The sequence below is a fragment of the Hibiscus syriacus genome, unplaced genomic scaffold, assembly GCF_006381635.1.
Source record: "Hibiscus syriacus cultivar Baekdansim isolate YM2019G1 unplaced genomic scaffold, ASM638163v2 tig00111393_pilon, whole genome shotgun sequence".
In the NCBI taxonomy this organism is placed as follows: Eukaryota; Viridiplantae; Streptophyta; class Magnoliopsida; order Malvales; family Malvaceae; genus Hibiscus; species Hibiscus syriacus.
The window spans coordinates 583331-642643 of NW_024063079.1; the positions used below are offsets into that span (position 1 = coordinate 583331).

Genomic DNA, 59313 nt, shown 5'->3' on the forward strand with positions numbered 1-59313 from the left:
AGGTGGAAGCATTCATCAACATAAGTGTATGCGCTTACACCAGCATACATACATGCAGCGACTGCATGAGCACATGGATATTTCCATGCCTGAAAACGAACACAATCACACCATTTGTGTCGTAAATCAACTCTAAATGTTTGGTCTTCTCCTCCGACGTTACGGCGTATGCACGACACGACAAAAGTATGACCAACTCGGTCGAAATTATGAACAACCATTGATGTTGCCAATCGCTCATTTGCTTCCATTGATTCCACCACTGTAGGAGCCCAAGTTTGACCTCTATTTATGAGACTCTCAATTTCCTTACCTTTGTCCGACCAAACTTTAACCAATCTAAAGTACGTCTCTTTCACCACACTCGCTATTGGGAGATGGCGTGTACCTTTTAGTACCGAATTAATGGCCTCAGCAAGGTTTGTGGTCATATGTCCATATCTCCGACCTTCATCGTATGCTTGCGACCATTTTTCACGCGGTATTTTTGAAGCCCACTTCCAAACACGCTGATCATCGTAAAATACCTTCAAATTCTCCAATCTCTTGTCAAATTTTGGTCGACGTAGTTCGTATCTTGTTCCATAATATATTTTGTTAAACCGCAATTAAAAAAACCATGTAAAAAATGCACAAATATATTAAATAAAACTTACCCATGCTGACTATCTAGCTACAAATATATGCGTTATGAAACTGGTCGATACTATTCTTGCCAATATGACGGATACAAAATGTCGGATATGCATATGGAGGTATCCAACGACTTCCTGGTCGTTCAATTGCCGCCAAAATACTCGTTCCTCTATCGGATATCAAGCAAACTCCATCTTCACGAACGATATATTGACGTAGATTGGTCAGAAAGAAATCCCAAGCCTCTGTTGTCTCTCCCTCAACAATGGCGAATGCAATTGGGAAGATATTTCGCTTACCATCTTGAGCAACTGTCATCAAAAGTACATGCCTATATTGACCATATAGCCACGTACCATCTACTTGGATCATACGTTTGCAAAATGGAAATCCTTCAATACATGCCTTGAATGCCCAAAATAGTCTATGAAATATTTTTTTCCCTCGCAGAAGTTGACCTTCTTCGTCATATGCGGGCATGGTTTGAGACTTCACTATGGTTCCTGGGATAAATCGCTTCATTGCTTGTAGCAAATGTGGTAGCTCATTGTACGATGTATCCCAATCTCCATACGTCAGCTTCATTGCCTTCATATTCGCATTCCACACCTTGCCATATTTTACTTGATATCCAAATTGGCTTCGAATAGATGCAGCTAACACTGAACAAGATATCCTTGGATCCTTTTCAACAATCACCTTCACGTATTCACATATTACATCGGAGTCCAATAGTCGGTGGTCTTGTTCGATGGAGTTTCGCAAACATGTGTGCGGACCATTGTACCTCGTGATGACCCAAACATCGTGCCTTTGATTTTTCGACACTCTGATCTTCCACTTGCACTCTGGGCCATATTTTACACACTTCGCGTATAGGGTTTTCTGGTTAGACTCTGCAACATGGACATCAACATGGCATTTGATGAAGTACTCTTTAATCGCCAACGTAGCTTCATTTTTTTCCTCTGAATTGCACCCCAACTGAAAATTCACCAGAATTATCGAATGATTCAGTCATTTGGTATGGAGGTAAATGTGGCATGTCTGGGAATTCAGGTGCCCTCATCGCATCATAGTCTATCTCGTACATGTGAGGAGTAGCTTCATACGGTGCCGGAACTTCATCAATTGCACCTCCACCAAAAATATTTTCGTCGTCGCCCAAAATGGGTTCTTCGGTTTCTTCATCTTCGCTTGAATCATCGTGAATTTCTCCCCATCGATTTTCAACGTCAATATCAACAACCAATTTCGGTATATTTCTCGTCTCATACTCTGCTGTTGCAGATGTCCCCCCGACTTCATTTACACTTTCCAATAGTGCCATAAAACTATTTGGGAACCTGTATGTCGGCTCCTCAAACAGACTATATAAAGCCATTTCAGATGGATTTTGAGCAACACCTCTTGATGACCCAGGAACATCACATATGTTACGCACATCAACAAATAACTCAATAACTGCTATATTGGTTGACTCATGTAATCCAACCATTATTCCAATATCATCATCTTCTTCAAGTGGAACTGCAGCATATCTGATTGGGTTGGGGCATATCATAAACCTATACCTCAAACCATCAACTGCAACTCGAATTTTTCTTTCTATCTTATGCTTCATTTCTATAAATGTGATGTCTTTTTTTAACATCATATTTATTGGTTTTTCAGTCTGAAAAATTACCCCGACCTCATTTTTCATAATCTGTCCATTATAATGGACAATCGTGAAAAAGTTGTTGCTCATTTTCTCTACAAATAAAAAAATAAATTAATTTAGATTAAAATATTAGATAAGATAATTTCATAAAACATTAATTCATTAAATATAATATAATATACTATTATATTAATGATCAAATAAAATTTGTTATTTAACTTGATTAATTGATTGATTACTAATATTATTAATAATGATTTAATAATTATTATTAATCTATTGATTTGATATTTAATGATTTAATAATAATATGATTGGGTCATAATTACTAATAATTATTTATTATAAATATTTAATGATTTAGATTTGATACTAATCATTTAGTAATTATTACTAATAATCATGATTACTTTGATAATATTTTTTATTTTTTAAAAATATCAAACAAATTTGTTAGGCAAAATATCGTGATAATGCGTTGGCCGGATTATTTCATTCAATTAATTTTTACTCCTTACTAATTTACACATACAATATAAATAAAACAAAATATTTTTTTAAAACAACACTAAATATTTTTAAACACAATATTTTTTTAAACAAAAATTATCTCACACAAATTAGTTTATATAATCTAATATAAACTTACTATCTAACTAATTTACACATACACAACAACAAAAAATGGACAACAAAAAATAATAAATTACTCACGTATTTATGCCTTCCTCCTTTCATTTCTTTTCCTTCTTTGTTTCTTTATTCGAATCAATTTCAACATGGGCAAATGTTGTGGAATAATGCCCTGTATGTGTAAACTGTTTAATTTATTTAAACAACAATAGCTCCCACAAATTAATTTTATATAGTCTAATATATTGTAATATAACTTAAACTAATAAGCTATTTCTTTATTATAATATAACTTAGTTAAAATAACACACTAATTAATTTTTTTATAATATAACTTCAACTTCAATGAACAATCTAATATATGTTTAAAGACACTAACAAATTAATTAATATTTTTTTATATTTAATAACTTAAACTAATAAACTAATCAACTAATTTTTTATATAATATAATATATAACTTAAACTAACAAACTAATAATTTATACTAACAAACTAATTAACTAGATTTTAGTTTTACCCTAAACCCTAAACTAACAAACTAATAATTTCATATAATAAACTAAATTAAACAATAAAAAATCACCTCACAAACTATGTTTGATCCTTTATCTTATTTTCTTCTTCTTCCTTTTCTTTCTCTCGGCAAAGTTTATATGTGCTTATGCTTATGCTCCTGGTTCTGCTTCTGCTTCTACCCTAAACCCCATATCATTTATATAAAGCAAAAAATCGTTGTACAGAGTCATTAAAATTTGACCATTGAATAAAATAATATTAGGATTGAATCGTATAACTATTGAGCATTGAAAGTCTTCAATTGAACATCAATATTTGCTGCATTTAACAGCTAAATTAACGCTGCAATCATACAGCTATGGATGCAACGCATGCAGCTACGGATGCAGGAATCTCCCAGCTAGCTATGGATGCAACGCATGCATGAGTGATAGGGTTAAAGCTTGGTCGCGATGCAGGAATCTCCCAGCTATGGATGCATGATGATGCAGACCTACCATGTCGACCTACCATGTCGCCGGGACTCCATGGCGACCTACCATGTCGCCGGGACTCCATGGCGACCTACCATGTCGTCGGCCATGGCAACCTACGATAGAACCAATCCTTGGTCGCCCCAAGTGCCCCATGCATGAACCGATCCTTGTTCATCCTTGGTGCATGGCCCATGCAGAGGTTTGCCGAGATCAGACCACGTGAACAAAGCGCAGCGCGACCTATCCCATGCCTCGTGCATGGCCTATGCATAGCACCAAAGCAGCATCAACGGGTAACAGCGGGCAAAGAACCAAAGCAGAGGGCAAAGAATGTTGGACGCCGGGCATGCATGGCGACCTTATAGGACGCCGGGCGTGCATGGCGACCTTATAGGACGCCGGGCGTGCATGGCGACCTATAAGGACGCCGGGCGTGCATGGCGACCTATAAGGACGCCGGGCGTGCATGGCGACTTATGTTGTCACTGTAGAATTTACCCCATTCGAGCAATTAATCTGGTCAGTGCATCATCTCGTAAAATATTTTTTTTGAATGCATTATGTCGTGAGTTTTGCCCTTCTCTTCTATCCTTCCCTTTTCCCCTCTTCTCTTACTTTCTAGTATCAACTTAAAACTAGGGTTCTTTCTTAATTTCTACTCTCATTTTGTTTTTTTTTTCTTTTATATTTGGTTGAGTCTAATTAACCCAATGTTCTTAACTGAAGAAGCTGCTCAATTCCATTATCCGGTTCACGAAACCAATTTTACACCCGAAGAACTTCAAGAGTTATTATTATTTTTCGAATCCGAAGAACCAGTTAGTTCAAACTCCGGTTCGAAAAGTTCGAGTCGGGTGATATATACACCGGATGAGAGAAAACAAAGGCGTAAGATATCAAACCGGGAGTCAGCCATGCGGTGTCGTTGGAGAAAAAAAGGCACTTAGAGAACCTCACGGACCAAGTGAACCGGTTGAACATAGAGAACCGACAGCTTAAAAACCAGCTAAGTTTAGTTATTAATCAGTATCACGTCGTATGGCTAGAAAATGAACGGTTTAGATCTGAACTCCATGCTCTTTGGGCGAACCTATTGGATCTATACTGGTTTTTAGCCGCCATGCAATGCAATCACGTTAACAGCCGACAATCTTATCAAGTTTTAACTTCAACTAAATCCACGAATTAAGCCGTAATTAAATGCATTAAACTATGGACTTCATGAAGATGAAAATTAGAGCTTAATTTATCTCTCTTTCTGTTCTATACATATATATATTAGACAACATTGGTCAAAAAAGATGATGGTTTCGATAAACTCCACGTTTATTGTCTTGTAAAAAAAGGTAGTTTTTTTTATTATCTTTTTAGCCGCTAGCTTTTGCATGTTTCTAGCTAGTTAGGGTTAAAAGAGAAAAAGGAATTTTGTGTATGTGTCTTGGTAGTTTGTGTAGTTGGTTTCGTATTGCATATGTATATAATTTAAATCATGTTAGAATTGAGGTTATGATCTTTTATATTGAATAATTAATTAGCATATTTGTATTTTAGTCATCAAATTCTTTTTTATTTCTCAATTAACTATAGAAAAACACTCATTTATATCATGTATAATAAAAAAATATTTTATCAGCCGTGTTTTTTATATGGCATATCATATCTAACAAGTTCGAATTGTTAAATTATAAAATAAATAATGTGTTAACTCATCTGTGTTTTTAATGGGTTAAATTTTTTAAAAATATATCTTCAAAATTGCGGAGAATGAATTGGGAAGGTTCTTACCTGAGTTGATTCGCTACTGTGAACGATGGAGAGGTATTTCGAAAACAACTGAAGCTTTTTCTCCTTCAAGTTTCGCAACGGTGACTACGACAATAAACACTTTCCAAACGTGAATATTGTTACTAAAAGTAACTGCCAAGTTGAACAGGAGAAAAAGTTTATTAGTTTGTCAATACTGTGATAAAAGTTTTTTACTTTGCTAAAATAACATAGGTTTTGGGTCGGTGTTCTTCCTGTTCAACTTGGCAGTTACTTTTAGTAACAATATTCACGTTTGGAAAGTGTTTAACATATTGAATTACGACTGTATGAGTATGAAATATAATCTTTCGATATGCATAACAGCAATAAAAATACTTATGTTAATCATATATATATATATATATATATATATCCAATTTATTGTTTTTTTTGAGTTGAGTATCAAATACCTCGCTTCGGCTCGTTAAAAATTCAAGTCGAGTTCATTCAATTTGAGAGTTGACTGAGCTTTGACTGAATTGATATCGAATAACTCACAATCTATCTCATTTAATTTACATCCCTATTCGAGACAATCACTTAAACAATAGATAATATTAGGGATGAGCAAAACTCGACTTGACTTGAAAAATCAGTTTTTTTCGACTACACTTGATTAAAAAAACTTGACTTGAAATGACTTTGAGTTGTAATTTCATAAAGTCGAATCGAGCCGAAAAAATTTCAAATTCAAGTCGAGTTATAAAATACAACTCAAATAACTCAATTTTTTTTTATATAATTAGTGGATTGTTTTTCAAGATCGAGTTGTGTACCTCGACTCTATATGATATATATGATATATATATATATCACATATAAAAAAATATGAAAAAAAATATATGTATTGTATATAGTTATAAAAAATCATTTAAATCGGAATCAAATAATATCATAATATTATAAATATTTATATTGAAATTTAAACATAGATTCAAAAACTCGATTCGACTTAACTCAACTCGAATTTTATAAATTGGAGTCGACTTTAAAATATTTCAAATCAAATTTAAATTATAAAATAAGACTCGTTAACTTGAATAACTCAAAATTATTTTACTCGACTCGACTTTATTCGATCGAAGGATAATTCCTAAATAATATAAGCAAAAGGTTGAAGAAGATGCTTAAGCCGAAAGATAAGAAAGGTTGCCTCTTCATTATTGTGATTGAAGTAGGCAAAGGTCCCTCCAATGATGGTTTCTTCTCAAACCCCACATATTATAATATTAGCCTAAGGCGAAACCAACGTACATTTTAATCTTATATTAATTAATTTTATTCAAATTTATCTGGGGTGGTTTTTCATAAAAGATTTATTTTTAAAACATTTTTTGATATTAATATTTTTCTAATAAAAGTATCATATCATATTGTCAAGATGTTTCAACCAATTACATAACGGTAATATTTTGTGAAGCACTCTTTGAATGAGTATAAAACCCTCAACAATCTAAAAACTATTCACCAGAGCTTGAATCGCCCAAACAATAAATACTATTTTACATGATAAAAAATAATATTATTCTTTTTAAAGATTTTAAGTTTGAGTAATTATTAAAAATAATGTCATTTTTCTAAAGATTTTAGGTTTTAAGCAATTATTCTTTCTAAAAATTTTGAACAAATACTATTTTATATTCTCCTTTAAATTATTAATATATATATATATATAAATAAAGATAATTGCTAAATCGTTAGTTCTACGTTATAACATTTCTTCTATGGTAATAGTTCATACAAACTAAAATAACAAGTTTTTTTTTTATAACAAAGATTTCCACAAAATTAGTGAGTAGATCGATCTAGCATATTAGCCATGTCTGAATTAAGGAAGTTATAAGCTTACTAAGGGGGGCTGAGTGAGTGTGGGAAAAAAATAAAAACTTTAGTATAATCATTTTTATTTATTCAGAATTTTTTTAATCTATAAATAATGTTTATATATCATGCAGATACAACTATTCTAATTTAAATTTTTTGAAAAGAATAACTCTTATTTTACAATTGAAATCACTAAATAAATTCTAATTTTAATAATTCTAAAATTGTTTAAAATTTAAAATATAATTGAATTAAAAGGTGGGGGGACAAGGCATGTCACACCATCAATGTAGTCCTGTTATTATAAAAAAAATTAATATTTGAATTTAATTTATTTAATTTACATAATTAATATTTTTTTTGAAAAATGACATCGATTAGATTGAAAATTCATAATGTGACATCTTTCCTATTTTCAGACTTGAAATTTAAAATTAAACTTCACGTAATTACTCTTAAAATTTAAAAGAAAAATGATGAAAACAGTGGAACAGAAGATGAAAATAGACTAAAAGATTATGATGGAAGCAGGCAAAAAATCTTTGGAACACTGTGGATGGTACCTTAGAAATTAAAGCAATATAGCCTTGAGTTTTGTCTTTTGACAATTGTTTTTCTCCCACATCTCCTTAAAAACCCAATCTCCTTTGTGTTTCTGGTAGTGTTCAGTCCCAAACTGACAAGTATATCTCGTCTTCTCCGTTTAGTCAACAACCTTCAACTTTAAAACCATAATTCAGATCCTTCAGCTCAACAACACTGTTCTAATGGCGACTACTCAATCATCCAAGCCAGCAGCAATGCAACTCGGTGAACTCCTCAAACAACAACAAGAACCTTTCGTATTAGAGATTTACCTTTCGGAAAAAGGGTGTTTGAGGAAGAAGTTATCATCGGGATCACCCAAGTTTTGCTGCCATGGCAGTTCAGGCAAGTTTTTGAAGATGAACAACAAGGGTATTCCGATTTTCCCTAAAGTATTTAAACTTGTGACATGTAACAAGCTCTTTGCAATCAAAGGGTTGAAGAACAAGAATTCTGATGATGAAAATGGAAAGGTTAGTGCCACTGCAGAGCCGGATAGATTTTCCACCGCTAGCAGCACAACTGTGTATAATTCATGCACAGATAGTGACATAGATGAACCATCGATGATGAAGAAGGTAAAAAAAAGCTTTATAGTTTTATGTTTTATGTGTTACATACAGCAAGAGATTCAAAATTTTGCTACTTATAAAGCTAACAGGCTGCTGCAGATTCCAAGTTTCAATGGAGTTCAAGGCAAAAAAGCCTGTTCTTGAGTGAGCTGATAATGGAGGAATCGATTCTGTCAGCTTCTCTTTGGAATTTACTTCTTCAAGCCACACCAGACAAACCAAGTTGTGTAAGAGAATTACAGGAGGCTGGTGGGTCTAATTCTTTGCCATTTTCGATATCGAAAAGGGTTTTGCAGAAAGCAAAGAGGCTCAAGGAAGACGAAAGGAAAGAGTGTTTAGGGCGTTCAACCCAGGAATGGAACGATTATGAACACCAGAAAAAGGAAGTAGGGCTTGTACTTGGAAACTCCATTGAAGATGAGATTGTAGCTGAAGTTGTAATGGACATGATGTTCAGGTTCCACGGCTAAGATGTGATTTGCTTGTTTCGATCATACATGTCCATTGTTCCTGTCTTAAGTTCAGGTTGATTTCCGTGATAGTAAAGTAGCTAAAAATGTAGAGAATTTGATCCATAATCCTTTTTTGTCAAGTGGAAGATGGCAAGAAATTTATGGTCTCTTTGGGTTTAGCTGGGTATGCAATATACCAATTTAAAAGGAAATTTAGAAATAAAATAGGGTAGAAGTTTCTTGTTAGATAAATTTAGGGAGTAATACTCATTTCAAATAAAAAATTTAAATTATCACTCAAATAATATATTTTTCGGTTACATAGGACGAAAGCACATTCAATTGACTACGTCTCTCCGCAAGCGTTTCTTGTTGGTAGCGCCTTTATCTTATATGATAAGGTGTGCCAAAGCATTACTTCTTGATTGACTTGAGGCATGGATTTCTAACCTATCTCTTATTTAAAATTTTATTTGTAAATTTTTATATTATTTTAATTCGTTTAGTTTCTTAATCAATTTATATTATTTAAATTATTTTGTAATAATTTAATTGTGTGATATTAATTTGATTGAACGTACTGATTTTTAATTTTTATTTTTATTTTTTTCGTATTTAAATGTACTTATTATTTTATAAATTTAATCTATTTAAAAATGTTTTTACAAAATTTATTTTTAAATCATTAATATCTACACTTTTATTTGTTAAATGCTCGAAAGAAATATAATTTTTTACATCAGATTTAAATTTAATTTTGAATAAATTTTCTTATAAAAATAAACACAAGACCTTTAAAAATATAATAAAAATAAATAAACAATGTGAAAAAGAAAAGGCAAGTTACATGGAAATATTTAAGTATTTACTTAAACAATTCTCAAAAGGCCCAATATGGCAGCAGATTGATTGCCCTTACCATTTCTTAGCCCAGAAATCTGTAATAATCCCCAATTTCCCAACCTCGTTTTTAACCCTGTTTTCTTCGAAAGAAATTTCACGCCTTTTCACCTGTTTGGGTACTCGTTACAAGCTTATGCTCTTTTTAGGGTTTTTTATGATTCTCGTGTAAACTGGGGGTTTTTTCAGGCTAATAGCTTTCAATTAGGGTTTCTTTGGTTTCACTCCAATTGGGAATTTCAGGTCTCTTCCACTCTTTATTTTTCAGTGGTTCAGTTTTATTTCTTGTGGTTTGGGGTTAGGGCTTCTACTGCTTTGTCTGCGATAAGGTTTTTTTCCCCTTGCGAAAAATAATGTAATTCACGTTATGTTGTAATTGGGCTTTTTTTATTTGTTATTTGTTTCAGTAGCTAGGGATTTGGGGACTTTTTTTATTTGTTATTTGTTTCAGTAGCTAGGGATTTGGGGACTAGGGTTTTAGCCGAGCATGGAATGTGATAAAGGCAAACTATTCGTTGGAGGCATATCTCGGGAGACAACTGAAGCTATTCTCAATGACCATTTCGGAAAATACGGCACTATATTGAGCTCAGTTGTAGCTAAAGACAGGAACACCAAAAGCCCTCGTGGTTTTGCCTTTGTTTTGTTCTCTGAATCTTCCTCAGCTGATAAAGCTCTTCAAGACACCCATGTTATTCTCGGGAGAACGGTCAGTTCAAAGCTCTTTTGTCTCACTAAGTCATTTCATACTCTATTTTCTTACTGTTAGAAATTGATGAATTGTACATGGAATGAAGTTTAAGGTTTTAAATTTGTTTGAGAAATGATAGCTTGCAGGTTTTTGTTGTTGTTTAATGTATGGTTTATGAATGAGTTTTTCTAGGTAGAAGTGAAAAAAGCTATACCCCGAAGCGAACAACACCAGAGCCAACAACAGCAGGAGCAACTACACCACTATCCAAATCAACAACAGAATAGTGGGTCCAGTACGAATGGTAGTGATGCTGCTGACAGTAACAATAGCTTTAGGACTAAGAAAATTTTCGTAGGGGGGCTATCTGCTACTTTGACTGAGGAAGAGTTTAAGAATTACTTTGAAAGATTTGGTAGAATAACAGACGTTGTTGTGATGCATGACAGCATGACTAACCGGCCTAGGGGATTTGGGTTTGTTACTTTTGACTCGGAGGAGTCGGTGGAGAATGTTATGCAGAAGAATTTCCACGAGGTGAATAATAGGCTTGTAGAAGTCAAGCGTGCAGTGCCAAAAGAGGGAAGTAATGGTCGTTACGGTAATCAAAACTTGAAGCCCGGTGCTGCATGGGGATCTCCTTATAATGGTTTTCAGGCTGTTGAGTTCACTTCAAATGGTTCTGGATACGGAATATTTCCTGGCTATGCTCCTCTTCATGCGCATAATCCGGTTGGGGATTATTTATATGGAACAGGTGTTTATGGCTCTGGGTACCCTATGGTAGGGTATGGTAGGATAGGTTATGGTGTCACTACAGCTACTCCTAGAGGCCCTTTATATGCCACCCCTGTAATGGTTGGACCTAGAGTTTACCCGCTGCCTTATGGCAATCCATCCATCTACCCTGCTTATATGAACGCCGGGGTTGGTCTCATGGGTACAGCTGCAGGTGGGTTCAATGGGATCATTGGAAATGTAAGTGATGGGAAATGGAATCAGGTTCCGGGTGGAAATGGTGATATGCCTGCAAACGATATTCAACCTCAGATTGAAGCAGTAAACAATGGTACTGATAGTTCTGGTCTAAAAGAGCATAGTGGTGGTGCTTCTGCTGAACAGGATCAGAAAATGGTTGATGGGAAACTTAAGCCTTCACATGTAGATGTTTCTAGATGATTAATTGACTCTGTTTAGGCTTCAAAGGGTTAGTAAATTCTTTAACTGACCAGCTTAGGGAAATTTAACCTTCAATGTTCAGTGCCCCTTGTAGGCACAATCTGTGTCATAAACATGCTGCATGTATCTTATTTAGTGTTATCATTTGTGGGTACAGAATTCAGCATTATGTAACATAATTGCATCTGGTTTCCACTTCCATTGTCCATTTCACGTCTCTGTCTGGTAATGTTAATAATGAAACAATGGCTTTTATATGATTCTGGGGTTTCTATTGGTATTGTTGGAGTTGCTTATGCAGAGAAATTCCAGGAGAAATTACACTTTATGGTAAGGACTTTTAGATTTTGCTGAAAAGGTTGATTATGCTGAGCAGTTACACTATGATCTTTGATTAGATTTGAATGCGTGGTTGATTATGATTACATTACTATATTTTGATAATTTTATGCATTTAATTGTTCCTTGGTTTCAAATTCTATCACTCACACAGGAGAGATTTGGTCGGTTTGATCTTATTGTTAAAACTATCTTAGTGAGAAAAAAGAGAGGATAAACTACTTTTTTGTCACTCAATTTTGTATGTGTTTCTGTTTTGGCCATCCAAGTTTTCTGTTTCATCTACAAAATTTTGAATTTCATTCACTGATTGCTCGATAAGTGTAACGGTAGCTTTTAATTTCTAAAATTTTCTTGGAACTTTAACCTTGTTTTTGGAATCCTTCAATTCCGTCGTTACTTATGGCGCAGGATTGCTTTCCCTCGCTACTTCTGGTGCAGATCTTTGACTCTTGGACTTTTCAGAGATGCCTTGTATTAAAAGAAAATTAGTATTTTGAGTAAAAATCCACTTTGTTATTCACCCTAACCTCGACCTAGAACATGAATATTTTTGGGTTACAAGAAATCGTTTGTTGTGGGAATGTGGTTTGTAAAACACCTTGGACAGGTTGTCTTTGCTGCAGATCTTTCGGTTTAAAAGATGTCCTAGTATGGTTGAGGGAGGAGCTAATGTCCCAGCTATAAATTGGTTGAGCCACCCTTCCTCTGCTCCTGGGCTATGACCCCACGACGGCTCTCGAATCAGACACCCCCATGTGCAGCTACCTAAGGTCGTTCTTTAATATAGATAATTTCAATGCACAGATAGATTAATAACCGAGGATAATACTAGAGGTATATCGAAATACATTGCTAATATGACACTTAGAAATACACCATTAAATAAATTATTTTTAATAAAATAATATTAAAAATTTTAAGGAGATTAATCTTTATAAAAGTTTAGTTTTAATTCTAATATAATTATGCTTAAATCGTTCATTTATTTATTATTAAAAAAATCATGATTAATGGACACTGGACGACATTGGGAGGGACAATGCCAATGGATGACGCAAAGACGGACAAAGGGGTGCAAGAAAGTTATAAAACATATCATTTCTTCCCAATGTCCTACTGTGTCCATTAATCATGATTTTTTAATAAATAAATAAATAATTTAAGTATAATTATTTCGATGTGCGACGTTTATTATTGACTCATCCAATAATCAAAATATATTTAAACAAAACCAGTTTGTAGTGTATAAACAACAATAAAATATTAGTTAAAACTAAAAAATTATGTTATTTTTATGCGTATTGTGTTATTTATACTTTTCTGTTTTTATATTTATTAAGGGTAAACTACACGGATGATTTTTATATTTTCGGTCCTTTCGATTTTGATCACCAGTTCGATTAAGAAATATATAAAAAAAATCTACATGTTTTCTTCTTCTTCTTATATATATATATAAGCGACCATCCGTGTAATTTACCCATTTATTAAACATTTGAAAAAAAATTGTCCAATTTCCCATTAGAGAATTTTGTAAGATCCAAACGTAATTAGTATGATGATTTTGGGCCATAAAGGGGTAGTTTCCTTACCAAAGACTTGCATATTTTCAACTTCCCTGAATTTGTACCATGCCCTACATATTTCTAATGTTATTTACATTAAAAATCATGACATAAATTACGAACAAATACAACATGAGAATCTACAACAACACTTTTAAATCAGATCGTGACTGAATGTTTCAACAACAATTTTTTTCTTCAAAAAGAATTTGATAAAAGCAAAAGGAAAAAAATGGGAAAAGCTTTATATATATACCGAGAAAGTATCATTATTTTCAAGTGTGTCTATAATGTCCAAATCCAGGCAATTCTTCCACGGTTTCACCACAATCTTCTTTACGTATTGAGCAGAATCAGATTCGGACTCGGCGAAAAGCGCCCTCAGCGATGTTGGCTGTGTTTTCCTACAAACTTCCTAATCTGTACTTTTAAAGGACCTGTTCTCCAATCAAGTCCAGACCAACCAGAAGAAACGATATCCCTTGAAATAGTAAGAAATAGAAACGGATACCCTGTGCTGATAGGAGGCTCCTTGCTGAAGCTGTTAGGAGGAGGAGTGCAAGAGCTAGCTCCTTCCTATATATCCTATTATGCATCTTTTTCTACCCTTTTCTTCTTGTTTGAGTTTTCAGTTCGTTGAGATTGGGTTCTGATCCCCCACGCTGATGTTTCGGTTGTTTCTCAACCAAGGAGATGAGATCACCCTCGGATGAATGACCGGATTTCTTCATAACGACCCACTCGTGCGCACTGCTGAGTTGGAAAATGCCAGAGATCGTAGCGTTAAATTTGGTCACTGACATTGTGTTCTCAAAAAGAAGGTATGGAACAATGAATGGGAAAGATTTTGGAGCTGGAAGGATGTTGAAGAATGACATTGTAGCAGGGATGTAGCAGACGACCCATGTCGGAAGCTCAGCCTCGGGAACGAACATGGTAATCGGGAGAATTATGCAGAAAAGAGTAAAGGAATAAAACGGCAGGATCAGTTTTCGGAGCAGAAAGAACAGAAAGATCATATTGAATTTCTTCCATACACTAATCTGTACCAATTGAATTACAACCAAACACAACACAGAAACACTTGGCTTAGTTACCTTAAAATGGGGTACGATCCGCTTGAGAAAATCTGGCAGACTTAAGATTACCAGCTTAACAAATTCATAATCTTTAACATAGCTACAACTCATGGCAGACTTAAGATTACCAGCTTTGTAACCATCTCTAATCACACGCTGTCGATACAAAATACGAGCACCTTGTTGTTGCCATTTATGAACCTCTTCTTTAATAAGCAACTGAGTGGTCGGATCATCGGAATCATCCAAAACTTGAATCAAAATTTTCGACTTGGGCCAGTCTAAGTTACACGCTGCAGCTATGGACTGCTGGTAAACCTGCAAAATCACAGATTTACCCCTTAACCAAATTCTAATTGACTCCCTGAGGCAAGCAATAATATCAGTAGTCGAGCACTTCCTATTCTGAAAAATTCTATGGTTTCGCTCTCTCCAAATCAAAGAAATGAACCCATTCCAAGTCAATTTCAGCACAAAGGATAGCAGAGACTTCCCCTTGAACCTGCAATCCAAACAAGTTATAAGTCCCAACTCATAGCATCTCTAGCCCGGTGACACAAACGAAGAATCGTTTCCCAATCCACCCTAGAAAAATCGCATTGGAAGAATAGGTGGTCACGGGATTCCAATTCCTTCCTGCAAAGAACACAGAATTCATCCACATGTAAGCCAAATTCAATGAGCCTACACTTGGTAGGCAGTCTGTCCAACACCGCCATCCAAGCTATGATCGAGTTCTTTGGAATGTGACCGGAATGTCACACAAGCCTTTCCCAAGGAACCTTTTTCCTTCCTTAATCTAACATCTCCCCAAATCTGCGGAACCGAAATAAGGGAGGGACCTAACAGCCCCTGAATGGAAGCAACCTTGTCCTTATAGCGCAACAAGCTCCTCTAAGTCCAGTTACACCCTTGAGTCCTCCCAACCTGCCAAAAGGACTCACTCTTAAGCACATACAAATAAACCCAAGCTATCCAAATCTACCCCTCATTCAAATTAGTGTAGTTAATGTAGTATTAAAATATTGAGGGTTAATTTTTGAAAATTAGGATCAAATTAAAATAAAGACTAAAAGTAAAGGCTAAATTTGCTATTATGCTACTTTTATTAACGCACAATTTTGTTTTAAAGGGGTTTTGTATGTAATTAATGGAATACACATGCAAAATGTAAAGACCTCACAAAAAACCTTCGTAACCTAATTGTAGGGAAAAAAATGCACATTGTCATTGTCAAACTTACAATCGATCAAAGCGCACAACCATATCAGACAATACAGACATCCAGAACTACGCACACAACTAGGTCCTTAAAATGTTCAACGAACTGTTCGTGAACTGTTCGGCGAGAAATTCGTTAATGTTCGTCTATTTATTAAACGAACGAACATGAACAAGATTTTTTATTTGTTTAATTAAATGAACGAACATGAACAAAGAGCTTGTTCGTTCATTTATGTTCGTGAACGTTCGTTAATATGTTTGTTTTTTTATGTTTAGCTCAATCTCTCTAAACCCATTTAAAATATTAAAGCTCAATAAGTTCTAATCCGATACCCATAAATATTTTAAAATTCAATTAATTTTAAATAAAAATAAAAAAACTCAAAACAATTAAATAAAAAATAATCTTAAAATTGTTAAGAAAGAAAAAATATATTTTCATTTATTTTCATTTACGTTAATTAATGTTCATTTATTGTGTTTGTTTACGTTTTTTCATTTGTGTTCGTTTACGTTCGTTTACATCTGTTCGTTTCTATCCGTTCATTCGTGTTCGTTTATCATTTAAATAAACGAACACGAATAAACTACATTCCTTAATGAACGATCATAAACAATAAATTTTTTATTCGTTTATGTTCGCGTTTATTCATTTATTCGATTAAAGTTAAACGAATGAATATGAACATATCATCTTTCGTATTCATTTGCTTTGTTTACATGCATACACACAACCCAAAATCATAAGGATACAATCAACAACACTAGCGAAAATACAAGCAAAAAAAAAAAAACAATAACACCCGCCTTAAGACCTCAAAAGGAAAGTACACAACATCTTAACGTTATCATTCGTACAAGATGTCGGACTAGTAGTGCCTGATCACTTTTCCCGCTTTTAGACAACACAACCAAATGATTATTATGTGATTTTTTTTATAGTTGAGAGATTTAATAAATAAACACATTATAATTGGGGGAGGATTGTTGAATTTTAACCAAAAATGTCTTTAATATCTGATTAAAATAACCATTTTAATCTATATTCTTTTTTGATTCCAATGTTTAATTTTGAGGTAAAAAAAAGATTGAATTGTAGATAGAAACCGTTAGTAAATAAATGATTCAAGATAGATATTTTTTTATTTTAAAATGAAACTTTATGACTCACAATGTTTTTAAAAAGAACAAAAATTAAAGTAATTATTTAATTAAATATTAAATATATTTTTATTTTAAAATGAAAGGTAAAAATCCAAAATACTTCATAAGATAAATAAAAACTAAAATAATTATATAAATAAATATTAGAAACATTTTTATCATTCCGTCAAAAGAAGAAAAAGAAAAACGCGGTGGTCCTAAAGCCAACTTTCGTAGTTATTGTCAAGTAGTATCCTCCATGAAAACACCATTTTGTAGGCCATGTAAAAGGGGGTAGCCAACAAAACAGTATTTGACCTTAAAATATAAATGGACTTACCAGTTCACGTTATGGGGATTGAATTTTCATAATTTTTTTATGATTTTTTTTTTAAAGTTAAAAGGTTAAACGTAAGCATTAAGCAACTCTAAGAATAATGGTGAGGTCAAAAAATTAAGAAAATGTGTAGCACGATCTTTTATATATGAATTCATAATGACACCACTTTTAAATGTAGGTGATGGTTAGCTTTAAATTTGTAGAATAAATATAAATCTAAAAATGTATATTTGATATATTAATTATGCTTATATTCAAGTTAATTTGTAAATTAGACGATATTATATGCTTAATAATTTGCAAAAATAAATATAAATAATTTGATTGATGTCAATTAAGTATTATTTTATTATAGCAATTTAAATATAAAATTTTGAATTATTTAAATGCTTTTTGACCCTTTAACATGATTTCTATCTCATATGTATTTTCTTAATTTTTAACAATTCTGTATTTATGAAACTTTTTTCTCTGTTTTTATGACATATTTTCTTTTGCCTTTTAATACGTCTTCGGTCGTTTGGTCGTTGTTTTCATTTATCTTTTTTATTTCTCTAAGAGTTGGATTTGACATCATCACGACTGATCAAGATAATATTTATATGTTATCATGTTGATCTTCTTTGCTTTGGACTCTTGTATTGGATTTGGATATGCAATTTACGTTTGTAGATAGTTTTCTCACGTCGTTCGACTATGATTTACGGTTTGTCAGTGGTCTTTTATAGCTTGATCCATTTTTTGTGATTCATTTGTCGATACAATCAGATATGTTCGTATCTATCTTCGTTTAAGGTTTTTGGTTAGAATTTTAACATTTTCCTTGTATTATGCTTATATAGTATTAAGTGACTAGTTTTTTGTGTCAATGATTATATGAAAATGTTTTTATTATATGTTTAATTTACATTTATAATTATAAAATTTCATTGTAATTTGAAATATTTTTTTCAAATAAAATTAATGATTTTTATTAAAAAATAATTTATAGAATAAATCTTGATAATATATACGAACATCAGTCTTATTTCATAAGTGATGTTTGACACTTTATTTGAAATGTTTGATCTTGCTTACATATATGAAAAAAAGTTGCAATTAAAAAAAAAAGGAACATCCAAAACAATATATTTGAACATTCAAAGCCTTGATGTTTTGAATTATTTTGAATTTGATAACATTAAATTTAAAATTATTTATAAATTTTATCCATATACTTTAATTTTATATAAAATATTTGACTTGAATTATATTTTTTTACCGATGAATTATTATGATTTAACATATAAATAATTATTTATACAAAACTATTTATCCCATTACAACACGAAAATAAAATTATTTTACATATAATATTTATGATTATATTATATGTATATTAATTTTCTATCTTGAATCATTATATTATATGTATATAACTTTTCATAATTTAATTGAATTGGAATTTAAATTAATCAAATTAAAATGAAATGCGTAAATGTAAGGCTGGCGAGCGGTGCCGAGTTGTAAACAATGCATGGAGTATAAAAAGGCTCACCGTTTCTCGATATTCCTATACCCCCGTGTTCTAATGCTTCCAAAAGAACAAAATTAACTACTGCCAGCTAAGACTAAGAACGCTAGTTGAAGAAATCAATTTCTAAAACAAAACCATAAACAAACAAAGAAAATAACAAAGATTTTTGACTCTCTCTCTCGATCGAAATCCTTGTCTACGCTTAGCATTTGTTTCTTTTTTCTTCTTGGCGGTGGAGGAAATGGCGGATTCCTCCGTTTTGGGATGGATCTTGTGCTCCATGATCACTCTGGTCAAGCTATGCGGTGTCATCTCCAAAAGAAGGAAACGGAAGGGGATCTCCGTGACGAGGACTGATTCCGTGAACGGCGTCCTAACCAGTAACGGAGAATGCGGATCCACTGACGGCAGCCACGCTGATGTTATCATCGTTGGAGCTGGCGTTGCCGGTTCCGCCCTAGCTTACACTCTCGGCAAGGTATTTTTTTTATTTTTTTCATTTTTCCATATCCCTCTTCTCTCTACTTTCTTTGCATTTCTTAGTAACCAATCAGGAACTAGTTATTTGAACAAAAAGTAAATAAAAATCAGGTACTAGTTATAAGATTTCTTCATTTCTCAATTTTTTCCCTTTTTATATAAAAATTTAAGTGATTTCTCCCTCTCTTCCCTTTATGCCATGCTCGTACTTTCTCGGATCTTCTGCTGTTTAAAGCGCTATACATCTTTTTCTTTTTGACTTTTATTCATTTTTCTTTATATAATTGTACAGTTTTTTTGTTGTTGCTATTTATCATATTTTTTTTAAATACGTTAACTTCGAATGTGCTGCGACTTCTCAAATGTGCATTAAACATACGAGTTTAGACTTTAGCCGCCATAGATTCTGGGATTAATTTATGTGCATTACAATTATAAATCGAAAGTTTTTACCGAAATGAAATTGAAGATAACGACAGTCTGTTGCTATTACCAGTTTTGTAGACCTCAATTTCTACATGATTAGTGACTGCCGATTTAAAATACCCTTGTGCACTAGCTGTCACGGAAGATTGTCTAGCACAAAAGACAATTTTGTTGTTGTTTTCAACTAAAACTCGCTATTTGTTGTCTTTTTTAACATCCCTGTACTTGATCGGATGTTGATTAATCTGTGTTACCTGGTATCGTCGTGTGCATTTGTTGGATATGAATATGCATCCGATATGAGTATATTCTTTTTTTTTTCTTTCTAAAATTTTCATATAATTGGAGGATCCTTGGACATATCTCCATGTCTAAATATTTGTTGGGCATGGTTATTATAAGAAAAATGAAGAATCGAGGCAGGTTAAATTTAGCCATCAAATATTAGCCCCTTACAGATCTAAACATTCAGCCAAGTTATACCGAGTGTGTATACTCCAATCCCGTTCGTTGTTGTGATTTCCGCTTTTTGTAGATTATATCCTAATTGAGGGAAGAAGGAAGTATATTAATCGCATAGTACTAGTATATAATATAGAGGCCAAATCATTATTTAATATTCTATGTGGCTGGTAGTTTGTTCAGATGTCCAATCTTATGTAGATTTCATCCTGCCTAACTGAAGGAAGAAGGAAACGTATAAACCACATAGCTCCACTATTTAATATAAAAGCCAAATTATTATTTAACCCAAACTTATTTGAAATGTAAATTGATTATGCGGTGCAACATGTAGGATGGACGTCGAGTTCACGTGATTGAAAGGGACTTGAGTGAGCCAGACCGTATAGTTGGGGAATTGTTACAACCAGGAGGCTATCTCAAGTTACTGGAGTTGGGACTTGAAGGTATATGTTTGATATTTTATTTATTAATTGTCCTTGATTACTGTAACTCATAACAATTTTTTTTTGATAGAGCACATAACGGAATTAATTCTCCGAGTCTGTATTTTTCTAATTGCAGATTGTGTGGAGGAAATTGACGCTCAGCAGATATTTGGTTATGCTCTTTTCAAGGATGGGAAACATACCCGACTTTCTTACCATTTAGAAAAGTTCCACTCAGATGTTTCCGGTAGGAGCTTTCACAATGGGCGTTTCATTCAGAGGATGCGGAAGAAATCAACTTCCCTTCCAAAGTATATCTTTTCCCCTTTTTCAGATATTAATGAGTTGATTATTTGTTATGTTTCTCACATTCATTGAACAAACAGTGACCTATATTCATACTTCAATATTATGAAAATATTCAACTGCCTAATGTAGCATTGTGGGAAAAAAATAGTAATTCGTTGTTAAGGTATTTTTGCCTTCTTCCCTCCATTGGTTTACCAGTGTACATTTAGAGCAAGGGACAGTTACTTCTCTACTTGAAGAGAAAGGGATAATCCGAGGAATGCAGTACAAAACTAAAGATGGTAGAAAATTTACTGCATTTGCACCTCTGACCATTGTATGTGATGGCTGTTTTTCGAACTTGCGCCGCTCCCTTTGCAACCCTAAGGTGATTTGTTCGGCGCATATTTCTCTTCTTATTCCCTTTTTTCCAGTTGTTTTTTCAAAGTTAAACTACTATGGCCTCAATTACACTCCGTAGGTAGATGTACCTTCTTATTTTGTGGGATTGGTCCTTGAGAATTGCCATCTTCCATACTCAAATCATGGACATGTTATACTAGCAGACCCTTCCCCCATCTTGTTTTATCCAATCAGCAGCACAGAGGTTCGCTGTCTGGTTGATGTACCTGGTCAGAGGGTTCCTTCTATTGCAAATGGTGAGATGGCAAACTATCTCACGACCGTTGTGGCTCCCCAGGTATTTAAAATATTTCGGGTCTGCACATTTGAGTTCCTTGTAGCTTTATTTGTTTCTGTTGTTCTTTTTGCTCACGATATCTGAATTCGTATTTAAGGAGCTCTTGGATTGTCAATATGCTGCATATCTAACAGGTTCCCCCAGAAATATACGATCCATTTGTAGCAGCCGTCAATAAGGGAAATATTAGGACAATGTCAAACAGGAGCATGCCTGCTGCTCCTCATCCCACACCTGGAGCCCTATTGATGGGATATGCATTCAACATGCGACATCCATTAACCGGTGGAGGAATGACTGTCGCTTTATCCGATATTGTTGTCCTCCGTAATCTACTAAGGCCTCTATGTGACCTCAATGATGCACCTACCCTTTGCAAATATCTTGAATCCTTTTACACCTTGCGGAAGGTTAACTATATATTTTTGATATGTTCAGATTCCATAACCGCATTGTCGAAATCTTGAATTCAAAAATTAAACCAAACTCAACTCAGTGAAACTGATTCGAATTTCATGTTTTGCAGCCGGTGGCATCAACAATCAATACCTTAGCAGGCGCCTTGTACAAGGTATTCTCTGCTTCCCCTGATCAAGCAAGGAAGGAAATGCGACAAGCTTGCTTCGATTATCTAAGCCTCGGCGGTGTATTCTCGACAGGACCTATCTCCTTGCTGTCTGGTTTAAACCCTCGCCCGTTGAGCTTGGTTCTACATTTTTTTGCAGTGGCAATATATGGTGTTGGTCGTTTACTATTGCCATTCCCTTCACCTAAGAGAATCTGGATCGGACCTAGATTGATCTCAGTGCGGATCACTATCCGAACCCTCCCATTTTGTTTAATTTCGTCTTTTGGCATTACAGATTATTTATCTAGCTATGGAGTGATGTTATGTATGGTGCTTTGCAGGGAGAATCAGGAATCATCTTCCCCATTATCAAAGCGGAAGGAGTTAGGCAAATGTTTTTCCCGGTGACAATTCCTGCATATTATAGAGCTCCTCCAGTTGTTAAGTGAGACAACAATTTAGCTATGACCTGTATGTTAATTATTTAGGCTTTTCGTAAGTTTTACATTTTTCCTTAAAAATGAAGAAGATAGATTCAAGTATAATCATGTTTTGCGAGAATGGTGGAATTAGTCGTAGTTTTGTAATGTTAATTAACTACGTGCCTATAAATTAAACTACTGCTTCGGGTAGAAGCAGATTTTTGTATTTTTCAAGATGAAATAATCACACATATTTAAAAAAAATCAAAGCATTAATATAATATAATATAATAAAATAGCATGATTATACTATAAGTAGATGAAGTAATTTATTTATTTTATTAATATGTGGTCAATACTATAATATTTTAAACATTTTACCTTTATTTGAGTTCCTGAAACTTTATGCTACTTATTAAATAAATTAATCGAAAATTTAAGGGACGAAAATGAATTATCAATATAAAATATAAATAAAATATCTAAAATATATGATAATTTAAAAATTTTAATCAACGCTTACTATATTCATTGTCCAAAAATGAATTAAGAAGTACAAGACTGAAACCATCTTCTTTCCAAAATAATCACATGTAGAAAAGAAATTTAACCAACAACATTAGAGACACCAATTTCTCCTCTGGTTTCCACTAACAAGAAGATGGAATAATAGTAATGCAAGTATATGAAATGTAGATGTTTAGGTAGGGTCAAGTTTTTAACTATTCAAATGGTATATTATCCAAAGGAAATCCAGATTCCTTAACTGAACCATTAATGAGAAGGTAACAGTGACGATTTTCATGTATCTTCCAACGGATGAAAAACCGCTCTCAAAATCTACAACTGTTTTATTGAAAAATGATAATATAATGGAAAGGATTTCTTATTTAAAAATAATCAGATAAAGATATTAGATAAACTTAAATAGTAACGTCTTAAATTTAATAATTGAAGAAGTATTACGTATATTAAACCATTGTGAAACATCTTTTTTTTCATTACAAACCTTTCACAGAGATGCAATTGTTTGGGTTGGATTGGGTCGGGTCAGGTCGGACTTTTGATCAACTCGATTTGATCCAAGAAATATATACTCTCTATTTGATATGACTCGAAGAGTATATTTTCTCTACCTAAATTTGATTCAACTCGAATTTTTATAATATAAACTCGATCCAATCCAATCCGACCTGTTATAAAATAAAGACCTAATTAAAAACTTTTATAGAGGTGATGCTCGCCGCCAGAATTTGAGAGGTCATCACAGAGATGTTTCCCCTCGTATCTTCATCGACTTCCCTAGCATCGGAGTCAATCGATGATATAGACATCGGAGATTTCGTATCAAAGGGACCAAAGCGGAGCATACTACATCAACTTATAATATATATAGGGATGGACCTAGAAGGGAGCAGATGCCCCCAAAAAATTCAAATTTTTATATATTTTAGATGTTTTATTTATATTTTCTATCGAAAATATATTTTTATTCCGTTAAAACTTTATAAATTGTCTTCTACTCAAATTTTTATAAATTCGTCCCCTAACATTAAATCATCGTATTTCGTCCTTGAATATATACACACGAAATATAATAAGGGTTGTGTTATACTTCCCACATTCATTCATTATTTAACTCATCATTCTCTCTCTCGTCTCAATTCATTCTTTTTTTACTTTTATATTATATATTGCTATTTTCCAATTTCTTATATAAAGATAATTTTTAATATATTATAAAATACATTTCAACAATGACCATTTTTATATAATATTTAAACTAAATAGAATATTAAACTTTTAATTAGAAGAAAATACATTTAACACGTTATTATCAACTAAATTAATATTCATTTGAAAATAATTATCGCATTTAATAGAACATTGCATATTAATAATTGGTTCACATCAAATGCATCTCACATGTATCATGCATGATGTATCAGTCAATTCTTAGGGTCTATCATGCATCAATATTTTATTTTAATCCTTGAACACATCACTTATGGGAAAAGAAAGGCATGAAGGAATCAACAATATAAAAAATAAAAGTTGTCAATTTATCAAAATTAAAAATTACATTGAAAAATAGTCAACAAAATAATACCGCATCAAATATTTGATATTTAAAGTTAAAAATTAAAATTTGAAATACAAAATTGAACATAACTAAAAAATGTAGAGTTCAAACCTTAATACTTAAGATTTATATATTTTTTAATAGTTTAGGATGCGAAATTTTATATTAGATGAATAATTTTTTAAAATTTTAAAGGAACAAAAATATAATATTAATAAAAAAATATAAAATTTTTAAAATATATTATATTAAAATATTGAGGGATGATTGCCTCTAGCCTCCCATTTGATGCATCCACATCTAGAAGTGATTAAAATATTTGTTTAGATTTATTTTAACTATTAATATCATACTTTACAAATAAAATTATTCAAACTCGAATATTCTAAAAAGTGTCTTATCACTTAAATTACTTAATAATATTGGAAAGTTAATATTTCTTTCGTTTTTTTAACATACCTCAAAAAAGCCGTTCTATGCGTTAATTTGTTTTTCTTTTGTTGTAACTTTTATAATCTAAAATAATTTCTCAAATAATTAAATTCCTACAACTCTGATTCGTCACCGGCAGCGACTCCACTTTAGATAAATTAGGCCGCGAAGCACACTAACAAACCCTCAAATTTGCGTATGTCGAGCGTAGCCAACCAAACCAAACGAAAAAGGAATCGAAGATGCCCCTCTCACAATGCCGCCTGATTTGTCGCCACGTGGCACTTCCGTCGCTATCGCGGTTAAAAAAGTCGTTTCTCTTTTTTTTTTTTTTTTTTTATATTTCCCGAAATTAATTCAAAATTTAATTACCAAAAAATCCACTCTTCTAAACGTGGCTTTGGCTGGAATGTTGTCAGTTATAATAAGCAAGAAAACATTTTAGCGCGTGTAATTATCGTTTGAATTGCTTTTCCATCTTCTGAAGAAGGCTGTTGATTATCTTTCTCTTCCTGTATATTGGGTCGAATTTTATTTCTTTTTGTTTTTTATTTGAAGTTAAAGAAAAAACATAGCATTTGGCGTATAAGTAATAAACTCAAAATTTTCCAAGCATTTGGTTTCCTACTTTTTAAGCGAATACTTTTGCTTCGGAATCTCATTGCGTTCGTTTTGGCAACCTTTTCGAAGTTCTTACGCTTTATGGGGTTCTGATATTTGCCCAGGTACTTTAGTTTATATAACAGTTTTTTTTTCAATTGGTTTAATTTAGTTCGAGTTTCCGTCTTGGACTAGTTGTTAGGAGCATTTTTGGTTTTAAATTTGATTTGTTATTACTTTAGGTTCTGTATAATCTTTTTTCTTGGAACTATAGAAATGAATTAAAAGAAAATTTTGGAAAGTTAATCAGACAGGAAAAATATAGTTTAGAATTTTTGTTAGCTCTATTACTAGAAAGGAAAACTATTATTAGGGTTTTTGTTTATTTTTTTTGAAGTTTGATGATGTTTTCCATATGCGTTTAGTTTAAGCATTGTTATTCTTACTTATATTCCCAAATCAATTTTGCAGCACTTGATTCTGTGCCAGATTGAGCCAAACTTCTTTCTACATTAGTTATCATGGAAAGAAAACTATGTTTTGAGCAAATTGAAAGTTATATTTATGTCCTTGCTCCGTTAAGTGCTTTAGTTATTGAAATTTCTAAAGCTTGAATAAAAGGATATAGGGAACTGAGATGGACATTGGGGCTCTTTTAACTTCTGCCGGAATCAATATAGCTGTATGTGTTGTGCTGCTGTCATTGTATTCCATATTGAGAAAACAACCGAGCAATGACAGTGTGTATTTCATGCGGAGGCTTATTTCAGAAAAAATAAAGCCTGATCCTCTCGGCCTTGAAAGACTTGTGCCCTCTGCGAGCTGGATTGTGAGGGCCTGGCAAGCAACCGATGAAGACGTATTGGTTGCTGGTGGTGTGGATGCTCTAGTTTTCTTGAGAATAGTTGTTTTCAGGTGATTAAGTTTTTCTACTAAGTTTCTCCAAAATACTATGCTTGCAATTATATCCAAAAACTTTTGAAGTGCTTTCCTGTTTCAATTATGGTTGGTCGGTGTCTGTTTTCTCTTATGCTGGTTTACTAACTGCACTTCCATTTTCCTCCTATTCTTTACAGTATTCGTATATTCATCATTGCTGCTGTGATATGCGTTTTTCTAGTGCTTCCAGTAAATTATTATGGACAAGAAATGCAGCACAAGAAAATCGGTGCAGAATCACTGGAAGTATTTACTATTGGAAATGTAAAAGAAGGCTCAATATGGTATGATAACTGGACCCATTATCATGATGGGATAGTTGCTTTAGTTTCTTCTTACTATGAAATGTTGTTTGGAAGCTACAATGTTGAACCATGAATGGAATTTCGACTTGTGATTCCCTGTAGGATTCTACTTTACAATGTTTTGTTTTTGTTTATTATCTATTGTACATCTATAAAATTCCCAGGAGAGATCTAATTAAGATTGATTTCAAGAACTAAAAGCAATGACTTTTTAAAGTTTTCTGTTCCACTAGCTGCGCTTCTTCAGGCCGAGATATTAAGATGCAACTCCAACATAGTGGTTTTGTGGCCAAATAGATTGGATAAAATCAACTATTTATTGATTGTTTCTTTTGGTTTTACAAATATTCCAGGTTTTGGGTTCACTGTCTTGCTTTATACGTCATATCCTGCTCAGCTTGTGTTCTACTTTACTTTGTAAGGATTTGCATACTGAAATGCATTATTTACTTATGTATGGTTTGACTTTTACTGATGCATTCTTAAAACTTCCTCTAGCATTCATTTATGATTACTGCTTTGCTATAGGAGTACAAAAGCATCACTAAAATGAGATTAGCACATATTACTGGATCTCCTGTGAATCCAAGTCATTTCACAGTTCTAGTCCGTGGCATCCCGTGGTCTCGGGATCATTCATACAGTGAGACGGTAGAACAATTCTTTTCAACTTACTATCCAGCAAGCTATGTGTCCCACCAGATGGTATATCGAGCTAGTAGAGTTGACAAATTAATGGTACGCATTTATCTCGAGTGACTATATTAGGATGTAAATATATATGATTTATTCATTTATCTTTTTTTTAGGGGAAGGGGAAAGGGGTTGTTCAAGGACTGAATCCAGGACTAGTGTCAATTGAAAACTTAATATCAAGTCTTTTGCCACTCTGTGGTTCAGTCGAAATATGAGTTTTTTTATTTGAAAAGGCTTTAATTTTTAAAATTTCATTAGTATCTTTTTGTTGAAGGAAAAAAATGACTTAGCTGGTTTTGCTGTAGTGCAGTTATTATACTTTATTGACGTCCAATGAATGAATTTGGTGTTCATCTGAGGTGGATGTTATTTGTGTTGACAAATAATTGCTGCTTTTTGTTTATCATTTTGTTACATAGACCAAATAAAGTGGTTTCTTTATGAAACCTGTGAAAAGTAAAAGATAATTTATCCATTGCATTACCACCCTTCGATAGGTAATCTTGATTTTCTCAAATTTGATTTTGGAACCGTGTTTTAAATCTTCACATCATCGACTTTGTTTAGTGTTATTGTACACTTATGACTTCCTACCACTTACCAAATAGTAGTTACCAACCTGATGTTGGTTCTGGTGCATTACATTTAAGTTGAATTTTCCAATTTCTCATTTTTATTTGCTTGTCTTGACTAGGGTTTCTTTTTAGTTGAACTGAGTAATTTCAAAATTGAGTCAGAAAAAAAGCATCGAAATGAGTGAGAGAGTCAGAAAAGAGGAGAGAGAAAGTGGAAAAGGTTAGTCTTCCTCCGGTGAGAGTTGGACTGTTTTCGTTGACAACCTTAGCAAGAGAGTATCTAGATGTGAGTTGAGGAATATTTTTCTTAACCAGGGTCATGTGGTGCGAGTCTTCGTACCAAATGTGATGAACAAACCTAAGTATAAATCTTCCACATTCGCCTTTATTCAGTTTAGTAATGAGACAGGAATGAGGAAGGCAGTTGAAAATATAAATGGGTTGTGGATAGATGGGAGGAAAGTTTTTGTTGGAGTCGCAAAATATCAGAAAGATAGTCTAAGGGTTGATGGTACATCTCGGTCATTAACTGTTGCTCAAGGAAAGGTCACAGAAAGGAAATTTAAACCTCGTGATGAGGCCAAGATTCCGAGAAGTACAAGAGACTATAGATCATACAAAGATGTCTTGTTGTCGAGTAGCACGCAAAAGTGTCATTCGGAGCAAATGGGAATTAGAGATGATAGTTTTGACAGGGGAGGGGGAAGAAGAATATTTGGGAAATGCATATTCCCACTGAAAGTTCAAACTGGGTGAAAAGATCTCTTACGAGTATTGTTAAACTTAATTTCGATCTGGAACTGGTTCAAAGAGCATTGGCAAATGAAGGTTTTGAAGTTCAAGTTGCGAGCTGGGGGTATATATGGAATGCCTGTGTTGTTACATTCAAATCTGAGGAATTGATGAAGGAGGCATGGTCGAGTAAAAGTGAGGAGTTACGGTTCTGGTTCGACCGGCTGGCACCTATGTTGAATGAAGGTGTAGTGCCAATGGCTTATTGTCTGGTTGAGTTGTATGGTATTCCTCTACTATGTTGGCAAGAGAATTTTCTGGAGAAGTTAGCAAGAAGATGGGGTTTAATGGAGGGTATACACCATTCGAATAAAACTAGGGAAGATCTCACGACCGTAAAAATTTTGCTTAGGGTGGCAAGTCCGTTTGACGTCCCGGAAGTGTTAACTTTAGGATCATATGGAAGATCATTCAAGGTGACTTCTAAGCTGGGTTCTACTTCACAGGCTTCAGATTTTTTTTCTTGATAATTCGCTGGAAAAATTTTCCGATGAAAAATGCACAGTCAATCACATGACAGAGGAGGAAGATGACAACACACAATTTTCTGACATGTCAGGGCCTATTCGACTTGTTGAGGAAGCTCGTCAGAAAGTGGATATTTGGTTTGATCAGGGAGCGTCTGCTGGGTTTGGTGTAGCAAGTAGAGAATTACAGTTTCCAATAAAAAGCTTGGAAGGGAAAGGTATTAATGAAGGAGTGTCAGTTTTTCCAAGTTTGGGGAGTAGTAAAAAGGAAGAATTTGATGGGCTGGGCATTAGAAACAAGGAGGAAGGAAAAAGAAGCTCACATGCCCAATCAGAGAGGAACAATGCACCTTTATCTCCTATTAAAAGATTAATTCCTGTTGGCCCAGCAGTTAATATTTTTGGGCTCGGGTATGCAAGTCAAAAAAACATTCATAGCTCCTCAAACAGATCAGGGGATGAAGACAAATCCAAGGATAGTAAGTGTTTTATGTCAATAGAGGTTGGTAATAAGGATCCAACAGGGAACGTTGTTGAAATGGGGTCTGATGAAGATTTAAAGATGTTAAGTATAAGAGTTGGTTCTCATACTCGTTCTGAGAGCTCTTTATCCATGGAAAGTGCCCCGGTTGGAAGAAAGTTAATTAAAAGTCACAAGAGAGTTTATAGTAGGTCCAAGGAAAGGAATATATGGTTGGATATTTCAGGAGGGGAGAGCATTATTAAGTTGGATAGGGCTTTGATTCCAAGAGGATATCATTCTGATTTTGTGGAGGCTGCTGATTTTACAGAAGGGGAAACTGATGGTTCAAGGGGGAGGAGGTTCAACAGGAGATTTAAAAGAGCCCTCATTAGGGATGCTTTAGATCATGCTGCTGCTTCTACAGTGTCCTCATCAGATTTCACTTTGCTGTTGGAGGAAGCTATGGCTACATGGGAGGAAGCTATGGCTACATGGGAGATTAGCAGGATTTTGGGTATATCTTTTAAGGAAGGGAAGAATGTTTTTCTTCAAAAAGTTTTGGATTTGGAGAAAGGCTTGAGTGGGGCTTCCTGAGTTCGTGGGTTAATCCTGGGATTGTTTTTGGTATTGTCAAATAGAAATATGATGCCAAAGCTATGTATGTTGTCTTGGAATGTTAGGGGGCTGGGTAAAAAAGAAAAACAGAGAGCAGTTCAAAAAATAGTTTCTGAGAAAAAACCAATGTTTCTTTTTTTACGAGAAACAAAACTTGAGATTTTACCAAGATCTTTCTTAAGGAGAAGTGGGTTGAATAAGTTGCAAGGGGTCGTTGAATCACCAGCAACAGGTTCTTCAGGGGTATTTTAAGTTGTTGGGATGATAGTTCTTTTGAGAAAGAAGATCAGCATGTTCACAGGAGGTTTATTGTTGTTTTTGGGAAGTTCAAGTCCAACCAATTTAGATGTGGTTTCATAAATGTGTATGGTTCATCTGTGGAAGAAGAAAAAACTGGGTTTTTTGAAGAACTGGGACTGTTTTTAAATGGGTTCAGCATTCCTTTTTATGTGGGAGGGGACTTCAATGCCTATTTAACAGAAGAAGAGAAGGAGGGTCGTACTCAGAACAGGAATTCTATGGAAATCTTCAGTCTTTTTATTCAGCAAACGGGGCTAATTGATCTGCCTTGAATTGGGGGGAATTTTACATGGAGCAGCAACCGGGATTATCCCACTGTTGTCAGACTTGACAGGTTTCTGGTTAATGTTAGTTTCTCTGCAGCTTTTTCTAGTATCACTCAATCATTATTACCTAAATCTATCTCTGATCATAATGCATTAATTTTGGAGAGGGGTAGATAACTGGGGTAAAAGACCTTTTAGGCTGTTTAGCTATCTTATGTCTGAGGAAGGTTTTGAAGAGAAGATTACAGAGTCCATAAAGAAGTTCAGGAAGGACAAGAAAAAAGTTGGTATTTTGAGTATTCTTAAGAATACAAAGGTCGCTATTAAGAGTTGGTATGGGGATAGGAAACAGTTTCCACGTGATGATATCTCTGCTCTAGAAGACAAAATTCATCAGCTGGAAAATCAGTTTCAACAAAACCAAATTTCCATCGATTATGGTAGTTCAACAGAGTTGAGGCTATTGAGAAATGAGCTTTGGAGACTATACAGAATTGAGGAACAAATATGGTTCCAAAATTCAAGAGAGAAGTGGGTTAAAGATAGAGACCGGAATTCTAAATTTTTTCACACATGTGCCACTATTAGGAGGAGGATGAATTCTTTGAATGCTATTAATGTTGAAGGTGAAGTTATCAAAGATCATGTTCTTATCAAGTCAGCTGTTAGAGAGCATTTTTATAAGGCTTACAATTGTAGTTCAACTTTGGAAGTGGAGGATATTAAGTTGAGTTTTTCAAGAATTTCTATGGAGCAGAGTCTTATGCTAGAAAAGGAGTTTACGGAAGATGAGATTTGGGAAACCATAAACTCGTGTGATAGCAACAAAGCTCCTGGACAGATGGCTTGAATATGGGTTTTTTTTAAAGAAATTATGGCCCTCTTTGAAAGGTGATATTCTGAAATTTTTCCATAACTTTTACTTGGGAAAAGATTAGGAGCATGGCATCAATCATTCTTTCATTACTCTCATTCCAAAGGGTTCTAATATTGGGGGGCTTGACGATTTCAGACCTATTAGTCTAGGACGGATGTATAAAATTTTGTCCAAGTGTCTCTCGAGAAGGTTAAGAGGTTGCATTGATGATATTATTAGTGATTCACAATATGCTTTCATTCCGGGTAGACAAATTTTGGATTGATCTTTTATTGCTAATGAAGGAATTGATTTGTGGCGGAAGAAAGGATTGAAGGGTTGTGTGTTTAAGGTAGACTTTAAGAAGGCTTATGATACGATTGATTGGGATATTCTCTTTAAAGTCATGACTAAAATGGGGTTCGGATCGAAGTGGTGATGTTGGATTCGGAAATGTGTCACAACAGCCTCGGTGTCAGTATTAGTTAACGGAGTACCTACGGATGAATTTGTTATGGCGAGAGGACTTAGATAGGGGTGTCCTTTGTCTCCGTTGCTGTTTAATTTCGTTGGAGAGTTACTTAATTTACTGCTGTTAAAGGCAGTAATTGCGGGTTTGTTTTCTGTTCTGGTTGTTGGCAAAGATGAGACTTCTTACAATTTATCTCATCTGGAATTCGCAGATGATCTAATAATTTTCTGCTCTGCATCGAAGACACAAATTCTGAATGTTAAGAGGGTTCTACGGGTTTTCGAAATAATATCAGGCCTCAAACTGAATCTTACTAAAAGTAAACTATTTGGTATTAATATCAGTGAGGAAGAGGTATTGCAGTGGGCTAATGCAATTGGATGTTCAGTCGGGCATTTCCCTTCGGAATATTTGGGACTGTCGCTTGGTGTTAAGAGAAATTCTACTTTGATGTGAGATCCGGTTGTGCATAAGTTTTACAAAAAGTTACCCGAATGGAAGGCGAAGACTCTGTTAATGGCAGGGAGAGTGATCTTATTGAAGGATGTTTTGTGCTCTTTACCCATCTATTTCATGTCATTGTTTAAAATTCCCTCTTCGGTGATTGTTAAACTTAATTCCATCATGGCCAGATTTCTATGGGGAGGAGGGGTAGAGGTAAAGAAAATTCACTGGATTAATTGGTCGACAGTGTGCTCTGCTAAAAGTGATGGGGGTCTTGGTGTTTTGGATCTTAATTATATGAATAGAGCTCTCCTAGGAAAATGGTCGTGGAGGTTTGCTAACGATAGAGAGTCAGTGTGGAAGAGGGTTATCTGCTGTAAGTATAATCTGGACATTAGATCTCTGTTGTTCAAGGATAAATTTCCTGCACATGCTTCTTGGATTTGGAAATCGGTAGTTCGAAACCATTTCAAAGAGGATCAGTTTGGAGATAAGTTTCGAAGTCTGTTTAAAGCACGGGTGGGGAATGGAGAGAGTATCAGTTTTTGGTTTGATTGTTGGGCGCTTGATTTCCCTCTTAAAGTAGTTTTCCCGAGACTGCTTGTTCTGTCTTTAAACAGGAATGGGAAGCTTAAGGAGTTTGGAGAGTTTCGGTTATCAGTTTGGTCCTGGCATGTGCAATTGAGAAGAAATCTAAGTGACTGGGAGCTGGAACAATTTTCTGATCTTATGGCGATAATTCACAATATCACTATTTCCCATGATTTGTCAGATGGGTTGATTTGGAAAGGGAATGGGGAAGGTATCTATTCTGTCAAGTCCAATATGAAGTCTTGCTGTCCTGTTTCGACAACAGACTCCTTTTGGATGAGATGTATTTGGAGAGGTTTAGTGCCTCCTAGAGTGGAGGTCTTTATGTGGCAGGTGGTGTATAATAGATTGACAGTTAAGCTAGAATTACAAAGGAGAGGAGTTTTAGCTATTGTTGATGTTGCATGCCCGTTTTGTAAAGAAGAGGTTGAATCTTCAACACATTTATTTTTCACTTGCACTGTGGCATAGAATATTTGGAATAAATTTCTGAAACTTTGGGGGGAGTGTTCGGTTTTGCAGGATAATGCTCAAAGTTTTATAGTAGCTTGGGAAGAAATGGTCCTTAATTCTAAAATTTGGTTCTTTATTCCGGGAGTGGTTCTATGGACGATTTGGAAAACTAGGAATGACATTGTGTTCGATGGGGGAAGAGTAGATCAGATGGAGTTATTTTTTATGGCAAGATGTAGGTTGGCTACTTGGTTCTTAGCTAAATTCAATGAAGTGGCTATTCTAAAGGACTCTCTCATTTCTGATCCAACTCTTGGGGACTGTTGTTCTAATCCAAGGCTTTCGATCATCAAAATTGTGTCTTGGTCTCCTCCTCCAAAGGTTTTATAAAATTGAATGTTGATGCAGCAGTGAATGGAGATTGGAGGAAAAGTGGTGTTGGGGGCATTCTAAGAGTTGAGGATGACTCGGTGATGGGTTCTTTCCAAGAGGCAGCTGGTCCAAGTCCACCTCTGTTGATTGAGATTATGGCAATAAAGAAGGGCTTATCTTTCTTCGCTTTGATTCATCAGAGGTTTAAAGAACGCTTAATTGTTGAATCAGACAGTAAACTAGCAGTGGAGTGGGTCAAAAATTATGATTGTTGTCCTTGTGTCTATAGAGTCTTTGTGAAAGACATTGTTATTCTGTTAAGAGATCTTAATGGTATTATTAGACGGGTTCCTAGATCAGCCAATGTTGAGGCTGGCCACTTAGCTAAAGTTGGTATTGGCTAGTTACGCAGCTTTCTATTAGGCTTTAGTTAGGATTTGGGTTGATTATTGTAAAGGGTGTGTTTTGTTTTTAAACATTATGTATCTTTTGGTTTTTAATGAATTAAGGCACTCTTTTCCTCCTTCTGCTGATTAAGGAGCACTTTGTGCTCCATTAATCATGAAGGGGGTTTTTAACGAGGCCTACCTTCTTATAAAAAAAAGTAATTTCAAAATTAAATGTGTATTTCACCTACTCTATGCTCATCTACTCTGCTATGCACATGCAATGTTCTGTTTGTTTTATAATCTTTAACAAGTTCTATGTGTATTCTCTAACAATATTGTCTTTGCAGAAGGACGCAGAAAAGATGTGCAGAATGCTAAAAACCATTGAATTGCAGAACAGAGAGAGTTATATGCCATCTTGTCTTAGTGGTGGAACTACACATTCCTTTACGTCACTTAACATTAAACCAGAAAGTTTTAAGAGTAAAACATGTGGTGATGGGCTGCAACCAAGTCAAAGTGAAAAGCTTGAAAAGGTTGAAAATCTTGGAATAAGTTTAGTCTAATACTTTTGATTTCTGGGTTATAGTAATATTATCTATAGTTTATGTATTCCTGTAGAAATCAGAGTAATTCTCTGTAATTTCTTATTCTTTTCAATATGACAGATTACATATTTATATACAAAATCTCTCTCTAAAGTAGGAAGCTCTAAGAAAGGAAAAATAATAATCTTAAGATATGATCCCTTAAAATAAGGGATTATAGAAATCTATTTACAAAATCATATCTCTACAGGAATGGTAACAAATCATATCTCTATAGGAATGGTAACAAATCATATCTCTATAGGAATGATAACAAATCATCTCTATAATTCCTACACTCCCCCTCAAGCTGGAGAATATACATTGTATAATCCCAGCTTGAATAGGAATTTATTGAAAACAGGCTTTGGCAAAGCCTTAGTAAGAATGTCTGCAACTTGTTCTTCTGAAGGAATGTATGAAAGTGTGGTTGTCTTTTTGTTAACTTGATCAGCAATAAAATGCCTATCAATCTCAACATGCTTTGTCCGATCATGTTGAACTGGGTTCTTGGCAATTTGAATAGCAGATTGATTATCACACAAAATTTCAAAGTGATCCTCTTGATTAGTGACAAGTTCTTTCAGGAGTTTAAGTAGCCAAATTCCTTCGCATATTCCCAATGCTAGTGCTCTAAATTCAGCTTCAGCACTACTTCTTGAAACGACAGATTGTTTCTTACTTCTCCAAGTTGTAAGGTTTCCCCAAACAAAGGTGCAGTAGCCACTAGTGGATCTCCTTTCAGTAAGGTCTCCGGCCCAACTAGAATTTGTAAAGATCTTAACAGTTCTATCTTGTGTCTTCTTAAACATTAAACCGTGTCCTGGAGTTTTCTTCAAGTACTTGAGAATTCTATTTGCTGCTGCCATATGCTCTTCAGTAGGATTAGTCATGTGTTGACTTATCACATTTACAGGAAATGCTATATCTGGCCTTGTCAAGGATAAATAAATTAGTTTCCCAACTAATCTTTGAAATTTCTCTTTGTCTACCAAGGACCCATCTTCTTTGTTAAATTTCAAGCTTGCCTCCATTGGTGTATCAATCGGCTTACAACCAATAAAACCAGTTTCTTTGAGTAAATCAAGTACATATTTTTTTTGGTTGATCACAAGTCCTTCTTTTGACCTTGCCACCTTCATTCCTAGGAAATACCTTAGCTTTCCCAAGTCCTTGGTTTCGAATTCCTTATTTAACAACTTCTTCAAATTGCAAATCTCTTCTTCATCATCTCCGGTAAGAATTATGTCGTCCACATACACAATAAGGATAACTTTCTTATTTGTAGAAGTTACCTTGATGAAAAGAGTGTGATCGGCGAGGGATTGCTTGTAGCCGTTTTTTAGGATGACTTTAGTGAACCTCTCGAACCAAGCTCTGGGCGATTGTTTTAACCCGTATAGAGACTTGTTGAGCTTGCACACCTTGTTACTTCCTTCAACAGACTTTAAGCCAGGTGGCAACTTCATATACACTTCTTTTTCTAGCTTGCCATTAAGAAAAACATTTTTTACATCAAGTTGGTGTAATTTCCAATCACAATTTACAGCCAAACTTAGGAGTACTCGAACAGTATTCAGCTTCGCCACAGGTGCAAAAGTTTCTGTGAAATCTATCCCATATGTTTGTGTAAAGCCTCTGGCTACTAGTCTCGCTTTGTATCGTTGGATGCTACCATTTGAGTTATACTTTACAGTAAAGATCCATTTACAGCCAACAGCCTTTTTTCCTTGAGGAAGGTCCGTAACAGTCCAAGTTGCATTTTTCTCCAGTGCACAAGTTTCCTCTTCAACAACCCTTCTCCATTTTGAATCCTTTAGAGCTTCAGCTATGCTTGTGGGAACCTGTTCTTTATCCAAGTTTGCTGTAAATGCTTGAAAAGACGGCATCAATGAATTATAACCAACAAATTTTTCAATAGGATGCTTGGTGCACTGTCTAACCCCTTTTCTAATAGCAATAGGGAAGTCATCTAGAGTAGGGGAAGTGGACTTACTGATTTCTTCTTCTATTTCGGCAGCTGGACCCAAATCCAATTCTCGGCAAGCATCAGATTGCAAAACAGCCTCAGGAATATGTTTTCTTTTCCTTGTATAGAAACGAAGTTGTTTGATTGGTGTTGTTTGTGGAATATTTTGAATGGGAGTAGGTGCATTTTCAGGAAGGGTATTTAAAGTGGGTATGGGTGAAGTAGTGATAGGTACTACCGGTGGATCAATGGGAGTAGTTACAGGTGACAAATCTGTAGGTAAGGACAAAATTGGTGGCAATTCTGAAGGTTGAGAATGAAGAGTAGGAGGAGATACCTGATGTAGCTGAAAATCCTTCCATGTCTCCCCCTGAATTTCAGCCTGAGTGAAATAGGGATCCTGCTCATAAAATGTTATATCCATAGTGGTAAAAAATCGTTTTGAAGGAGGATGATAGCATTTATAACCCTTCTTAAGTGAAGAATACCCAACCAGTACACACTTTAATGATCTAAGATCTAACTTGGACTTATTAGGAGCAATGTTTTGGATAAAAACAGTACAACCAAATATTTTAAGTGGAAGAATGGGGGAGATAGGTTTAAAATGGGGAAAGTATTGCAAAAATATAGATTGAGGTGTTTGAAATTGTAAAACCTTACTAGGCATTCGATTGATTAAATATGTGGCAGTTAATAAGGCTTCCCCCCACAAATATTTTGGAACATTAGTGGTAAATAGAAGAGAACGAGTAACTTCAAGGAGGTGTCTATTTTTTCTTTCGACAATACCGTTTTGTTGTGGGGTGTCAACACAAGAACTAATCTGAACTATGCCCTTTTCCCTGAAAAACACACCCAAAGACTTAGCAAAAAATTCATTGCCATTATCAGATTTAAAGAGCTGAATTTTAGACCCAAATTGAGTGAGAACCATGTTATAAAATTGGGTAAAAATACCTGCAGTTCAGATTTATCTTTTAGCAAATAAGTCCAAGTTATCCTACTGTGATCATCAATGAAAGTGATAAACCACTTACAATTATCAGCATTCTTCACCCGAGAGGGACCCCAAATATCACTGTGGATCAAAGCAAAAGGGTGAGAAGGCTTATATGTAGAAGGAGAATAAGTTGATTTAGCGTGTTTGGCAAGAGAGCAAACTTTGCAAGAAAAAGAATTTGGCCTTTTATGAATGAATAGAGCAGAAAAAACTTTTGCAAGATAGTGAAAACTAGGATGACCTAAACGATAGTGCCATAACATAACATTATCAACTTTTTCTAAAGCGGTGAAAGATTTCGAGATTTCGGTTTTAGTAGAGGCAGGAAGAATGTAGAGATCATTCTGCAAGCTGGCCTTACCAATCATCTTCTTCGAGTTCAGTGCCTGCAAAGTACAATCAATATCATTAAAAATTGCATAGCAGTGCAAGTCGGTGGAAAGTTTACTAACAGAAACGAGATTGCAAGCCAGATTTGGTACGAAAAGGACATTTTCAAGTACAATCTGGTCATTGAGAATAACAGTGCCATGTCCTTCTATTTTGCACAAAGAACCATCAGCCGTTTTGACAGCTTTACCAAAGTTTGGAAAAAAATTACAAAACAGATCCTTATTACCAGTCATATGATCCGTAGCACCAGAATCGAGGATCCAATTAGGGGACGACTGGAAGGAGAAAAAAACTGTAGCATGAGGTTTACCTTCTAGTTTTTTCATGACCAGATTACCTTCTGATTGAGCAGCAGAACCAGAAAAATTTTCTGGATTTGAAGTGATCTCTGGAGTAGGAGAAGAAGTTTTGGACATCATCTAGGTTGGAAAGAAACCGTAACCTAAGCTGATACCATGTAGAAATTAGAGTAATTCTCTGTAATTTCTTATTCTTTTCAATATGACAGATTACATATTTATATACAAAATCTCTCTCTAAAGTAGGAAACTCTAAGAAAGGAAAAATAATAATCCTAGGATATGATCCCTTAAAATAAGGGATTGTAGAAATCTATTTACAAAATCATATCTCTATAGGAATGGTAACAAATCATATCTCTATAGGAATGGTAACAAATCATCTCTATAATTCCTACAATTCCTTTCTAATGATTCATTGCCAAAAGTTATCTTGTCTCAGATACTGTTCAGTCATCAGTCATTTTGCTTTTTGTAACTCCTCTGGATTATTTTAATGTGCAATTGGCATATCGGTTCACCATGATCTAGTTTTTCCTCTGATATCAAAGAATCCTACTGGATATAGATCCGATCTTTGCGACCCTTGCAATAGCCCTCATTTGATGCTAAAAAGCAATTTGCATATTTGATTTGATGGTTAACATGTTAGTAATCTCAACCTTTTCTGAGATGGGTGTTTTAGCGTAATACTAGATTAGTAATCTCAACCTTTTCTGAGATGGGTGTTTTAGCGTAATACTAGATCTAGTACCTCCTTTTCTAGATAATTATGTTGCAAAAAAGAAAGCTGTATTATTGAGTTTGAGCGACTAGTTTCCTCTTGTTTTGATAGATGGCATGACAGCATTAATTCTAATCATTATAAGAATATGGGATGTAGTAGTGGCCTTCTACGATATGTGATCAGTTTTCTGTAAACTGTTATTTCTTTCCCAACTGCATGATCATTTGTTTATAGAAACTCTTCTCCCTATGTGGTTTCAATCATGTTGTTCCCCGACACCTTCCTGTGGTTATTGATGTTTGAAAGAAAATATTGCATATAAAGCGGTTTAAGACCCTTAGCTTTATTCAGTGTCTATACAGTAATGACTTGGCACTACATGCTGTGCAATTACTTTTACTTTATTTTAGAAAATAAGATAGGATTTAGATTGTTGACGCTAGTACTAGTATTTAACTTGAATTTTCCAATTTTCCAATTTCTCATTTTCATTTTGTTGTTGTTGTTGTTATTTGAAAATAAACTTGTATTTCACCTTTCCTATTCTTATTCTATTCCACTGCCCCACACAGTGTTCTGTTAATTTTGTAATTTGTAACAAGTTCTATATGTTCTCAAACATTTCTGTCTTTGCAGAAGGACGTAAAGAAGATGTATAAAAAACTAAAAACCATTGAGCTGCAGAATAAAGAGAGTTCTATGTTATGTTGTCTTTGTGGTGGACTTTTGCATTCCTTCAAGGTACTAAAAAATGAAACGGAAAGTGTTGAGCGTAAAGCCAACAGTGATGGGCTGCAACCAAGTCAAACAGATAAGGTTGAAAATCCTCGAATAAGTAGAATCTAAAATTTTTTATTAAAGGGTTATGGTAATTGTGTATAATTTTTGTATATTCCTTTTTGGCAGTTTGTTTCCAAAAGTTAACTTGTTTCAGTGATTGCTCAGTCATCAATGTCGTTTTGCTTTTATATCTCTGGACTAATTTTATGTGCTATAAACATCATCAGTTTACTGTGATCTAGTGCAGATCTGATCTTTGCCACCCGATCAATGCTGTCATTTGGTTCTAAAAAGCATTTTGCATGCCCATTGAAGGGTTACATTACATGTTATTAATCTCATTCTGAATTTGAGCAAGTTGGTTTATGCTGTTTGAATTTATGCCAGCATTTACTGTAGTCGATAATTCTAACTATTGTAAATATGTCAAATATAGTGGCTGCCTTCTACATCATCTTAACACTTATTTTTAAAACTGTTATTGCCTTCCCAACTTCATGGTCAGTTTCTTTATTTCTCTGGGATACCCTCTCCCTATGTGGTTTGATCTTATCATTCCCTTTGCTAGCATGTGGCAGATGGTTTTTGAAATCAAATATTGATCTCTAAATTTTAAACCTTTGATTGAAATGGCCATCTGATATCCTATGTTATTTTGGTCTTTGATACAGGAACGTTCGGCTGCTTTTGTTTTCTTCAGGACTCGTTATGATGCTGTTGTTGCTGCGCAAGTTCTTCAATCATCAAATCCCATGTTATGGGTGACACAACTAGCCCCAGAACCAAACGATGTTTATTGGTCAAACCTCTCCATACCCTACAAGCAAGTTTGGCTCCGTAGAATAGCAACTCTTCTAGGTGCTATTGTTTTTATGTTTCTGTTCCTTGTTCCTGTTACATTTGTACAAGGCTTGACTCAACTAGACCAGTTAAGACAAACATTTCCATTTCTTAGAGGAATTTTGAAACAGTAAGTATCATTCTGCTAACTAAATCGCTAAAATTGTGTTTAGCTGTTAGTTTTTGTTATGTTGCTATCATTACACATTGCAGTTGTGGCTGATGCCTGATGCAACAAAATAGAATATGGAATTTGCAGCATGTTAGAATATATGCATTTATATGAAAACAACGCATGGAAAGAACCATACTTGCTAAACCCATTTGTACAGCTATATCTGCCATTCTAAGCTTTTATGTGATCATTTGTTTTTATTTTATATGGACTTCCTCAAGGAAACCAGAATCCAGGAATAGACTGTGTTATCTTGTTTTTGGAAAATAGTCTTGGAATTTCATGTGCACTGGGATGATATGAACATTATTCATGAATATTTTGAAAATGTTGTGGCATATACTGAGAACAGACCCAGAGTGAAGGCTCTGACAAGACGATCTCAATGTATAAATAAGAACATAGATGTAAATCGAAGAATAAATAGATCATCAGGTCCTTGGCTTTCTGTTTCTTGTTTAATCTGCTGCAATATTTTTGTTTCTGACAACTGATGTATGTATAAATGCAATATGTATTGCAGATAAATTTTTTGTTTCTTATTGTGGAGGAAATTTCCTATTGATTCCTTCCAGTGTTAACAAACATTATACCAAATAACAAATTATTTCATGTTCTTGTTAAAAATTTTGGGTTTTAACTGGTTATATATATATATATATATATTATGAACAATTGAGCTAAGAATTATTCAGGAGCTAGTACAGCTAATTTCTAATTGACCAACTTACAGAAGTAATTTGTTTTATTTTATACATCATAATTTTCTGTTTCTTGGCTATTAGTGGAGAATAAATTTGACTTATTGTGAACCCGTCCTGTTTGTTTGCAGGAAGTTCATGAACCAGCTTGTAACAGGTTACTTACCAAGTGTAATTCTGATGCTATTTATGTATGCTGTTCCACCGACCATGATGTTGTTTTCAACAATTGAGGGAGTTGTTTCACGTAGTGAGAGGAAAAAAAGTGCATGCATCAAGGTCCTGTACTTCACAATCTGGAATGTTTTCTTCGTTAATGTTCTTTCTGGATCCATAATTAGACAATTGAGTGTTTTCTCAAGTGTTAAAGATATACCTACACAACTTGCCAAAGCAGTGCCAACCCAGGTAACTTTCCACGCCACTCCATAATATCTGGTTTAATAGAACCTCGATTCTTCCAACTTCATGGCAGAGTTTCAGATGCATTTAGATTTGGATTTTATCTTGGTCTGCAAGAGATGCATCATATACTATTTTTTATATGAATCTAAGTTATACTTTTGAAACTATTATCTTTCATTAGTTCTAAAAGTGCGAGCCAACTTCTAGTTTTAACAAGCCTGCATAGCAATACCTTTCTCTGGGTTTTCTATGGGATCTTAATCTTCAGTATTTTTTCTAACTCGTTCTTATCTTCTTGAGTAAATGCAGGCTACCTTCTTTACGACTTATGTTTTAACATCAGGCTGGGCAAGCTTGTCCTGTGAAGTAATACAACTTTTTCCTTTTCTTTGCAATTGGTTCAAAAAATTCATACCAAGAACGCAGGAAGAGCCATGCAGTAGTTCTGCTCTAACCTTCCCTCACCATACTGAAATCCCACGCCTTCTTCTGTTTGGACTGCTTGGCTTCACTTGTTCTATCATGGCACCCTTAATATTGCCCTTCTTGCTGGTTTACTTCTTTCTTTCTTTCCTTGTCTACCGGAACCAGGTGTGTATTCTGCCAATTTTGTGCCTTTCTTTTGTTAATCAAATAATAGTGCATTTTGTTTGTATTTGTTCGGTTTGTGCCGACATTGTTTCTCGGTATGTTGTCTTTGCTTTATTGAGTGAACCTTGTTCATTCACACTAATAAAACCAAGCCAAGAGAATAGGACTTCTAGATTAGAAATTGTTAAACATATCCAGATTTTGGATATTTAGATGCTTTCATTTGAGTGATCAGCCAAATCCCCCTTAGTGAGAGCCAATTCATGGAAGTATATTCCCATGCTTGACAACCTACATGTCAACCTTGTTTATAAAACAGTTGTTTATCAGTAACTCTGGCAAAGCTTATTTATGCAATTACATTCTACGCTTCTATGTCCTCGGTATTATAGAATATGTTAATATGTTTTTAATACTTGAAAGTACTGAGTAACGTAATCTTCCATTTATATTACAAGGTCTTCACGGTGTGTATTTTTATGTTGCATGATGATATTATGCAATTAAGTGCAAGAGAGATCAGAAGAATTCAATCTCTACCCATTCTTTGATCATGTCTTTTTCCTTTCTTTCCCAGATTCTTAACGTATATGTACCAGAATATGAAAGTGGGGGACTGTTTTGGCCTATCGTTCACAACACAACGATCTTCTCTTTAGTGTTGACCCAAGTTATCGCCCTTGGGGTCTTTGGTATAAAAAGATCACCGGTTGCTTCCGGTTTCATCATTCCTCTAATATTTCTAACTCTCCTGTTCAATGAGTACTGTAGGCAGAGGTTTTCCCCTGTTTTCAAGAGAAGTCCTGCACAGGTAAGAATCAGAACTCTCTCTCACTCTCGCTCTCAGACTCTAACCATCTTTTCGGTGTGATGGATCGGCTGTTCAGGTTCTTATAGAAAAGGATAGACAAGAAGAGAATTTGGGTAGGGGAGAAGAGATTTATAAGCTGTTACGTACATCATATTGCCAGTTCCCATTACTTTGTCCAGACTTGTCCATTTCTCAGGACCCTTCCACATCTCAGGACTCTATGCCTGGAAACAGCGGGCAGAAGAAAGATCACGAGAGTTCCAAAGATCCCGAGTCTCCTAATCCAGGTATGATTCTAGTGCTAACTGGTTCTCGACTTCTTTCCCTCTAGAATCAATCCATAATTGCTTGAATCTATACCTTTAGACTTTCAGGAAATCAGCTTGTTAAGTTAAATGAATAGAAGGATGTTTATCGCATTTCGGACAGGAAAGGCTTCGCATACAAACCAAATTGGTTCATAGAAGCCATTCCATTTAGAGGCTATGTTAATGGTGGCTATGGGATGTCAAAAACAACAAATGAATTTTTCATTTTAATTCTCATCCTTAATGGGGCATAGATGAATAGAGAAAAAATCCCTTGATATGTATACTCAAAACATTCTACAGTTTCAAAGGAAGAAAGTGTTAATATCTTGTTTGATTGAGATGTTGGACGAACATTCCCTTTTGTACAATAAATGTTTTTTTCTTTTCTACTTTAGTTGGCCATGATGGGTTAATTCCTTGAGCAAATAACAGGTGAGTATTCGATTAGTTCGAGTTCCGAGCTAATCAAATTGACACAAAAAAATTATTATAGATAAAGGAATTGACACGCAAATGACACTGTTATCCATTCGAGTACACATCATACTTGATCCATCCTAGTATGTTAACCAGCTTGCAATCTTGAAAAGTTTTTAGTTTAGTCCCGAATTTCCTCAAATCTATCAAATATAATACTCCTTGTCCAATTAAACTTGTAAGTCGAGTAGGGGGTGTTACATGCTCAATTGAGTTTTCTTGCTGATTTTTTTTAATTTCTCAGATGGGATAAGGTTTGCTGAGAGTCACCCAATTCCTATGACAAACTACTGAATTTCTTCAGCAGCATCCAACATCATACATAGATCAACTAAGAAAGACTCGAAGAACTAAAATCATCTATTACACATAATATCAAGCATTTAGTCATGGAAAATGTTTGGGTAGAGGCATTAGAAACACATAACATTGCATATTTTGTTGCATATATCATCCAAGAGAAAGTATAAGCAATGGCTATTGGGAATTTATCATCTTCCATAGGCTATCACAAGCAGTCATATTTGATGGGTCAAATTCAAACTTCTTAACCACCTTTTTATCTCTACCCACTACATCTGTGATAAATTTAAATCAAGGAGAATGTCATAAAGCAAATAAAAACAACTTTGAATATGAAAAAGGAAACTCATAATTGGCAAATGAAAAAAGATGAAGGGAAAAATAATATTTTATCAGAAGGATACGGCCTGAGATTTTGGATTGGTCTTTCAAGTCTGGAATAATATTAGTTATAGATGCATACATCGAAAGCTTTCTCCTGCAAGATAAAAGAATAATTATTTCTGAAATCTGGACATTAACTCAACAAAAGACAAAAAAGAATAGTAGCCATTACAACACTTTTTTGGGATGAAAAAAAATCATAGGATTGATAGTTCAGCTCGTCAAAAAGAAATAGGGAGACTAAAACTTTATGACTCGTTAAGGGGAGAGAGAGAGAGAGAGAGCTAGATCTTAGTAGAGCTTTCATATAAATTCCGCTTCCATTTCATGTCCCTTTAAATAAGGACCGGTCCTATTACATAAAAGAGGAAATCTATTTTTAAAAGGAAAATAAATCAGTTAAAACAAAAGCATAATAAAATAAAATAAAAAACCTATCGAGTGGTTTGAGTGATAAAAACCACGCCTCAATCAAACATCACCAATCCCATTTGCATTAATCCAGGCTGGATCTTTTTAAGGAAAAACACCTACATTACCACCAAGAAGCATATATATGGACATCAAGGTTTAGAAATTCAAGTCAAGAACTTTCTCTTATTTTTCTAAGATACATTCATGCAAAGAACAGTTAACAGTATAAGAACAACCAAACATGAATTGGTACAGAAATAGGAGTTACTGAACTGAACTTACTGTTCTTTGAGTTTGTCTTGCTCAAATTTCCTTAGCTTTTTCTTCTGTTCTTCGATCGAACCCCTCTGACGCTCCAGCTCCATTATCTCATTGCAAATAGCCGTGTTCATATAAAAGAAGATTTAAGAGACAAATAAATAAAACACCATAAAACCGAAGCCTTACGAATCATCTATAGAAAAACGACCACAAATGCATAGACTTATCTAAACTCCTCCTTAAGTTGACTTTCTTTTTCAAATTCCTCTTGGAATTCCTTCTGCAGATAATCCATTTCAGCACCATCGACAACTTCAGACTTCGCCTTCTCTGTTTTCTTCTTGCAAGCTTCGATCATTGCTTCATATTATGCGTTTTAAAAAAAGAAGGAAAAATATCTTCCTGCACTTTCATTCCTTTGCTCTTAATTTCTGCGGAAACGAAGAGAAGTAGAAAAGGAAAGAGACCTTGAAGCAATCGATGAACCTCTTTGGAATCAGAGTCGCAATGCGAGCGGAGATCGTTAAAGTGCTGGAAACACTGTGTTACGTTGGTAATGTCCCTTCTGTCCTTCAACACCTCCATCAGATCGTCACTATAAGATATCAACTTCTCCACATCGATCATTCTCGTGGATTTCCCCATTTTTCTGGGGTTTCTATTTCTTCAACTTCGAGCGCCAAAAAGAGAGACAAATTAAGGCAAAAGAGAGTTATGCAAACGTTTTAGAGAAGAAAAAAGGAAATGATTTTGGAACAAGAAATCGAAATATAACAAGGGAAACAAAAAGAGGCGGTCAGCAGTGAGAAAGTCCTGGCGAGAGGGAAAAGTAGGAAAATATATCTTTCAAATTCTTTTGGTTAAATTATAGTGAAGGTCATTTTTTGGATTTCTTCTGGTTTTGATCACTTAACTTTTAATTATTATATTTTAATCACTTATATTATCAATTAATTACAATTTAATCACTAAGTAATTAATTAACTCTCATTACGATGTGTCATGTTAACAAAAATGATTATATTTTAACATGTCTCTTAGATTTTATATAAAATATCAATTTAGACATTATTCAACGAAAAAGAAAAAAACTCTCTATTAGTCTTAAACTTTTATTTTATTTATTCATCACATTCTTTCAATAAACCCTAAAAACTCAAATCTCTCCTTAGTTCATTATCATCACTCATTGTGGATGTCGTTCCGACCACCTTCCCATATTTTATTTAGACATTCTTGAAGCAATCGATGAACCTTTAAGATATCATAAGAATTATTTTGACTGTTGTCTAATGCACTTTAGTCGGTTGTTGCACATGATAAAAGTGATGTTAAGCCTAGTGTACAGCCGCTGCAGGACTTAGTGGATGCTGGTGTGGTGGAGGGTTAGGCTGGTTATCGAGAGCGACACTTCTAATGTCCTTGCTCAATTGCTCCATCGTCGCCTCGATCTGTCTATTGTCGGGTTTCACTACATGATGCTCGCCTGCTCCTAGAGGCTCATCGCTATATTCAGGTTCTTCCCGCTCGTCGAGCTGCCCATTCACTTGCTCACTGGGCTGTCGGCCGATCTACGCCGCTGTTTTTCGTCTATGATGTTCCTGCTTTTATTACTTCTACTGTAATGGACTCAATTTCTAGTTAATGCAATGGCCAGTTTATTTTCAAAAATAAAATATCATGTAATGGAAAAAATAATAATTCAAAAATTAATTTTATAAATTTTGAATTATTATTCATTTAATTAAGTTTAGAGTAGAATAATAAATTATTAGATTTTAATTGAAATAATTTGTAAAACTAACAGAAAAAAAAAGGTAGAGCTACTCATAAAAAATAGATGAGATCCCAATTAAGTACATCTAATCATTTCTTTTAATGCACTATATGTGTATACATAGCAAAAGCAAACCTCGATTATTTACATCTCCATTCTGCAGAATCCACTACAGTTGATGAAAGCAATTTCTTCTGCTTTGCTCTTGCTTTTGGTTGTATAATATTGTTTGGCCTTTCCCTGATTGGATTTCTTACGCTACAAAGCTTGTGCTTCATCCGCCATGGCAACAACATTTCAAGCCCACAACGCTTTGGGGAAGAAGACAGTGATGATCGTTTTATTACTGCTTGGGAAACACATGGCGACTGATCCGAATAATTGTAGAGGTAGGGAAGCTTTGTTTTGGACATGCTTAGAGCAGATGATGCAGCCAATGCTATGGCGTCTGGAAGAAATCGTTCGATTATGAAACTTGGAGATGGACAATCACTGTGCTCTAAACTCATTGCTAAGTTCATGCCATCCATTTCACTAGGCTCTAAGCTCTTTGATGATCCATGCAACTTTTCTGTTTTCTCAACAATGTCTATTGCTTCCGTTAGTGACAAGACTTCCACAGCATCCGAGAATATATCGTCGCTGTTATCGTAGTCATCCACATCGGCATCGCAGCCTTCATCATGGTGATCATGACTGTGATCATGATCCCCATTAGTTGCCTCTTTTGGTGGACGCCATCTTCCCGGTGGGGGTTTTGGACGAGGCGTTTCAGATTCATCGACGTCGTTACTTCTCTCCGAGTTCTTCGGCTTTCCGGGAGCCTGTTCCCAGCAGAACGGAATCCCGTTACTCGAATCTTTGCATCCCACAAGGGAATTGTTGCAAGAAACTTCATCACTAACGTATCCACCAGCAGCAGGTCGCCTTGTCGATAAGAGTGGTGCGTTTAAGTTGAGCTTTCTGGGGCGTTTCCTTGCTTCATTCATTCCTTCATCCATAAAGATAAATATGGTTTCTGGAATTGAAAGATTCATTGGAGTTGATGGGAAAAAAGGGAATAGGTGATGCATATGAAAGAAGAGATGATAAAGGAGTGGTTGAAATAATTGTGAAGCAACTGAAACTATGGGGATCTCGTGCAATGTATTAAAACCGATATTTTTCACTTTATAAGGATCACAGGTTGGATGGGAAAAGGCCATTACACTTCTATGGTGAATTCTAAAGTGAAGTTAACATTTGCTGGAAGCCTGGAATCATCCAAACACCATGTGGCAACGACTAAAGTTCGTAGCTATGGCAAGAGAGTACACATTTCCTTTTATGATCCCTTTGATGTTGATAGTTTAGTTGCTACTGGACTACTTATACGGGTGAAAAATAAAGAATGAAAAATGTTTCCCCCCCTCTTTTTTGGTACATAGAATGAAAATTATTTAATGGCAAAATTAACTTGGAACGATTGTACAAATAGTCATTTTAGTCCCTATTCTTTTTTCTTTTAATATTTTATCTCCAAACGTTTCAATTTTGATCAAAATAACCTTTATTAAATGAAAACCGATAGTTGACTGTCAACGCATGTTATTGACGTGACATTTTCACACATGCTTAATTAGTAATTTGACACGTCATGTCATCATTTTGGTGACGTGACATACAACTTGTCAACTTTTTGACACATGTGGAAGTACCACATCAACATGTATTGACAGTTAGTAAACTAACGATTTCCATCCAACATGAGTTATTTTGATAAAAAATAGAAACGTTGAGGATTAAAATATTCTAAAAATAGAATAGAAGTCAAAGTGACCATTCGGCTAATTTGTCATTATGTCAATGGAGTATATAATATAGCAAGTTTGTATCAAACAGAACAAATAGACAAATAGCATGGATATCAAATATATAACTGTAGACTGTTTGAGAATGAACCTCTTTTCAAGGAGAAAATTTCAAGCTTGAAAAACAATAACATTCGGGATGAGAAGAGTTAAAATACCTAAGGCATTGGCAAAAAGAACAGTAACACAGTGTAAAATCTCCAGACTGGATTGGTTTCTGCGGTTTCATTTACATAGTTCTTTTGAGTGTTGCATTGGCAAAGGCCCCTTCAAGAGTAATACAAAGTGCAGCACGCAGTAGCAGCATCAGTGTGCCTGGACGTTTTACATATATATGGGTCCAATCCTTAATACAGAAAAAATATTTACAAGCTACCTTGTTCATTAATTTTCCCCTTTCTCTTTTTCTATCACACCAAACACTATCCTTTTTCTCTCCTCCTAGGTTCCATATCTTCATGGCAGTGCTTCTGAATTTCCCAGGGACCTATCCAACAATTACGGTGTCCCTTCTTCGTAATCAAACAAAAATACTCGAAAGAAAAAGGGTGGCAAAGATCAGGTTGCCTATAGGTCTACGAGAGAGGAGATGACTATGAGGATTCAGGTTGCCTAGAGGTCTACGAGAGAGGAGATGACTATGAGGATTCTGACTTTCTCACTTTTTTTTCTTTAACCAGCTCACAAACTTTATTATATAGATCGAGAGTATCAGCATGGTTGGGATCAAGACATAGGGCTGCTTCACAGTCTCTAACAGCGGACATATAATCACCCATTGAGTCATGGAAAGCAGCTCGAAGATGTAGTAGCTGCAGGTCTGGCTTGAAAGCTAGTGGTTTGGTGAGCTCTACAATTGCTTCATTTTCTTTGTGATCATCCATTCGAACTGGAAAGACAGAAATTTCATGTTAGAGACTTAAAAAAGCAAGCCCCATATGCAAATATGGCCTCGGTATTCAGGAATGAGAACAAATAACAAGCAACTATTGTACTCTAAACTTGAATTGCATATGGGCGATAGTTGCTTTTTTTTTCTATTCAATAATTTGATGGCCTCAGTATGCAATAAAGAGAACAAGTTATATGAAAGCTAGTCCCAAATGAGAACAAGATTTCTGTTAAATTATATCAATATAAATGTTATCTGTCATCATCTATCCTTTAATATGGCCTCGGTATTCAGGAATGAGAACAAATAACAAGAAATTATTGAATAAAAAGAAATATGGCCTCGGCATTCAGTATTCGGGATTGAAAAAAGCTAGTCCAATATGTAGTAATAAAAATTTTCCTTGTGTTAAATACTTATATAGCCAAGTGTAGCATAAAAGCGTGTCACAGGGCATTGCAATTCTGCAATGCCTAATCAAAATCAAGGCCGAATGCAGCAATTTACAAAGTTGTTAGGGAAAAATAGCCACAGCCGTGGCCAAGGAATTTACCTGCTGCTCTGTATCTGTATGGATATGTCCTCAAGGGATCTAATTGTGTAGCCATAGCAAGATCACTCTTTGCCATGTCCCGGTCAGAATATTCTGAACGCTTCTCATAAGCTGAAGCATTGTTGCATGCCTTCTCTATCAGCTTAGTCATCTCATCATATGCAGCTTTACGCTGATTTTTGAGATGAAATACACGTGCTAGACCCTGATGTGCCCGTGTATGCTTAATGTTCAGTGCATTCATGTAACAGTCAGCAGCAAGATCTAGCTTTTCACAGTCCACATACACACTACCTAAATTATTCAGTGCCTGCAGAAATATGAAATCACTCAGAACCCAAAACCAATTCATTGTACTTATAGAGCTTGGTTTTTTTCAGAACTATATAGCAAAAGTTAAAATTGCTCCAAAAGTACTCACTTGTCCTTTCCGAAGTCCATCTGAAGGGCATCTAAGAGCATCCAGAAGAAGTTGGATAACATATGCTGAGGACTCTTGATCAAGACTAGTATCTGCTAAAGCATAGGCTTTGAGGAAGAAAGCTTCAAATGATCTCTGGATGGAGATCGACTCCTCTGCTTTAGCTAGTGCTTCTTCACAGTGGCCGGTGTCATACAATATCCATCCTTCATAGACAAGCCTTTCATGTTCTGAGGTAGAATGGTTTCTAGCCAACCGTAGACTACGCATTGCAGCCTTTTGACAATTTAACCTACAGTATCCAGTAGCAGCAAACACTTAGAAGTTAGAACTGAGAATATTAAGGTGAAAAGAATATTGCATTCTGTCAATGTTTGAATTAAACTAGAGTAGAAAGAAGTTATATGCCTCATTTATCCAGATCAATGCCATTGAGAAACAACCTCAAGTGCCATAGTTAGGAATTGCAAGTTCAATGACTATGATTGCAACTGACATGTACAACACATTTGATACACTAGAGTTAACATGTCAAATACAAGTTAATTTATTTTTTTGATAGGAACAAGTTAATTTATTTAATAGTAATTACCCATAAGTTATAACTAAGAGAAGACTTGTTAACCTCAAAAAATAAACCGAGCTAATACTAGGAAAAAAATGAGGAATGGAATTCAAACATTTACTATAGAATATTTTTTAGGCCAAGGACCATTATGAAAATCATGGAATGGGGGTTGCTTTACTTTACATCTCCTAATAGTGGTAATTAGGCTGCATATAGTGATGAATCAAATTTCCAATAACATACCATATGGTATCATCTTGACGGCAAGATACCTACATCTCAAAATAATACAGAAAAAAACATCGCTTGGCTTATCATAAGTTCATAGTGTTAATCTTAGATCCAGTTCGAAAAGGAAAATGAACAGTAATTTATACAAGGGCATAAAGTAGTTCATCTTCACTAAAAAGCAATAATGCAGTTCTTCCATTGAGTTAAAAACAAATTTTAATCTATTAGAACAAATCTATAAAGAAATTTCCATTCAACAGAGAAAAGGACATTTTATTCAACCAGTGAAAGAGTTTGTTACGTTACCTTAAAAGGAGGAGAGATTGCCTGAACCATAGAAGGCTTTTTCCAGGGTCATTTGCCATCATATGGTGTACAACAGCTAGGGAACCAAGATCATCGACAGAAGACCAGCGGTCGTACAATTGCATCCAGCAATCAGCCTGACTCCACTGTTGAACAAAAGGACGTAGGAGCTCCACCAAGTGGTCACCATGCATTTTCCCATAAAACATCATGTAATTTGGTTCCAGAGTCAAAAGTGCCCGAACATCTCTAAGAGCTCTTTCATAGTCCTCCATGGCAATCGAAATCCAGGCACGTAACTCAAGGCAGTCAGGGGATACCTTGAAACTGATTATTTTACTAATTTCTGAGATGGCTGCTCCAATCTTGTTGTTCTCCAACAGTGAAACAGCTCGATACTTGTATGGAAAAGAAAGTGTTGGATCCAGTTCTGTAGCCATCTCTAGATCCAACATCTTCTCCTTCCCATCACAATACAGAGAACGCTCTAGATGCATCCACCCAACTAGCTTATATTCTGAGAAGAGTGAGTTAATAATCTTGTAAGCTGAATACCTGTGGCCCCGCTTGAACTTGGCTCTTGCTACACCCACTTTTGAATATATATGACCAGACTCACAAGCTGTCTCAAACCAACTTTGAGCATCTTTGTACTCTTTTCTCTCAAACATCACAACACCTAACTGGTGATACGCAAGTTGTTTCTGCCAACTTTCCATTGCGCACTCTGCCAAACTCTCTATAAGCATCACAGTAGTGTTAGCTTTCATATCTTCATCCATTGCAATTTGGCTCAAGAAGAAATATAACAAAAACGAAGCATGCCCAACTAGAGCCAATCTTTCCTTTGCATCCGGACAACAAAAATATTTCATCACATTAGGACTATGCATTGAATTTGGGAGCTCCCTTAAAAAGACCTGCAAGCAAGCTGCCACAAGAAGATACGCATTTTACTCCAATCCATACTCAATTAAAGACAGTGCATCCTCCATATCATTTATCAAAGATGCTAAATAAGAATCACAAGCAGACTTCAAATTGTCACAACAAAATCTATTTGAGAAAGAAAGAAGCTCCAAAATAATCCGTGGACCAAAAGAATCTAATCTTTTGGTCCTGCTATATAATTCAGCAGCTTTCATACACTCTACTGAAATATTGTTATGGGTAAAATTTATCTTCTCTCTTTTAGACTCCCTGAAACCACCATACAACAATGTCCTAAAAGGAATTGATAACGAAGCAAAACTGGACCGTATACACCTAATCTCATCATCTCGAATGAAAAATGACATATCCCCATAATCATCAGACGTAGAACATTCCCCATCCTGAATTGAAAAGTCATCCTCAATTTTCCTTCGAGGAGTCTTAGAACAATTACAGGGATCATAAATAAATTCCGGGTTATAACCAGCTATCAAGGTAGCCTTAGGGCACTCAATGTTTCTTCCACAACAATTCATTGAATTTGTACCAACAAGCTCATCCTCCCTCCTCTCATACCTCAACCACGCTGCTAACACAATCTTTGAATGCACATCAACGCTATGCTGCCTGGCAGCTCGAAGAGTCATCCGTAACAGCTTTGGATCGGATAAGCCCTTAAAAATTGCACATTGCTCGAGATACATTCCAGATTTCTCATACTGAGAACACCTCTCAATCCTACGGTACACATCAGCTAGAGTTTCTATAAAATCAACGAACTTTAGGCATGGTTCAATCGGGGGCTCAAGGAGATCGGAGACAGGGAGGCCATAAGGAAGCAGGGTCTCATTTGCAAAACCAAGGGACACGTTAGAAGCTTGGCCATTGTGAATAGATTTAGGCCGAACCGTATTAACACTAAGATGGTCCTGATTCTGTTGGAAGAGTTTTTCACCGGCACCTCCACCACCACCGGTGTTGTTAAGAGCATAAACTTGCGTGACTTTACATATATCTAAAACCTTTAAACTACGCATTGTGGAAAATTTTTTACGATGCATCTTTGTCAAGATCAAAGGGAAGAATATCTCCAACACAAAAAAAAAGTTTTCAGACCACCCAAAAACAAAAACTGAGGATCTAGAAATGGGTGTTTAAAAAAAAAGACCGATGAAACAAATTTACCTGCAGAACACCACAGAAACTGACAACACAATGGTAAAGCAGGCTCAATTGGGTATTAACAAAGAAATTGGGGGGGGGGTTCTGGGATTTCTCCTCTGTTCCTTTTACTTTTCTCGAGAAACAATCAGAAAGCGGCCAACCGGAAGTTGTTTGAGAAACAGAGGTGGCTGTTGAAACGGCCACGCTCTCTCTCTACCTGTTTTCCTTTTTCTGCCTTTCAATCGCCTATATTTGATCATTCATTTCTCTCCTTTTTTGTGATTTTCTCTGTTTCTCCAAATTCGATGGGAGCTGAGTTGTTTGTTCAGTGTTTGTCCAAAGCTAAAACCATGTCCGAAACAGGGATTAATGTATTGTTACTAATTGTGTGTGTGCTGTCCGAATCTGAAGAGGAGAACAGCTAAAGTTGCGCCCTACCTGTCTTTCACGCCATCTTTCTAAATTCCATCATCTCCTTTGGCCTTCAAATTCTAATCCTACTTTCATTAATCATTATTTTTTATATTCCTATTTTTTATTTGCTCCTCCATCGATTATTTCCAAGCTCCGCATCTCTCGCAAATAATAATACATTTCTACTCTTGGTAGAATACATATAATCAAAAAATGTAATGTCTTCTGAGTTCATATGTATGTTTGATGCGTGTTATATCTATATGTATAATCTGAAGCTGTTTAGACGAATTTGGAGTTAAAAATGGTTAGAACTTATGCCAATGGATAAGTAGTTAGTACTAGTGGTTTTAGGAAATGATCTAGGGGCGATAGAGAATGATTAGAATCATGGTAGGGTGAATTCTGAAATTTTAATAGATTATTTTTGTTATTTGATTTAGGTATTATTCTTACAGTATTGATACATTTTAAATCTTAAAAAAATATAAGGAATTTAGGCATAAGGGTATCAATATTAAGCAACTTTGAAGTAATTTTTAATATTGATACCTCTGTAAGGTATCAATATCATAGAATTGTGTATGGATATTTATGATAGGGTATACTTTGAACTAATTTTATGTATCGGTACTCATATAGAGTATCAATACCATATAAGTGAGCATTGATACTTCTAAAAAAGTATCGATACCCACTGGATTAAATGACTATTTAGAAATTTGAAACTTTGAATGACTCAGAATTGTTTCCAAGGCTTAATGAAGATTAATTAAGACCTAAATGATTAACACATACTTCTATAACATATTTGAATGAGAATTGAATTAAGAATTAATCATTGATGAATGACTCGTACGAGAGTGTCAATGAATTTATAAATTTGATAATTTGATTAAGTGGTCATGCGTGACACTCATGAAAATAAATCAAACATCCAAAATTATTTATCTAACGGTCACGAGTGACACTTAAGAAAACAAAGCAGTCACCCAAAATTACTTACCTAGTAGTCATAAGTAGCGCTCGAGAAAAAATTTCAAACATTCGGAATTTATTTGTCCAGTGATCATGGATGATGATTTAGTGTACATGACACAAAAATATTGATTGATCAACAACATAACATAACGCATGAAATAATGATATCGAGTTACAAATATGCAAAATGAAAACTTTAACATGGATCGATAAAAAAAATTATCATTCCACCTCACATGGTTAGTTATGTGTGTATATATATATATATATAACTTGTCTATGTTTATTTGTTGTATGAATCGTTATAAAATAGTTGTGGATTGATGGGCTCGTAAAGCTTAGTATTTGATTATTTATCTTTTTTGAGGTCTGGAGGTTGTTTGATCCAAGGGAATAACACCCTCAAAAAAAAAATCAGCACCATCAATTCAAAGTGCAATATTCTTGTAGAGAGCATGTCTATCCATATAGACCTTGTTTATGTATGGGTCATGAGTATGAATTTGAAATAACTTTTGGGGTGTGTTTGGGGTGTTTCTCTAGTAAAACATTGTATTTCTAGGTTGTACTATTGATATTGATCATGTAGTATTAATACTATTCATGTAATATTGATATTGTTCATGTAATATCAATAAGTGTTTGCTAAAGAAACTGCATATCATGTGAATATTGATAATTCAGTGACCTACCAGTCGTCTCTTCAGTTCAAGGGTGAGTTGAGGGAAAATATGATGAGAGCAACTACAGAGTTGCTAACAAATAATCAACCTTGAGTCGTGTATCGGGCTATTAAAGACTTATCACGTGGATAGTGATAATGTTAAATGACTTAATGTCATAAATTACTAAAATGTCTTTAGAGGGATGAAATTATTGATGCCTTTATAGGCTAAAGTAAATGAAATAATCTATGCTAGTAAGAGTTTGAGTTGTGAAATGATTGAATAATGATGTGAGACTCGAGGGAGGACTATAGAGATATTGTAATTGACTAACAACGTGAAGATTAATGATACTCAAATAATAATGAGAATTACTAAAAATACGATGGTTAATGACGTATGATACGACATTTAAATCTATAATGAGAGTTTGATAGTGAAGATTCAATAATAATGTGATATGTGTCATAATCATAAGAATCTTATGAGGTAAGATTCCATAAGACTAGTGTCTTTGTTTGACACTCAAGAAACGATGAGGACACCCAAGTTACTTGTGTATGAAGATCATCAATTATGTTTGATGGATTATCTGGATATCCTAAGAGTCGTGCCAAGACATTGAAAGTATGTTAATCGAATGCAACTATAATGCTCTTGTGACCTAGACTCATTTATTACTCTAGAGGAGTAGGCTAGCCATGCAGACGCTCCAGATGTAGAGGTGACCTATATCTCACATGAGGTACTGGTCATGTGGAGATATTGGATGTACGTTCATGATGCAAGTGTGACCTATGTCTCATTTATACCTATGCTGTAGGCTATAGGGGTGTGAATCTTATGATGCGCGTGTGACCTTAGATTGTACCATGATGTCTACTTGTGTGTTGTAAATAAGCGTTCGAGCTCCGTGACCTGATCCTAATCTCGAATCATATTATTGTTTCCTTTAGATGAGTGTTTGAGCTCCATAACCTGAACCTCATCTTTGATATATGTTGTGGTCATGGGCATGCATGACATTTATTGTATTGCTTCTCTGACTATACTTGTAAGCATGTATATGTTATGAATGCATGTAGTATAGTAGTGTTATTTGTGTGGCACTGAGTTTGTGGCTTAGCGTTGATATATGTTTCCATTCTCAGGTACTTAGGTGAGGATCGATGAGCACCATCGCTAAATTAGAGTTCTAAACGTCGTTGATCAGAGTATGTGTCGAATTATTTTAGTGGGCATGTACATCATAGACCTTATTTTGAGTATATAATATGTACTATTTGGAGCCCCATATTTTATAAACTTAAACTATGTTATTTATTTTGGATTATGATTATGTCAATATACTAAGTGGATTTTTAAGCAAAATATTTATAAAAAAATGATTAGTCACTTAGATGGTTCCGTGTGACACTCAAATCCTCCAGATTTAGGATGAATTGGACTAAACTTTACAATTTGGACCCTAAAAATGGTGTTAAAAGACCTGCATAAATCATTGTCATTAGACCAATAATTTGTTGGCGTATGTAAATATTGTTAAACTATTTTTTATGCAATACCTAAACTATTCATAGTCCTTACATACTTTTACATACTCTTAAATTGGAGGCAATTTATATTGAGCACATTTGGACTTATTATCTTTTGAAGTTGTCAATAAAAATAAGACTTAGTCCAAGATACTATTAAATTGTTAAACTAAAGGAGAAAATAAATGCAAATTTTGCATTTGATACGAAAAATACAATAAACTTATACATATATCTTTCAATACTTGACTTGCATTTATTTTGAGTTATTTTTTTCACATATTTTTCTCAAAAGAATAAAAACATTACAATGTACCATGTGCTGTAAATAATAATTTCTTTGTCAATTATGTTTTATAGTAAAAATTATATATCGCGTTTATAGAAAGTTTTCATGTAATACAAATTTAAAATGTAAGAAAAATTATCCTTACAAAAAAAGGTTATTTCATAAAGATACTAACAATATACCAAACTATATAGTTTATACCAACTTTTTATATTTATATATATATACAGAATTACCATATATGAATGGTTAACTTAAAAAATATTTTCTTATT

The 59313-nt window shown here is 34.7% G+C and overlaps 6 protein-coding genes and 2 pseudogenes across 9 annotated transcripts; 4 read left to right on the plus strand and 4 right to left on the minus strand.

Moving 5' to 3' along the window:
• Nucleotides 1-8322: 8322 nt before the first annotated feature.
• LOC120160810 lies at nt 8323-9184 on the plus strand. The gene is made up of 2 exons (XM_039171143.1): nt 8323-8720; nt 8804-9184. The coding sequence occupies exons 1-2, from the start codon at nt 8325-8327 to the stop codon at nt 9182-9184; spliced, it is 777 nt and encodes a 258-aa protein (XP_039027074.1). The 5' UTR covers nt 8323-8324.
• A 961-nt stretch (nt 9185-10145) lies between these two features.
• LOC120160877 (RNA-binding protein 1-like) lies at nt 10146-12221 on the plus strand. The gene is made up of 2 exons (XM_039171201.1): nt 10146-10775; nt 10950-12221. The coding sequence occupies exons 1-2, from the start codon at nt 10554-10556 to the stop codon at nt 11934-11936; spliced, it is 1209 nt and encodes a 402-aa protein (XP_039027132.1). The 5' UTR covers nt 10146-10553; the 3' UTR covers nt 11937-12221.
• A 2018-nt stretch (nt 12222-14239) lies between these two features.
• LOC120160812 lies at nt 14240-16206 on the minus strand (annotated as a pseudogene).
• Nucleotides 16207-19299: 3093 nt separating this feature from the next.
• LOC120160868 (squalene monooxygenase SE1-like) lies at nt 19300-50112 on the plus strand. Its single transcript, XM_039171194.1, has 11 exons — nt 19300-19623; nt 20848-20959; nt 21078-21252; nt 21449-21617; nt 21711-21929; nt 22064-22339; nt 22456-22734; nt 22839-22968; nt 30042-30046; nt 50044-50051; nt 50101-50112. Exons 1-8 carry the CDS (start codon nt 19387-19389, stop codon nt 22944-22946), a joined length of 1575 nt encoding a protein of 524 aa, XP_039027125.1. The 5' UTR covers nt 19300-19386; the 3' UTR covers nt 22947-22968; nt 30042-30046; nt 50044-50051; nt 50101-50112.
• On the plus strand, nt 25920-45010 carry LOC120160867 (CSC1-like protein RXW8). Of its 3 annotated transcripts, none has more exons than XM_039171191.1 (13): nt 25920-26159; nt 26506-26949; nt 27111-27257; nt 27632-27695; nt 27807-28016; nt 35377-35565; nt 40644-40823; nt 41459-41757; nt 42635-42911; nt 43218-43499; nt 44077-44310; nt 44387-44597; nt 44677-45010. In XM_039171191.1, the coding sequence occupies exons 2-13, from the start codon at nt 26672-26674 to the stop codon at nt 44703-44705; spliced, it is 2400 nt and encodes a 799-aa protein (XP_039027122.1). In that variant the 5' UTR covers nt 25920-26159; nt 26506-26671; the 3' UTR covers nt 44706-45010. The 3 variants fall into 3 exon arrangements, with proteins under 3 accessions (XP_039027122.1, XP_039027123.1, XP_039027124.1); XM_039171192.1 differs by having other exon boundaries at nt 26656-26949; XM_039171193.1 differs by having other exon boundaries at nt 26030-26159; nt 26805-26949.
• On the minus strand, nt 45444-47155 carry LOC120160869 (kinetochore protein SPC24 homolog). 2 transcript variants are annotated; one of them, XM_039171196.1, is made up of 5 exons: nt 46928-47155; nt 46688-46829; nt 46482-46583; nt 45806-45879; nt 45444-45670 (listed from the first exon to the last, which is right to left on the minus strand). In XM_039171196.1, the coding sequence occupies exons 1-5, from the start codon at nt 47103-47105 to the stop codon at nt 45576-45578; spliced, it is 591 nt and encodes a 196-aa protein (XP_039027127.1). In that variant the 5' UTR covers nt 47106-47155; the 3' UTR covers nt 45444-45575. The 2 variants fall into 2 exon arrangements, with proteins under 2 accessions (XP_039027127.1, XP_039027126.1); XM_039171195.1 differs by having other exon boundaries at nt 45444-45676.
• Nucleotides 48378-49274, minus strand: LOC120160813. Its single transcript, XM_039171144.1, has one exon. It carries the CDS (start codon nt 49272-49274, stop codon nt 48378-48380), a length of 897 nt encoding a protein of 298 aa, XP_039027075.1.
• A 411-nt stretch (nt 50113-50523) lies between the features above and the next one.
• On the minus strand, nt 50524-55095 carry LOC120160866 (annotated as a pseudogene).
• Nucleotides 55096-59313: the final 4218 nt, after the last annotated feature.

Excerpts from the sequence above, each read along its gene's own strand:
- LOC120160869 (XM_039171195.1), bottom strand. The coding sequence starts at position 47,105 with ATGGGGAAATCCACGAGAATGATCGATGTGGAGAAGTTGATATCTTAT. Across the intron at positions 46,830-46,927 it reads GGTTCATCGATTGCTTCAAG|AATATGAAGCAATGATCGAA; the intron begins GTCTCTTTCCTT and ends TTTAAAACGCAT. Across the intron at positions 46,584-46,687 it reads CAACTTAAGGAGGAGTTTAG|GGCTATTTGCAATGAGATAA; the intron begins ATAAGTCTATGC and ends TTATATGAACAC.
- LOC120160813 (XM_039171144.1), bottom strand. The coding sequence starts at position 49,274 with ATGAATCTTTCAATTCCAGAAACCATATTTATCTTTATGGATGAAGGA.
- LOC120160868 (XM_039171194.1), top strand. The coding sequence starts at position 19,387 with ATGGCGGATTCCTCCGTTTTGGGATGGATCTTGTGCTCCATGATCACT. Across the intron at positions 20,960-21,077 it reads ACTGGAGTTGGGACTTGAAG|ATTGTGTGGAGGAAATTGAC; the intron begins GTATATGTTTGA and ends TTCTAATTGCAG. Across the intron at positions 22,735-22,838 it reads TCGGACCTAGATTGATCTCA|GGAGAATCAGGAATCATCTT; the intron begins GTGCGGATCACT and ends GGTGCTTTGCAG.
- LOC120160867 (XM_039171191.1), top strand. The coding sequence starts at position 26,672 with ATGGACATTGGGGCTCTTTTAACTTCTGCCGGAATCAATATAGCTGTA. Across the intron at positions 28,017-35,376 it reads GTAGAGTTGACAAATTAATG|AAGGACGCAGAAAAGATGTG; the intron begins GTACGCATTTAT and ends TTGTCTTTGCAG. Across the intron at positions 42,912-43,217 it reads CCAAAGCAGTGCCAACCCAG|GCTACCTTCTTTACGACTTA; the intron begins GTAACTTTCCAC and ends GAGTAAATGCAG.
- LOC120160810 (XM_039171143.1), top strand. The coding sequence starts at position 8,325 with ATGGCGACTACTCAATCATCCAAGCCAGCAGCAATGCAACTCGGTGAA. Across the intron at positions 8,721-8,803 it reads AACCATCGATGATGAAGAAG|GCTGCTGCAGATTCCAAGTT; the intron begins GTAAAAAAAAGC and ends TAAAGCTAACAG.
- LOC120160877 (XM_039171201.1), top strand. The coding sequence starts at position 10,554 with ATGGAATGTGATAAAGGCAAACTATTCGTTGGAGGCATATCTCGGGAG. Across the intron at positions 10,776-10,949 it reads ATGTTATTCTCGGGAGAACG|GTAGAAGTGAAAAAAGCTAT; the intron begins GTCAGTTCAAAG and ends GAGTTTTTCTAG.